The sequence below is a fragment of the Canis lupus genome, chromosome 28 (assembly GCF_011100685.1).
Source record: "Canis lupus familiaris isolate Mischka breed German Shepherd chromosome 28, alternate assembly UU_Cfam_GSD_1.0, whole genome shotgun sequence".
NCBI classification, from domain to species: domain Eukaryota; kingdom Metazoa; phylum Chordata; class Mammalia; order Carnivora; family Canidae; genus Canis; species Canis lupus.
In genome coordinates, this window is record NC_049249.1 from 41,672,602 (window position 1) to 41,733,330 (window position 60,729).

Here is a 60,729-nt window from a genome sequence, read left to right on the forward strand (position 1 = left end):
ATTATGATTTACCTCAGTTTTTCCTGCACCCACATGGTGTTCAGCATTGAATTTTAAAAATTATACACACAAAATAGCAAGGAAAAAAACTACCACAATCAAGAAATGAAGAAATCAATAGGATCAGTTAACAGATGACAGAGATTTTGGATCTCCCAGACGAGGACCTTAAAATCTTCATGATTAGTGTGTTCAAGGAGCTAGTGGAAGGTGGAAAACATGCATGAGAAGATGGAAGAGCAGAGTGATGGGAAGTATAAAAACAGAATCGGGGAAATTGCTAGAAATAAACATCATGACATCAGCAATGAAAACCCTTACATCCAGGATCCCTGGGTGGCACAGAGGTTTGGCGCCTGCCTTTGGCCCAGGGCACGATCCTGGAGACCCGGGATCGAATCCCACATCGGGCTCCCGGTGCATGGAGCCTGCTTCTCCCTCTGCCTATGTCTCTGCCTCTCTCTCTTTCTCTCTCTGTGACTATCATAAATAAATAAAAAAATTAAAAAAAAAAGAAAAAAAGAAAACCCTTATATCCGCATCAGTTGACTCGGTGGAGGAGAGACCTGTGGTTAGTACCTGGTATGCTCTAAGAATACTGGATCCTTTTCACATCCCCATACTTAATGTCTTCATCCTATAACAAAGTCTGATAATGTTCAAGTTAATTTACTAGAATATGGTGTTTTTTTTTTAAATTGTTTTATGACTTTAAAAGCATATGGGGGGCGGTGCCTGGGTGGCTCAGTCGGTTAAGCTCCTGACTCTTGGTTTCAGCTCAGGTCATGATCTCAGGGTCGTGGGAGCGAGCCCCATGTCAGGCTCTGCACTCAGCGGGGAGTCTGCTTCTCCCACCCCCTCTGCCCTCCCCCCACTCGTGTACACACACACTCTCTCAAAATAAATAAAATCTTCAAAAAATAAAGTAAAAGCATACTGATGAAGAAACGGTTCAAGTGGGTCAAAGGTATAAACTTCCAGACATAAAATAAATACATGGTGGGACATAATGTACAGAATGGTGACTGCAGTTAGTAACACCATGTTGCAATAAGACAGATGTCAAAAGTTGTTGTCATTAAAAAAATGAAGTATATGCAGTGAAACTAGTAACTTGGAAGGCCAAAAAAAATGAAACCTAAATTTTGTAAACATGAGTGTATTCAGCCTTCAGAGGGAATCTGAGAACTTACGGTTTCTGCGTACCGTCCTGGATGTCCCCAGCACCACTGTGGCTTGTCTTCATCAGCTCTGTGATGCCGGATTCATACACAGAGCCAAGGCAGAGGCAGATGACAGGTAAAGATGGGATTTTTGAGCTCAGGGGCAGGGGCTAAAGTAGGGGTCAGAGATGAGGGTGAGAGTATAGGGCTGAGGGCAAGACTGAGGTCCGGCTTCAAGGATCCAGGGTTCACCCTAAGAGTTTGGGTTGTGTCCCAGGCTTGTTCTCGAGATGCTCTTTGAGGCCACGTTCCATCGCCCACGCTGCCTGACTCGCTGCACACCCGGTCCCCGCCCGTGATTCCCACACTCTCGGGAGCCAAGCTCACCGAGGACAGAGCAGCACGGAGAACCCCAGGGCTCGGCCACCATGCCTTCTTGTCATGCCCCAGGGAAGCTGCTGGGAATGTCCAACCCTAATCTGAGAAACGAGGGCAAACACCTGGTGAACAGCTGGCGAGCGTCTGCCCAAAGCTCAGGCCGGAGACCTCAAGGCCTCATGGAGAAGCCTGGCACCCCTGCCCCCCTGTGGACGTGCCCTCCGGGCCAGCTGTGCCCTGCCCTGCGGAGGTGGGGACACAGGCTGCCTGGGGTCTTGCTTCCCTGAGCCTCTGCTGTCCTCGGCCGCGGGCACCTGTCTGCCCGTCTGGGGTCTCCCGGGTCATGGCAGGTCTCGCTTCCCCGAGCCTCTGTCCTTGGCCGCGGGCACCTGCCTGCCTGTCTGGGGTCTCCCGGGTTGTGGCAGGTCTCGCTTCCCCGAGCCTCTGCTGTCCTCGGCCGCGGGCACCTGCCTGCCCATCTGGGCCCTTGCGCAGGGCCGCACAGGGGAGGGAGGTTCCCAGGGCGCTGCCAGGGCGGCGGGCACACCGAGGGCAGCCTGGGTCCAGCGCGGCCGCCCCGTGTCTCCCCAGAGCAGGCTCTGGGGAGCCGGGGGGTGACGTCCAGCCTAGGAGCCCGGGGACCCTGCCCAGTGCCCATGTGGAAACAGGCTGTGCGGCCCTTCCCTGGGCATCGGGAATAATGGGGAACACGCCCGCTTGTGGTTCAAGGGCTGAAGAGTGTGGCAGCCGGTGCCTGTCCGGGTCCCCAGCGGGAGCCAGGCCTCTCCGCCACCCTTGCAGAGGGTGGGCAAGCAGCCGAGCAGGGCGCTCGCAGGCACACGGTGTACCTGGCTTCACGCGGTCACACTCGCAGATGCTACACCTGTGCACTTGCTCTGTGGCAAGGCCCCACGGAGCCAGCCTTTGGTCCCATTTTTCCAATAGCAAATGTTCACTTTATGTCTCTGTGTCACATTTTGGTCATTTTCATAGTATTTCAAACTTCCTCATTCTTATATTTCCTTGGTGATCGGTGATCATGTGATCTTTGATGTTACTACTGACCCCCTCCCCTACTCCCCGACACAAGCAGGGGATGGAAAGTCGGCCAGGGGAAGCCCCTACTGTCCCCCTGGGTGTTCACGGAGGAGTCACACGTCTCTCACTTTGAGTCACAAGCTGGAAACGGTTCAGCCGCCCGAGGGAAGCCACCGAGACCGACGCCTCGTGAGCCCAACACCCGGCTTTGGAAGCAGAGGAACCGCCCCTGAAGGAGTGACCCCACGTCACAGGCCTGGAGCCTGGTCACTGGGCCCGAGCAGAGGTGCGAGTGAGGCTCCAGCTTCCGCAGCGCCTCCCTCCTGTCCCCCTTCCACCAGCAGCCTCCCAACTCCCCTCGCTCTACCCCCCCCCCCGCCCCCTCCCGAAGACCCCAGACGCTCCGGGCTGTCATCGCTAATGCTGCACTGGCCTCCCTGGCTCCCTGCCTGTCTCTGCCTCCCCTGCGTCTCTCAACTCCTGCTGCGACTCTAATCCCCGCGGCGGGGCCTTCCGCCCCGCCCCTCCCCTCCCCTCCCCTCCCCTCCCCTCCCCTCCCCGCCTGGACTCGGCAGTCTCCGCCCCTCCCGGCCCCTCCCGGCCCCTCCCCCGCCCCGCCCTCGGCCCCCTCCCCTCCCCCTCCCCTCCCCCTCCCCCCCGCCCCTCCCCTCCCCGCCTGAACTCGGCCGTCTCCGCCCCTCCCGGCCCCTCCTTGCCCATCCCCCGCCCCGCCCCTCCCGGCCCCTCCCCTTCCCGCCCCCGCCCCCCTCCCTGCTGGGACTGGGCAGTCTCTGCCCCTCCCGGCCCCGCCCCTTCCCGCCCCTCCCCGCCCTGCCCCGCCCCGTCCCGCCCCTCCCCTCCCCTCCCCTCCCGGAGCCGGCCGGCCCTCCCCACCCCTCCCCTCCCGGCCCCTCCCCACCCCTCCCCGCCCCGGACTCGGCCGTCTCCGTCCCGCCCCTCCCGGCCCCTCCCCCGCCCCGCCCCTCTTCTCCCGGCCCTTCCCCGCCCTGCCCCGCCCCGTCCCGCCCCTCCCGGCCCCTCCCCCGCCCCGCCCCTCCCCGCCCGGCCCGCCCGGCCCCTCCCCGCCCCTCCCCCCCTCCCGCCGGGACTCGGCCGCCTCCGCTGGGTTCTGCAGGAGCTCCGTTCTCTCTCTGGATCCCTTTGAGTTTAGGGTTCGGAAGGCGGTGCCCCGTCCTCCCCCCGCTCTGCCCCATGCTGCAGCCTGCAGCCGTGTAGCCCCTTACTGTCCCTCTTTCTCTGCTCGCAGAGGTTGCTCATGTTTCCGTGCGCGGAGCTGCCTTGTCCCAGATGCTGGCGAAGGGCACGGGGGCACGCCCCGCAGAGCTTGCGAGGTCACCTGGGTCTGAGCCCAGACCCTGGGAGGGCGAGGACGGCTCGCCGCTGGGGCCTGTCCGCCCGCTTACCTTCGGGGGCCCCACTAACGCGGAAATGCCGCGGGGTGGCCAGGGGCCAAGGACCCCGACGTCGGCGCGGGGACTCTGGTCTCCGACTGGGACCCCAGAAGGCTGAAGGGATACACCTGTGTTGCCTCCGCCATCCCGACCGTGGGGATTTCTTACAGCAGCCGCAGGAAACCAGAGCTCCTCGCACTTCACACCCCGGACTTGTGGCGCGGCTGTTCCCAACCGCGAGCGCTGGTTTCTGCGGAGCCGTCGGATCTTCGGACAAACACACCGTCCTGGTGATGATATTGATCCCGCTGGGTGATTGTGTTGGGGTTGCTGTTTGGGCCCCACTCCGGGGAGGAGAGAGGGTCAGTGCTTTGGCTAGAGTTACCACTTTCTTCTTGACTTGAGTAGGACTTGTTGTCTTGCTTGGGTTTCTTGCTTCCTTTGTTTTGTATTCCTCCCTCCCCCTCGAAAAGAGCTGAGATAGGAGTTTGTGTTCGCGGTTGATTTGGGAAGTGATGGCAAAAAGCAACAATGAAGAAGTGCAGAAAACACGACAGGGGAGGAGGAGAAGCAGGAAAGTATGTGTTGCTGAGCTGGTGACCACTGTGAACAAGCTGACATTCATCCTGTGGGGCATTTTGTAAAAAGCTAGTCCATGTATCTCAGCTGACCCACTGAGGCATGAGAAGCGAGACTCCTTGAACTCCTCATGCAGTGGATGAAGGAGCTCCCTTAGCTTTGGAAAAAACCTCGAGGTTGAATCATGTGGAGACAAGGTGGAGACTTGGGCTGAGGCTCTGTGTGAGAGGGATGATCTCCCCCTCTACAACCAGGCTGAGGGATGTAGCCAAGGGCACCAATGGATCATGCTTGGTGCTGTATAGACACTTCCATACCCCATACTGAGGCTCCTTTTGCTTGACTTTTCAAGGCAGTGGCTGGCAGCAAACTAAAATAAAACATAATAGGATGGTTGGTGTTAAAAGCCACAGTTCCGCTGATTCTAGGGGCCCCAAGACTGTAATTGGCATTTATTATGTCCTCTATGGCTCTTGTAAATTTTATTTTTTACTTTATATTTTTTAATTGAAGTTCGATTTGCCAACATATAGTATAACACCCAGTGCTCATCCTGTCAAGTGCCCCCTTCAATGCCTGTAACCTAGTCACCTCTCCCCTCACCAGCTTCCCTTTCCACTACCCCGTGTTCATTTCCTAGAGTTAGAGGAGTCTCTCATGTTCTGTTTTCCTCACTGATATTTCCCACTCATTTTCTCTCCTTTCCCCTAATATCTTTCACTATTTCTTATACTTAATATCTCTAAAAACTCATACTGTCCCAGAATGCATATATTTACAAATACTAGAACAAAAATTTGTTTAATGTTTCTTTATATTTTTTCTGTATTATCTACTAAATTGTATAGTGTATCATGGTGGCTTTTTCCCCCAATTGCTTGTTGAACTTTTATAATATAAACAGTTCTTCAGGTTATTATCAGGTGTAGTTTTCAGCATTTGCTAGAATTTTACCCACTTAATAAACATGTGGATGACTATTACAGAATTTAAAGTTTTTAAAATTATAGTAACCCAGAGCATGCTAGCACCTGCAAAACTTTAAAGCACATAAATATACTATGACTCATTCATATAACACTGACAATTGGTTGAGCTTAATCTTGTTTGTTAACCCGTGTGTCATTACTCTGTGGAAACTGCAGAGTTCACAAGTCACTGAGCGTCCAGGTTTGAAAATTATATGATTCCTGGAGGGGCTTTCAGCACAATAGTGTGAGGAACTCCACTGACCTGCTCCCTATCCAAACTGTAAAAGTTGTAAAACAAAACAAAACAACCATTTAAAGTCTGAGGAATGTCTATGTCTTCCTCTGTGAGATTTCTGTTCATGTCTTTTGCCCATTTCATGATTGGATTGTTTGTTTCTTTGCTGTTGAGTTTAATAAGTTCTTTATAGATCTTGGAAACTAGCCCTTTATCTGATACGTCATTTGCAAATATCTTCTCCCATTCTGTAGGTTGTCTTTTAGTATTTTTGACTGTATCCTCTGCTGTGAAAAAGCTTCTTATCTTGATGAAGTCCCAATAGTTCATTTTTGCTTTTGTTTCTTTTGCCATGGTAGATGTATCTTGCAAGAAGTTGCTGTGGCCGAGTTCAAAAAGGGTGTTGCCTGTGTTCTCCTCTAGAATTTTGATGGAATCTTGTCTCACGTTTAGATCTTTCATCCATTTTGAATTTATCTTTGTATAAACTCTCTGGTGAAAGAGAGTGGTCTAGTTTCATTCTTCTGCATGTGGATGTCCAATTTTCCCAGCACCATTTGTTGAAGAGACTGTCTTTCTTCCAGTGGATAGTCTTTCCTCCTTTATCGAATATTAGTTGACCGTAAAGTTGAGGGTCCACTTCTGGATTCTCTATTCTGTTCCATTGATCTATGGGCCAACAAGCACATGAGAAAATGCTCCGCATCACTGGCCATCAGGGAAATACAAATCAAAACCACAATGAGATACCACCACACAAGTGAGAATGGGGAAAATTAACAAGGCAGGAAACCACAAATGTTGGAGAGGATGCAGAGAAAAGGGAACCCTCTTACACTGTTGGTGGGAATGTGAAATGGTGCGGCCACTCTGGAAAACTGTGTGGAGATTCCTCAAAGAGTTAAAAGTAGACCTGCCCTATGACCCAGTGCAATTGCTGGGGATTTACCCCAAAGATACAGATGCAATGAAACGCCGGGACACCTGCACCCTGATGTTTATAGCAGCAATGTCCACAATAGCCAAACTGTGGAAGGAGCCTCAGTGTCCATCGAAAGATGAATGGATAAAGAAGATGTGGTTTATGTATACAATGGGATATTACTCAGCCATTAGAAATGACAAATACCCACCATTTGCTTTGACGTGGATGGACCTGGAGGATATTATGCTGAGTGAAATAAGTCAATCAGAGAAGGACAAACATTATATGGTCTCATTCATTTGGGGAATATAAATAATAGTGAAACGGAATAGAGGGGAAGGGAGAAGAAATGGGTAGGAAATAGCAGAAAGGGAGACAGAACATGAAAGACTCCTAACTCTGGGAAACAAACTAGGGGTGGTGGAAGGGGAGGATGGCGGGGGGGTGGGGATGACTGGGTGGTGGGCACTGGGGGACAATTGACGGGATGAGCACTGGGTGTTACTCTGTATGTTGGCAAATTGAACACCAATAAAAAATAAATTTATTATTAAAAAAATAAAAAAATAAAGTCTGAGGAATTAGTTCCAAGGATATATAGTCAGTGAAGACATTTTAACTGGCTAGGAACTCACTGAACTACAATTAAGATAAACACGAAGAAATCCACAGACACATCACTATAAAAATGCTGAATCTTAATGCCAAGGAAGAAATCTTAGGAGAAGGAAAATAGAAAAATGAAACCCTTTATACTTAAAAAGGAAACTTTTTACAATGTAAGGAAACTCCAAAAAGATTAACAATGAACTCAGCAGAAACAATAGAGGTCAGAGGAACTGATATAACATTCAAATTGCTCAAAGGAAAAAACTGTCAACCAAGAATCCTATATCTATCAAAACTATTTTTCAAAAATGAAGATGAAAGAAAGACATGCTCATATAAACAAAACTGAGAAAATTTGTTGCTAGCAGACCTGCTTTACAAGAAATATAAAGAGAAATTATTCAAGATGAAAGTAAATGACCCCAGAGAGTACTTTGAATATATGTCCCCCAAAAGTGGGGACAGGCACTAGGAAAGGTAATTGGAAAACTATAAAAGAAAGTATAAATGAACATTTTTTTCTATTTTCTTCGTTTAACTGATTTAAAAGCACTGTATAAAACAGTATGTATATAATGTATTTTTGGGCCTGTAATGCATGAAAATATATTTGCCTATAGCAGTATAATGGAGGTCAGTGGGAGAGAAGATGTATTGTGATAAGAAAATGCCTCCAGATGGAAAATTGAGTCTCTAAGAATAAATGAAGAGAACCATAAGTAATAAATAAGCGTAATACATAAATCTGTAAGTAAATACTTGCTCTTTTCTCAATGTCTTTAAAAATATAAAGTTATATTATGTAAGAATTATAACAAAACTTTGTTTAGTTTGTAGTATTTATAGATGTAATATGTATTACAATAGTACCTCAAAAAAAAGGGTGAGATGGATATAGAGATATATAGAAATAGTGTTTTTATATATAACTACAACTAAGTAAGTTGGTATGAATCTAAATCTGATCCTGATAAGTTAAGGTGTATACAGTAAACCAAAGATCACTAAGGAAACAGCTATAAAACATAGATAGTGAAAAAAATCAATGAAGTTATGTAAATGCTACATATAAAAACATTATTTTTTTTTTTTGCAAAAGAAAGCAGGAGAGATAGAGGAATGAAAAAAGATATGAGAGGGGATCCCTGGGTGGCTCAGTGTTTCAGTGCCTGCCTTTTTCCCAGGGCGTGATCCTGGAGTCCTGGGATCCAGTCCCGCATCAGGCTCCCGGCATGGAGACTGCTTCTCCCTCTGCCTGTGTCTCTGCATCTCTCTCTCTCTATCATGAGTAAATAAATAAAATCTTTAAAAAAAAGAAAAGAAAAAAGATATGAGAAGCATAGAAAAAAGTAAAATTGCAAGTAAAAACCCAAATATATCAATAAGAACATTAAGTATGAATGGATTAAAGAATCCAATCATAAAGTATAGATTGTCAGACTTGATAAATAACAAGATGTATGTCTATGTTGGATACAGGAGTCATATTTCAGATTCAAAGATAAAATGTATTAAAAAGGTTAGGAAAGTAAATATAACTCGAACAAAAATCCACAAGAATATCATACTAAAGTGGTCATACTAATCTTAGACAGAATAGACTTTAAAACAAAAAAAAATATTAAGAGATGAAGAGGGTCATTTTATAATGAAAAATTGTCGGGCCATGAGGAAGACGTAGCAATTATAAACATATAGGCACCTAATGACAGAGTACCAAAATACATGTAAGAAAAACGGACAGAAATAAAGGGAGAAATAGAAAATTCAGTGACAATTGTTGGAGACTTCCATACCTCATTAATAATGAATAGAATAACTAGGCAAAAGAATAACCAAAACATAGAGTCAAACAACATTATAAACAAACATGTCCAGAACAATCCATTCATTAAAAGCAGAATAAACATTCTTCTCAACTGCCCATAAACATTCCTCAAGAAAAACTATACACTAAGCCACAAAACAAACCAGAATGTATATAAAATCATAGAAATAATACAAAGCATATTCTCCAATCACAATTAAGTGGTATTCATAATTAAAAACAAAGTAGAAAGGGAAACTCACAAATATTTTGGAAATTAACAAACCTCAAAATTACTATTTGTCAAAGAAATCAAAAAGGAAATTAGAAGGCATACTGAAATATCTGAAAATTAGGATCCAACCTATTAAGATTCATGGGAGGCAACTACAACAGTACTTGGGTGCTAGTTTATTCCAATGAAAGTCTATATGACCAAAGAAAAGAGATTTTGAATTAATAATGGAATCTTCCACCTTAAGACACTTGAAAAAAGAAAAGATATCTGATCAAAAGCAAGTAGAGGATGGAAATAAAGTTTAGAACAAAAGGAAACAAAACAGAGAATAGAAAAACAAAAGAAAAAAAAATCAAAGAATCCAAAAGCAGGTTCTTTGAAAAGATCAACAAAACTGACAAACAATAGGTAAATTGACCAAAAAATAGAGAGAAGACTCAACTTGGTAAAATGAAAGATGAGACACTACTACAGGCCTTACAGAAATTAAACAGTTTTAAAGGAATTATATGAACAATTGACACCCCTAAATTAGATAATTTAGATGACATGGATAAGTTCATAAAATACCTAAAATACCAAAACTGACTTAAGAAAAAACACGTGAATGAATCTGTAACAACCAAAGAGATTGAATTAGTAACTTAAAAGTTCACACCAAGAAATGCCCAGGTCTAGAACTTCACTGATGAATTAGCAAACATTTGAATGTTTGGGAGGGACCTAAAGGATCTTCAAATATCTCACAAATAGGTGTTTAAAAGAGAACTGTGAGATCGAGGAGACTGAGGAAGGAGGGCTAGGGATTCCAGAGTCTGAGAAAAGAAAGGAATGGGAAAGTAAAGGCTGAGGTTCCTGGGTCTGCATACTATAGCCAACGGGCAATTGCAGGATCATAAAAGATACATGAATTGCACAGTGGAGGTCATCGTTTAGGAAAAGGGAAAACCAGAGATAAGTCACATAGGTCATGGGCCAGACCATCAACCACCATCCCTACCACTGAAGTCCACATCAACCCAATCACAAAAACCCATTGTATCCCTCTTTCTAGAATGCAGCAGTGACAGCAAAAAGCAGTGTGTTGAATTTGTTTACTGTGTCACAGAAACTAGGGAGTTCCGGGAAGCCCATGTTTAAATCCAACTCCCAGGAAAATAAAGACTCTGATAAAATTTATGAATGGAGAAATTATTGGAGTTTCTTGGCAAGTAATTACTAGACACTGGAAATGTAAATTTTCTCTGCTTGGAGGGCACTAAGTCTATGACCCAATTATTTTATTCCTGTATATACACTAGAGGAAGTTTTCCAACAGTGGAATAGCAACCTTCGATGGCTTAGAAGTTATTTCAGTGGGTGAGAATAGCATCTATTTATGAGGCTGCTTCATGCCGGCTAAGAAGGCACTTGAACGAGTATCTACTTAATGGGTTCATAGGGTATTGGTGTCCAGTGTTTAGACGAACTGCTCCATGAAGTTGCTGCCTCCGCATTCATTTTGTGTGGTCAGGGGGCATGCTGGGACCTCATACTAACACTAGCCCTGCCCTAGATAACAATCTGCAGAGGCTCAATGCCGATGTGCTGTTCTGCAGCAGGCCTTCCTGGTCCTGCCAGAACCTTCACCTCCTAATTCCCTTAGGTAAGGGACCCCATGGACCATACCAAAACTCCACTCTTTTAGGTTCGAAGCGACCCATGTGGACTTGGCTTTGGAACTCCAAACAAGTCAAGGGAGGATGATAAGGAAGGCCTGTGCTCCAGGTTCTACTGAACTTCTTCTGCCCGCACCCCGTCTTGTCCTCGCCTTGGGTCCCCTTGAAGCATGAGGTACAGTTCCTCCAACCTGTGAGTAATGAACTTCTCTATTTCACTTTCCAGTGTAGGCTTTTAATGAACATTGGTTCGCCAAACCAAACCTCACGATGTGTTTTAAAAATATTAGTCTAACAAAGTAACAAGAGCTGCCGTATCTGCTTTTAAAGTTCTTTAATAAAATGCAGACATGGTGCTATTTCACTATTCATGCTTTAGGAAGCAAGTGGAAAAAAATACCCCAGTGAATTCTAGAACTATATTATCATTGTACGACTAACAAAGCTGACATTTCATGTGATGGAATATTTCCGCTATATCAGAATTTTACCATTTTACCAGGACTTCACAACTAACCAGAACCCCGTTTCCGCCACGTGGGTAGAGACCCCGTCACACCCCCACGCGTCACTTCCCAAGCTGCTAAGGGACGCAGCGCAGAGGCTTGTGGGAAATGTAGTCCGCGAGGGGTTTCCCGCGCGGGACTCTGGGAGTCTTCCGGGGTCCTCCCGCGCACTGCGGCCCCGCGCCTCTTCCGCCCGGAAGTTCCGCTCCCCGCCGGGTCCCGGCGCCGTGGGTCCGCTGCCGCCGAGGGCTCTGGCTTGTGCTCCGCGTCCCCGAAGGTCGGTGCGAGCGCGGATGGCGACGGCGGGCCCTGGGCCTGGCGGCTCGGGACCTGGGCCCGCGTGGTGCGGCGGCCGGGCGCGTGGGCGGTGGAGCGGAGCGCGGGGGCCGCTGGCCGGGTCGGCCCGACTCGCAGGGGGCGTCGGGGGCGGCTGGCTGCGGGCTCCCAGCGCCGCTCGGCCCGGGACGGGAGCCCGACCTGGGCGCTGCCCGCCGCGGAGCAGAGGCGCAGGAGCCCCGGGGCACGAGCTGGGAGGTCGCACCCGCCGTCGGAGCCCCGGGCCGGGCGGAGCCGGGCGGGCCCAGGCCTGGGAGGTGCCCGGCGGCCCGAGCGGCAGAAGCCGCGTGCCCGGCTCGCGACGCCCCCTTCGCGTTTCCCTCCCCGAAGCCTCCGAGCCGGTGCCCGGAACGTCGGCCCCACGGGGCGGCCGGGCTCGTCGCTCCTGCCGCCCCGAGGCCAGGGCACGTGCTTGCTTCTGACGTCGTTTCCGATAATGCAGCCAACGTAGAGCAGCCGCTCCCGAGAAGGACTCGCCGGAAACGTGCGCATCCCGTTGCCGCGTGGCTTTGCCCGCCTCGTGTGCTCCGGGCCCCGTGTGCTCCGGCCCCGTGTGCGCCGGGCCCCGTGTGCGCCGGGCCCCGTGTGCCCCCGGCCCCGTGTGCTCCGGGCCCCGTGTGCTCCGGGCCCCGTGTGCTCCGGGCCTCGTGTGCGCCGGGTCCCCTGTGCGTTGGGGCCCCGTGTGCTTCAGGCGTCTGTAATCCGGGCCCCATGTGCTCTAGGCCTTGTGTGCATTGGGCCTCGTGTGCCCCGGGCTCCGTGTGCTCCAGGCCTCGTGTGCCCCAGGCGTCCGTAATCCGGGGGCTTCACCCTGAGCGCCAGGGATCTGTGAAGGCCATAAATTCCTCGGCACAACGTCAGGACCCCGTTTTGCGTTTTCAAGTGTGTAAAATGGGAGAATGCGACTGCATTACCTTCCCGGCTAGACTGCTGTTTAGGGCACAGATACAGCGCAGCTCGTGCCTAATGGGGGTCAGCAGAGGCCCCTGGCGGAGCAAAGGACACAGTCGTCTGAGATGCGGCCGGGCTCCGGGTGACTCCGTGGCCTCTCACCTCCAGCAGCCTCACTGAAGTCCACCGAGTGCACCTTCCTTAGCTGTTCACAAGTTCTGGGTGTGGTTGTCAGCTTCTGGTGATGGTACATCTAATTCAACTTGGCCCTGTGTAATTTTACTAAGAACATACTGAGTTTGGGGGTTTAGATGTATCCCTCTAGCACGGGCTGGGTGACAGGCCAACCACATTTAGCGACTGTAAGCAGCAGTCCTCTTATTTTGTTGAAGTCCCGTGGCTCCGCACCTGGGGCTAGGGTCACATGATCAGGTCCTGTGCTAGTGTTTGCCTGGTTCACGATGGAGGCCGTAGTCCTCTGGTGCCATGACTAAGCTTGGTGGTTGGTGGTTGGTGGAAGAGGACTTTGTTTACTGTTTTTGGTGGTTCGTACTGGCTGTTGGCCAAGCCATGTGTCCCTACTAGGTGAGCCCCAGGTGTCTTCCAAGATGATAGTGGTCCAGGGAGGTAGGTAAGCTCTCGTGGAAAAGTGCCCTTCATCCTGTGTTGGGGTCACGTGTGCTGAGGTGCCCTAGATGAAAGCAAGTCAGAAGGTAAAGCCCAGGTCAGTGTTGGAGGTGATGAATACATGGGAACAAGTTGTTGAGAACCACAACAGACCGCACCGTGTACATTACATATATCTTTTCCTATAAAGTCATAAGCCAAAAGTGTTGTGTGACAGGATGGTAATTTCTGTGAAGATGAGGTATTTAAAACACAGGTGTCCTCACAGAGACACCACTGTGAAGCCCTGCGTGTAATGTCTGTATTAATAGGAGCATGGCTAAACAACCATTATTTTAATAAACATATTCAAAATCTTTTTTTTTAAAGAATTTATTTAGTTATTCATGAGACACACAGAGAGAGGCAAAGACACAGGCAGAGGGAGAAGCAGGCTCCCTGCAGCGAGCCCGATGTGGGACTTGATCCCAAGACCTAAGATCTCGCCCTGAGCCGAAGGCAGATGCTCAACCACTGAGCCACCCAGGAGTCCCATATCTTCAAAATCTTAAATTGATTCTTACTGTTACTGTCAATAAGTCAGTGGGAAATATGTGTTTTAATTAACTAAGGCTATACCGTATGTGTAAATTCATGGGTTTGTGGGTATTCCTCCAATAGGGTCTTTCCTGCCCTTTTTCCAGGTGTAAAATACTCTTGTCCCAGAGAAGGCTGGCGGGCTCTCTCAGTCCCCTCTCAAGCTCTCTCACTCTCTCTCTCTCTCTGTCAGTTGTCTTTTCTAGCTGCTGTGTAGAGAGCTTCCAACCAGTGAATCCAGGATCTGGGAGCAAGCCACAGCAGTCTTGTCATGACTCTAGTCCATTCGCCTTCTCTCCCAGCTATTTTTCCAGAGTCCTCTGCTTTTCCAAGAGCAACAGAAGATGAATACATCTCTGGTGAGTGGTTTGTGTGTTTATTTGTTTGGTGGTCCCTCAGTTTGTTTTACGTGGTGCTTGATGAGGAAGGGGTCATCCTTTAAATAGAAAAGTAAAAATAAGTGAAAATGCATCTTCAGGAAGATACACAAAAACACGATAAAGGTGCCACATGGATATGGGCAGGTTATGTGACCTTAGAGTCATCCAAGGTGAATACACATTGGTCTCTGGTCTTTCTGATGCTGTGGCATCAGACACACATTGGTTATGTCTTTTAGGAGAGAGCGTGCCATGTTGTCATGGGACATGAAAACTTGCGGGCACAGAAGTCTGAAGTGGTGTCTTTGTTGGTCACACGGATGAGGTAGTGGACAGTGTTGCACTACCAATCTGGAAATAAACACTCCAGGACTCTGCAGTGGTGATGGCTACTGGTGCAAAAACACAACTTGCCTAATAAGGTTTGCTAAAATAGCATCCCAGACAACTTTTGGAAGGCCCTTCTCGATCCACGGCTGGCCCTTGGGATGTCTGCAGGACTGAGTCAACTGCAGGTCCTTTAAATCACTCTCCACATGTATCTCTCAGCCAGTCCGTCTGTGTAGGTTATGCATCAGACTGTTCAGAGTTGTGTTTTCTGACAAAGAGTTCCACGCCCCGTTTGTACCTTAACCTCTGCGGTGCCATCTTAATTCATGTCTTCTAAATGAAGAGGTAACCTACAGCCTGCATATCAACCCAGATTATAGTTCATTTCAGTGACTGTGCTGTAGGCTTTGCCTTCCTTGCATCATCTGTGGCAGTGAAACTACTGTCTGGGATCTTCTCCTAGATATATTTTTTAAAGATTTTATTTATTTATTCATGAGAGACAGAGGGGGGGGGGCAGAGACACAGGCAGAGGGAAAAGTGGGCTCCTCGAGGGGAGCCCAATGTGGGACTCCATCCCAGGACTCCAGGACCACGCCCTGAGCCAAAGACAGATGCTCAACCACTGAGCCCCTCCAGGCATCCCTCTCCAGACATTCTTGTCTGTTAGCTTCTGTGGCAGCCTCCCTGATGATTTCTTCTGTTTGTGTCCGATCCTGAACATGGCTCATCCAAGTGTTCACATCTGCGCTGCATTCACACACTATGGTTTTCCTGGACTTGCATGGCCCTCTGTGCTGGGCAGTTTCTTTCTCCAGCCTGGGCCTCTTCCCTCGCCCTTAGACTATGGGTTCAGCTCCCTGGTGAGTGACTTTTTTGATGCCATCCAGAAGGCACCTCAAACTGAGCGAGTCCCACCTGAAAACCATATCTTCCTTTCTTCTTTCATGGATGATAGTTCTTCCATTCAGCCAGGGACTCAAAAGGCCAAAGTGGGGTTTCTGTACTCCTTTTTCTCTCCCACTAATCTCATCTGGCATCAGGATCTGGACAGATGTATAATATGATGTATCTGTTTTTTAGTCACACACCATTGTAGTCATTTAGAGTAGCATCATTGTCCTAAAAATCTTCCGTGCTCCTTCCACTCCTTCTTCCTACTCATAGCCCTTGGCAACTGGTGTTGTTTTTATTGTCTTCATAGTTTTGCCTTTTACAGAGTCTTATGTAGTTGGACTCACACTGTACATAGCCTTTCAAATGTGCTCATTTCACTTAACTAAGGTGCATTTATGTTTCTTCCTTTTTTTTTCATGGCTTGATAGCTCATTTATCTTTAGTGCTGTGTAATATTCCATTGTCTGAATGTACCACATTTTCATGCATCCATTGAAGGACATTTTGGTCGCGTCCCAAGTTTAGGCAATTGTGAATAAAGCTGCAATACATCCATGTGCTGGTTTTTATGTGGACATGTTTTCAGCTCCTTTAGGTAAATACCAGAAGTGCAGTTACTGGATTGTGTGTTGAAAGGTTGTGTTTACTTTTGAATCCAGTACCAAACTGTCTTCCAAATGGCTAAACCATTTTTATATTTTTGATGTGGCAGCCATAGCAAATTTAAACACTGTGCTTCACTCCTTAACTTTTTTATTCATTACTGTATATAGTTTTATAATATGAATCTTTATCACAACATACTAGAGCAGTAGTGCCCTATTTCATACACCATAAAGGAACTTTAGAATAGTATAAATCTGTTTCCAACCCTATCATTTGTACTATCAATAGTGTACATACATAGGTACATCTTGAGTCTGTATGTTTTCTTTAAAGGACCATGTATTTTATAGACACCAAAAGAAGAAAAATGTTTAATTATTTATGTTTACTTATACATTTGCCATTTCTAGTAATCTTGATTCTGTCTTATGGATCCATATTGTTATTTGCTGTCATTTTCTTTCAACCATGGAGAATGTCCTTTATCACTATAGTGCCATCTTTTGATGGTGAATTATCTAGTTTCTGTTTATCTGAAAATGTTTTCATTTCACCTCAATTTTGTAGCATAAGTTTTCAGTGGATGTAGAATCATGGATTGAAGGATATTTCCTTTCACCACTTGAAAGATATTTTTTTCCATTGCTTCTGATAAGTTACTCATCATTCATATGTATTTTTATCTGAATGTGCTCTTCCTTCTATGGCTGCTTTCAAGGTCTTTTTTTTTTTATCCTTGGATATTGGCAGTTTGATTGTACTGTGCCTAGAGTAGTTTTTTATTAAGTTAATTATGGGTCATTGTAATTTTTAGGTTTGTAAATTACTATCATTCACAAAATTTGTGAAGGTTGTAGTAATTGTTTATGATAATACATAAATACTCAATTCTTTCTTCTTTACTTATGGAACTCCAATTACATGTTGTTAGACTGTTGTTAAACTTGTTTTTAAACCTCGTTCCATTTTTCTTCATTTTCTTTCTCTGTGTCTAAGATTAGAAAAATCTGTTCATCCATCTTCAAGTTCAGTGGCTTTCTTTTGCTGCTGTTTACAGCCTGAGGTAGGAAATTTCTACTGTGGTTTCTCTTTACCCCACAGTGCAGAGTACAGATCATGCTGTATTTTGTACAAGATAAAACACACAAAGAAGAGTGAACTCCCAGACTCCTGTTCTGATCCAGGCTAATGCCTTGAATTGAGGCATGTGTCATTACAGGAGTTGGTGTCGTTTGAGAATGTGGCTGTGAACTTCACTTGGGAGGAGTGGCAGGACCTGGATCATGCTCAGTGGACCCTGTACAGGTTCGTGATGCTGGAGACCTACAGTAGCCTGGCATCTTTGGGTGAGTGAAAGTGTCCACTTTTTTCTTCATTGGTATATGTGCAACTGTTTGTGAAATTAAATGTTTCTTAGGTTTAAGATTCAAGGCCCAGAAGAATGTGTGTTCACCCCTCTAGTCAGAGGTTCACATTGGCCCTTCATTGTACAGCTCTTGCAGCGGTGCTCCTTTCATTCCTCAAAGGCCGTGAACCAAAGCAGTTTGTTAAGAGTCCCTCTTTATTTCTGATCGACAGGGAACTGTATGACAAAGCCTGAGGTGATCATCAGGTTGGAGCTAGGAGCAGAGCCATGGATTGTAGAGGAACCCCCAGCCCAGAGCCTCCCAGGTCAGTGAGTGCATACTGGGCAGGCGTCTGGGAAGAGGAGAGCCCAGTAGATGCTGGCCATGGCCATGCTGGGCTGTTTTCCCCAGTGCTTTTCCCAGGTCCAGACCTTAGGATAGTGAGTCTGCATGTATCAGACTCATGAATTCTTTACTCTCATACACAGACATCCCCATTTTTTTTAAATTACCAAGTATATTTTCTTAGACTTACCAAAATGTGGTACCTAGCTGCATCTCTTGGAATATTTTCTTGGTTAGTTACAATCCCTAGATTCTTAATGTCTTCCTTTTGTCTATTTTCAAGGACTGTTTTCTTTCAGGCATTTATTCATACATTGGTTTAATCTTTTGGCATGTTAAGTGGAAAATTTTAAGCACTGGTCATTTTTGTTGTGTAAAGAACAGTAATCAAAGAAATGTCCTTTTCATGGAATGTGAAGTTTCTTGAGAGGGAAGATGAAACAAATATGCATGGTTAAGTAGTGAGGTAAGAACTGGAAAGGATATTTAATGAGGACAAGAGAAAGAAAAATGTGTATTATTGTTTGAAGGATTCTCAGAAGGCATTTTCATGGATATTAAGTGTTTACATTGGTAGAGCTTCAACTGAGATGACTATTTTCCATTTCCATATGTCATACATGGTGCACCTAAAATCTGGAGTAGGGTATGGATATCCATCACCATATTGGAGATGTAAATTAGGGAATTATTAACCCTAAACTGGGTAGGATTAGAGGAAGTTGCCTAGGGAGTTATTAAGAATTGAGAGAAGAGGTCCAGCTGGAACCTTGTGAATGACTGCATCAGAGATCATGAAACAAAGGAGGACCCAGTAAATTGTTGAGCATGGAAGGAGGTGGTCCATGACATGAGAGGAGAAACTAGAGATTATTGGTTGAAGTCTAGTAGAATGAGGTGTTTAGGTTAGGGTACTCAAACTTGGGGACTGGAATCTGAAGTTAGCATTTTTACCTTCTTTTGTGGAAATCATTGTTAAAAAAGAGAAAGGTGTGTGACTCCAGTTTCAGTAGAACTATAGGACAGCTGAAACTCTGAAATGCAAGATAGAAGTCTTTAGAAACTAAATTATCCAGTATGGACATTTGTAAACTGTGGGTGAGAATGCCAGGAGTTTGTTTGTTTTTTTGTTTTTTTTGTTTTTTTTTTTCCTACCTAAGTAGGATCCAGAAGAAGATTTTTCAGTTGGTGGGCACAGCAGAACCTAAATCTTTTAGACCAGAAGGGAGGAATTGCACAGTGATGACCAGAGTTTTCTGTACCTGTTATGGAGTCCGGGATCCAGTCCCACATCGGTCTCTCTGGGTGGTGCCTGCTTCTTCCTCTGCCTGTGTCTCTGCCTCTTTCTCTCTCTCTGTCATGAATAAGTAAAATCCTTAAAAAAAAAAAAGAAAGCTGTCTTTGGCTAGCATGAAGAAGTAGAGATGATGCCTTTGAAAAACCCCACAGGTGCCCATAGCCATCCATAGAGGAGTAAAAAAATAAACCTTGTCCCTAAGCAATATACCTGTTTAGGTAACGACAGATGGCCCTCTCCTGCATCCTAGAGTAACCGATTCAGGAAGATCTTGCCATCTGCAAAGCTGAATGATGAGAAAAAGCCCAGCACAAGGAACTCACAGGTATTATGAGAGAAAGCAGGAAACAGAACAGGGACAGAAATGCAGTTGAAGGAACTCAGCTGAGAATCCTGGCTAGGGAATAGGTGAATATTGTGACCAGATATTTCCTAGTGGACCCAGAAAGGGGAAAAAAAAAACCTTAAATAGGCAAAATGAACAAATAAAACCATGCTTTGATGTTAGAGAATCTGTTAGTGTAATGTGTTACGTTAATTCATTAGAAAGAAAAATCATGTTTATCATAATCATACCCATTATTGAGTCTTTAAAAGTCGTATTCTACTGCAATGCAAAGAAACTTCTTTATTCTTACACAAACATTCCATAAGAAGTGCTTAGATGCGATTCACAGATATGGTTACTTTGTCTTATTTTAGATGTCCAGACTGCAAATGACCTGATGGAGACCCAACAGGAGCATCAGAGCAGACGTTTGTGCCAATTTGGATTCTCCAACCAGGAAACATCAACTGAGGAGAGAACCGACTTGGGAAAACCAGTTAATTTGAGTGCAATCCACATCTCAAACCTGATTATAAATGACGGAAACTATTCAGGAACGAAGCCAGAGGAGTTTAACGTGTGTCAGGACATGTTTCTCCCCAGTGAGCCTGATGAGATGCATGATAGAAAGAAGCCTGAGGACAGTTATATGACTGGGAAGCCCCTCAGGTGTTCTGGGCCTCTTAGTTGTCATCAGAAGGATCAGACTTTGCAGCCACTTGTTGAATTTGTTGGGCAAGGGAAAGGCTTCAACAAGGAGACAACATTCTTTACCTGTAGCAGGGCTTACACTGGAGAGACTGCCTATAAATATTGGAGAGCCTATGACAAATCTGCTCTCCTTGCCCAAGAGAGAACTTCCATGAGGGAGAATCCCTGTAGATATAACGAATGGGGGAACACCATTTGTGTGAAACCAACACAACTGAATCTTCCTAGAGCTGTTTCTGAGGAACATCACCATAAATGTAATCAAAGTGGGGATAATTCTGCAAGAAATTACACCTCCCTCAGTTTTCAAGGACTCAGGAGAGAAAACTTTGAATGTGATGTATGTGGTAAAACTTTCTACAAAAAGTCTAATCTCAGTAAACATCAGAAAATATACGCAGGAGAGAAACCCTATAAATGTAACGAGTGTGAAAAAACCTTCATCAGTAAGACAGTTCTTACAATCCATCAGAGAACTCATACCAGGGAGAAACCCTATGCATGTATCAAATGTGAGAAATCTTTCTGCCATAAGTCACACTTAACTGTTCATCAGAGAATCCACACAGGAGAAAAATCATATGAGTGTTATATGAATGTGGGAAATCCTTCTCTGTGAAGACAAAACTCATTGTACATCTGAGAACACACACAGGGCAGAAACGCTATGAATGTAATGTGTATAGGAAGTTCTTTTACCAGAAGTCAGCCCTCACTGTACATCAAAGGGTTCACAATAGGGAGACACATCATGAGTGCCTTGCTTGTGGTAAAACCTTCCATAAGTCAATTCTCACTGCACATCAGAGAACTCACACAGGAGAGAGACCATATGAATGTAAAGAATGTGTGAAGTCCTTTGGCCATCGCCCAGCTCTTACTGTCCATCAGAGAACTCACTCAAGAGACAAACCATATAAATGTAATGAATGTGGGAAATCCTTCTGTGTGAAGCCAAACTCACTGTGCATCTGAGACTTCACACTGGTGAGAAACCGTATGAATGTAAGGACTGTTGGAAAACCTTTTGTGAGAAATCAGCTCTGAATAGACATCAGAGAACTCACACAGGAGAGAAATCCTATGGGTGTAAAGAATGTAGGAAAACTTTCTACCAGAAGTCAGCCCTGACTGTGCACCAGAGAACTCATACAGGAGAGAAACCCTATGAATGTCATGAATGTGGAAAAACTTTCTCTCAGAAATCACACCTCAGCAAACATCAGAGAACTCACACTGGGGGAAAGTCATGTATTACAGAGACTGGCTATGTGTATGTCAAAACTCACTTTCTCTTTGTGTTGGGCACACAGCCTTCATTCCTCAGCCTCCCTTAACTGTGGATGGAACCATGTAATTGATTTCTGGCCAAGAGGATATGAATATAAATTACAAACATTACATCTATGACTTGCCACCAAAAAAACTTACTTGCATTTGCTGATTTTTTCATTCCCTGTGCTCCTGAAGCACAGGTTACACACAAGTTTGTTTTGGGGGCCACAGGGTGGAGATCACAGCCATGACTTAGGGCAGAAAGGCAGAGGTCTTCTCAACTCTACTTCAGAAATCTTTGCTTATATTTACTTGAGTGAGAAGTGTTCACCTGTTGGACCCTTTTATTGCCCTATTGACACATCTACAACACTACCAGTCCACTGTAGCGAGTTCACTTTATGATTTTGAGATAGGAGAGGAGTTACCAATCCGTGTGTAGGAAATTCACACAGGAAAGAACCTGTGGGTCATCTTTTAAACCCAAGTCAATATATGGAAAAATTAAAGAAATATAGGAAGGAAGAATCCAATAAAGGCAGGAATGCCTTTATCAGAGATGACTCACTAAGATGAGCACTTAGAATAAAGTGAAACCTTATAAATATCTTTAATTTGTCCAAGTTTTCAAGAGAACGAATTTTGTGTTTGTTAGTGAATTTCTCATGAAGGGAAAATGATCAGTTTCAGCAAGGTTTATAAAAACTCAGCTAGAAATGATAATGTATTGAAAAAAAGTTTTCTAAACAGTATAGACCATTGGTTATTGGGAGTGATTTTAGCCTCCAAGGGGACATTTACCAGTACTACTGCTAAGTAGCCAGTGTCTGTTCTGCATTTCTTTAGTCTGTATTTACAGGGCCCATGAAGACTCTTAAGTAGTGGAGAAATAGATTCCAACTATTGACAGAAGGGCATCTTACAAAAGAGTATGTGGGATGGGACATAGTAATGTGGCCATATTTGGAAAATTGAGTGGATACAATCTGCTTTCTGGTGATAGAGTTCACATCACTTACATATAAAAACTATATTAAAACTCAAGGATTGGGCAGCCCTGGTGGCTTAGCAGTTTAGCACCGCTTGCAGCCTGGGGTGTGATCCTGGAAACCCGGGATCGAGTCCCATGTCGGGCTCCCTGCATGGGGCCTGCTTCTCCCTCTGCCTGTGTCTCTGCCTCTCTCTCTCTGTGTGTCTCTATGAATAAATAAAAACTTAAAACTCAAGGATGTCCGTTTATAAAGCTGCTTGGCTCAAAATCTAGGACATCATCTGTACTCGGTCTTGGGCGCAGTCCCTTCTGTGTGGTTGCTCTTAAGCTGAAGCCATGTGACCTGACATGACCAGTTAGGGCCCTGCACAACACGACACACGGTGGTGGCACGGAGATGGGAGTTTCAGCTGGTCCACTCAAAGGGGAGGGGAATCGGGAGGCACTTAGCCATCTGTGGTCCATAGAAACTTTGGGTTCTAGCAGGACACACCATCATTTCCTGGATTAGGGTGCAGTGGTTCTGGGGATGACTTCCAAGGTTCTGGATTCTGCACTCAGTCATTTTCTCTCTTCTACAAGACATACCTCCCCCCCTTTTTAAAACTAGTTTCTTCATTTGAGCTGTTTCTAAACCTTTCATTTGAAATTGGTTTGATTCCTTTAAAAAAGTTTTTGGATTTCTGATACAGGAAACTACTGTCCACTCTATTAGACGAAAGCCAGCCCCATACTTCTGGAACAGGATCCACTCTACCTCAACCTGAGAGTGATGTGGGGACAGAGCCTCTGAGATTTGTAAAAGCCTTATCATCTGTGAGAATATACAAGGTGCACTCTTAGGAGTCTCAAGGAAGGGTCATTTTTTAAAGATTTTATTTATTCATGCGACACATAGAGAGGCAGAGACATAGGCAGAGGGAAAAGCAGGCTCCTCACAGGGAGCCTGATATGGGACTCGACCCCCAAACTGGGAACAACACGTCCTGAGCCAAAGGCAGACGCTCAACTGTTGAGCCACCCAGGTGTCCCAAGAGTCTCAAGGAAGGGTCTTAAAGCAGCACCCTTGGTCTGAGATTTACTCTGTGGCTCCATTTTGCTGGTAGTGTCTTGAAAGTGATCTTTAGCCTGATATAACTGGAGAAGCTGGGAAGGAGGAACAGTTTTATTTTCAAACCTAGCGAGTCCTGGCTCCTTGGTATTTTGTCTAGGTTAATCTTTGAACAATCTCTTCTAGGTCATCTGCCTTTACCTTAACCTTGTAAGTGACTCCACCAGCTATGGATTTTAGTGTGTTTCTCAGCTAGGAACCCACTCTTGATTGCCCCACTGTGGTGATGGGGCTACAGTTCTCCTTTTCCAGCTGACACGATCTTTGGGTTTCCAAGTAAAGGGCCTGGAGGGAGATTGCAAGGCTTAGCAGGAAGGATTTTCTTTCTTCTTTGGCAGATAGTCATGTGGTTGTGAGCAGGGGTAGGGGAAGGTTCCAGTCCTTTTTCTCTGGTCCTATTTCACTGTCTAGAACTTCAATGTCATGAATAGTATTTAAATATGCCTGAAATGCTTCTAACACTTCACCACCAAGTATAAATGAAGTTACCTTCTATTCCTGTGTTTATAATTTTTCTTTATGTAAATAGGTGTTGGATTTTGCCAAAGCCTTTCATTCATCTGTTGAAGCAATTGTGTGTCCTGTTTTAAAGATCTAAACCTGATGCTACAATCATGGGCATCATGGGCTTGGCTGAGATGCAGTTCTTAAAGGTGATGTTTCCACCGGCATGCAGTGAAAAATATTAATTTCCAGGAGATGCAGGAGTTACTTTGAGATTACCTATTCATTTATGACACAGGTCTGATTAACCCCACCTCAGGTAGAAAACTGGGAGGCTGATGCTTACTGTCTGGCTGAATGAATAATTTCTCACCAGGTTAGGTTTTCCCATTGTTTCGTGGAAACAGTGCTCTCCACACTGGTGGCCTGCTTGGACCTCTCCTGTCATGTTACCTCCCTACTGGCATGTGGGAGCCTTCCAAGGGAAGGATCTCTACTTTAGTCACTGCATTTTGGCCTAGGATCCCAGACTTGGACTACCTTTGCTGCCCTTGATTTGGGGAGTACATTTTTTTTTTTTTTTGGGGAGTACATTTTTTGATTTGAGACCTGCCTCAAAAGCACACAATAGTCTCAGGTGACTGACTCCCAGGACATGGAAAATTCTAACATACTGTGTTGTATAGACAGGTATGTCAGTTATGTATTTTGTGCCCACAAGAGCAGAAACTACACTTGGCTTCCAATTATTTTTTTCTCAGCTAGTCGGTGGGGACTGTGGGTAAGGGACTGGCTGAGATCCCAAGCACCTTGTTCCTCATGTTTGGGATTTCCAGGTTCTGTAGGTTCTGTATAGTTCAGGCCTCAGTAACAAATTCAAATAATCACAGGGTGAGTTTGCAGAACGTGCACCTTTCTGCCTGGAGATCCAAAACAGGGTGTGTAGTCCTAGAAATGAGCAGAGACTATGAGGTTAGGGAAGCACATACTGGGCACCTCCCGTCGAACTCTGGCTGAGGCCAAATGGAGATGTGGCCAAGGTTTTACCCAGCCTCAGGGGTCAAGGGTCTTGGGCTGGACAAGCCCTACCACCCCTGCACAAACTCAGCTGAGACAGTGGTACTGAAATAGTAATTTTATTTCTTGAAGTTCATGGCACTGAATAGGCTCCAGGGTAGGGAGAGTCCTTCTTGCCTAAGAGGGCATAGGGCCTTCCTTGGTGGGCATCTCTGGGTCTTTCTCCTGAATGACTCCTAGGAGCTTAGGATTGGCCTGTGGGAGGTCAGGGTCTGAGAAGCGAAGTCTCTGTGCACCCCTGTGCCCACAGCCTTACTGGGATGTGCCCCTTCCCACCCCACCACTGCCAGCCTCTGTACTCCTGTCTTGGTTATGCCCTATGAGAACACCCTTCCCCAAAGAGCATCTTTGAGGACTCTGTGATTCCCCTTCCTTGCCTTCCTCTACCCAGCTCCTTTTATGAGCTATCTCTGCTCCTTGCCACCCAATTCCAGGTCTCACAGGTTCTCCTGGGCCAGCCCCTTCCTCTTGTTTGCTTTGGGCTTGAACAGGGATCTGCATCCCAAGCTTTTCCAGCTCCTCTTTAAGCCTGGACAGAAAGGGGTGGGGTCAGTATGGGGAGGGGGGAGGAGAAGGGACAAGAGGGTGTAAAGAAATGGGGAGATGAGCTGAAAGGGGAGCAGAGGTGCCCTCACAGCCACCTTCCTCTTGGGGACTGGGGGCAGGGCCTCCATGCCCACCTCTGCCTCTTCTGCTGCAATTGTTGGCACTTCTGCTGCAGCTGCTCATGGTGATGTGTAGCAGCATCCAGGAGCCCCTGGGCCTTCCTGTTCTCCTCTTCAAACAGATGCCTGAGGGTGGGGCCATCAGCACTGGAAACTCCGTCCCTCCACCCCATTCCCTGTCCCTGTCCTCTTTGGTCTTACACTGCAGCTGCAGCCTCCTGGCTGCGGAGAAAGAGCCCCTCAGCAATGGTTGAGCAGCCGTCAGCCCCAAACTGGGAACACAGACGATGCTTCACATCTTCCAGCTTTGCCTCCACAAGCTTCTCTGCAGCAAGAAGGGACAATGGGCAGGGTACGGCAGGGCAGTGCAGGGCAAATCAGGGCTTCCCCCTTCTCGCTCTCACCTTCTTTGAGCAGGTGCTCCTTGCTGCTGTCCAGGGTGTCAATCTCCCGGGCCATCTGCTCTGGCCCCTGAGTAGGTAGAGAGGAGGCCTGTCCATGTGTTCCAGCCTCTTCCCATGCCCTTCAGAGAAGTCTATCTGGATCTGGTCTCTACTCAGCCTGCCTCACTTCCTACTATTCTGGGCCTCTGGGCACACAAGGCATGTTCCAGCTTCAGGGCCTTTGTACTGGCTACTGTCTGCACCTGGAACTGTCTCGCCTGATACCTGTGATGCTGCATTTGAGGCTCATGAGGTGGTTAATGTTCAGGAACTTTGCCAGTTTTGAGATCAGGTCTGAGGCAACTATTTCTTACAGGACATCCCGAAAACATTACAAATCACAACTGTTCCCTGGAGAATCAGTTACCAGCCTGGCACTGCAGCTCCACCTGCCTTTGTGTGGCCTCCTCACTGAGCCCCTCCATCTTAACACTTATTCTCTCTGGACTCCTAGGTGGTCAGGATGGTCTGCCTGGATCCCCACTTGTGTGCCCTGTGTCAGTCATGGCTGCAGACACACCCTCCTATCCGCTCTATGGATTACCTCTCCTTGGTTCATCAGGGTTCCTCCTGGCCCCTGAAGGGATGAATGGGCAGGCCCAGTGAAGAGAAGGACACCGGGTGGCAGTGAGGATGATGACGAGGGATTGAGCTAAGGGCCATTTGGACATATGACCACCCATGCTAGCTCAGGAGCTGGGGGTGGCAGATGAGAGGAAGGAGGCCTGCAGCATGATCATGAGTTTTGGGCCTGGGACTGCCAGGGAAGATGTGAAAGGTGGGAGGAATGGCTTTGGGTGACTCACATGGAACTTCCAGAGGTCCTTGTGCTGGCCCATCAGATCCTCTAGCTGTTCCTCAAAATCCAACCTGCAGACCAACCACACAAGATGAGGAGCCATGTGCTGAGACATTCCTCCCCACCTTGGCCCAAGCCAGGGGTCTTCATGCATAGACCATATGAAAGTTGCCCACGTCCTCTGCTCTGTGGGAAGCACCTTCACCACCTTGAGGCTCCAGGCCTCACCTCAGCCAGCTCTTCTAAGCCCCATCCCTAATATTACCCACCACCACTCTGCCTGGCCTCGGGGACTTTACCTCAGTTGCCTCTGTTTATTCTTCTCTTCCTCAATCTGGGAGTTCAGGGCAGAAATTCGCTCCTTGCACTCCTGCAGCATGGTATGCTTCCTGGGAAGAGGCAAGGCAGCTCTCACAGTCTCTGAATACCTCCCCAGGAGAGGGCTGGGGTGGGGCTTCTGCTTCCTCTTGGGGTCTGTTCTGGCTTTCCAGGTTGAGGTCCTTCTTTGATCACTTTATGGGGGGGGCATGGGCACGTGTCCCCTGGAAATACTGTTGTGAAATCAGGGAGATCAACATGGACACAGGTGCACAAGCACACAGATAACTAATCTCCTCCAAATTTCCCACACCATTCCAATGTTGGTATACGAGGGCTTGGGGACTCTGGGTCATGAAATGAGCTAAATCAAGGTTATGTGGAGATATGGATTAACGAATATTGAAGTGGATGGAGACACTGGGTGGCTAGATGCCTAAATGAGGGAACACATGAGTGCACAGAGAACCAAGGAGCCTATTTTAGAAAGAGTACCAGGCATAGAATAAAACCACAGAAATAATTTGGTAGTTCTAGCAAATGAATGATTATCTGAGTGAGTCAGAGTACCCTTACTGTGTGCTGTTGGGACTGAGGTGGGAAGACCTGCATCTAGCTTCTCTTTTTTACAGAGGAAGATAATGCAACCGTGGGTCCAGAGCTGATTTTCCTGGTGTCTTTTCCACCCAGATCAAGGGGGTGGGCAGAACAAGGCCCAGGTGGAAGCTCTTACCTCTGTGCCTCACTCTCCTTCTCCTGGCAGTGCAGCCTGAGGATTCTTAGGGTCTCTGCAGGGAGAGGAGCCAAGGGCCACGTGAAAATCCTTCAAGACATCAGGATTGGATGTAGAAAATAGGGTCAGATCATGTGTGGGCTTGTGGACACCTGATGGGACTTTGTCATTTACTGCAAGTCTAGTGGAGGGATGCCTCGGTGGCTCAGTGGTTGAACATCTGTCTTTGGCTCAGGGCATGATCCCAGGGTTCCAGGATCAAGTCCTGCATCTGGCTGGTAGAAGCCACAGGAGGAATACAAGCTAATTCAGGTTTCAAAGGGCTTCAGCTACTATGGAGAGACTGGCTTCTGCAGGGGGATGGAGTCGCTGCAATTACCTTGCTTTTTGTTCAAGATCTCTTTCAGGCGTACTTTCTCTCCACTCACTGGAAAACACAGTAACACATTCAGGCATCGGAGACCTCCCACTGCACCCTCAGGGAGTGCACCTGCCCCTGGTTGCACAGGCACTTTGGGACAGCTCTACTCCAACCCCAAATGTGGACCCTTGGGAGTTGAGCCCACACTCCCTGTAAGCAGTCAAGGGCCCTAGGGTTGGTGATGGCTGACTGAGGAAACTGTGGAGGCCAGTGTGTTCACACGGAGAGGAGAGATGAACTGGGAATATGTGCTATGGAGAAACACATTAAGTTCTAAGGGGAATGTGATCCGGTGGGGACAGGGTGCTATCCTTAAATGGGATGGCTGGGGGAGTTCTACTGGAGATAGGAACATTCAAGGTAAGGGCTTAGGATGACGGGTGGCAAGAAGGACCTGTACTATCTGGGGCTGAACCGCCTCACAGGCCCTGAGGTGGAAGGATGCTTGGAGGGGACTCTGGGAATACTCCTATCCACCCTACTAGTAGGAGACTGGTAGGACCTGATGCTGCAGAGGGGGCAGGAGCCCTTGGCCACAGCAAGGATGCTACATGTCCAGAGTGTTGAGTTCAGGAAGGCTTGACACCAGAGACCTCTGGGTAACCCCTGGTATGCTTACGTGAGTCCATTTCCTTCTGCAGGGCCTCCCAAACAGTTCGGGCCTCTCCCAGCTCCTCACTGGCTTTCTTTTTTGCTGTGCCAAAAAGCAGAACTATGTATAAGTGCAGCCTCCAACTGCACGATTCCCTGCAAACAGTGACATTTCACATTTCTCTTCAAGGAAATCTGGGTGGGGGGCAGATTTTAAGGCAAGAAATGAGGCTTCCAGAGCCCATGCCTTTTTTGGGGGGCTCAGGTGACAGCAGCGCCAGGTTAATGGACAATATGACTATAGCAGTTGCATTTAAATGGACCCATCCTTGGTTTAATGATCTGCTATGAAATACTTAAGTCACTTTTCAACAAGGAACCTGCAAATCATGTAGCTAATCCCTGAGCTCACCTTGCTGAACCTCGTTAATCCGATTGATCAGGACTTCGACCCTGGGCTCTAGGCTTCCCGCTGCAGGAAGGAAAGGAAGCTGAGTGATGACAGGAAGGGGAAGTTGGGAGCCCTACAGGAACTTATTCTGGGCAGGGGAGGCAATGAAAAAATAGAGATACTGAGTCAGGTTGTAGAAATTGTAGCCAAGAAAAATAGACGGGCAAGGAATTAAAGAGTGAACGAGTAGGGCATGCTCTTTAGCCATGGGAAGACCTCTTGAAGGTCCCCAATCATGGGAAGCGAAGTTTCCAGGTGGGGGTGGGACACCGCCATGAGGTGGGAACATGGCTGGAACGAGTCTGGTAAGCTCTGGGCTGCAGAGAGCAGTAGAGCTAAGGTGGAGGTTTACACTGAAACCCTGGATTTAACTAAATGCAGTGGGGGCCAAATGGGTGTCTAGCAAGAGGGTTTTGGGAAAATTTTTTGCCTTCTATCCCCTCAGACTGTAATTTTGAATCATGGGGCTGTATCTTTACTTCAAAGAATTAATTTTTAAAAGTAAGAGAGAACAAATGAGTTAATTTCCCAAGGTTGTAAATTGTGGGGTCTGGAACTGAATCCATTTCTGCCTTATCCCAAAGCTCAGGCTGTGCTTCAGTTACAGGAGACATGTGACCTTTCTGCAACTTCTTCACCATTTCCAGCAAGTCTTCAATTTTCTGGGAGGACTTGGCCTGCCCTGTGGAGGCAAAACCAAACGCTTTAAAATCCCGAGTAAGGGTCCAACAACTTTGGTATGGGACTGAGGGAGCTCAGGTCCCCAGCCACAATGGCAGCCCCTGCTTCTTGTCCTGAGGTGGACACTGAATATGAGATGAGTCAGACTGTTTCACTGTCAACCTTCTACAATTGTGAAATCATACCACAGATTTCCCCTTAATAAAACTCAGGCCAAGGGGAGGGGTGAAGTTTCACTGCCTGTAATATTCAAGATTGGCTCAAAGCTCATGATGTAATAATGAAAGAAAAAAAAAGGAGGGGTATATATAAAAAGGCGTATATATATAGAAACAGGGATCAAAAATCACTCTAACTGCAGATGGCTAATTAACTAGAGAGTTCTAAAGAGTCTTGAGAACAGAAAATACAAGGCATCTCAAAGAATAGAAGAAAATTTAAGACATCTCATTTAAACATAAAAAATACAAAAAGCTATTCTATATACAATCACTTATTATGAAGCCTCTTAATAAAATATTTCATATTAACCTGTTTATAACCAATACAGGCACTTATTCTTTTTTATATTTGATTTATTTATTCATGAGAGACACACACACACAGAGGCAGAGACACAGGCAGAAGGAGAAGCAGGCCCCACGTAGGGAGCCCGATGTGGGATTCGATCCTGGGTCTCCAGTATCACACCCGGGGCTGAAGGCGACGCCAAACCACTGAGCCACCGGGGCTGCCTCTTATTCTTAATATCTAAATGAACTGGTAGATCTAGGCAATTACTATTAATGGCATTAACATCACAATAAAGATAACTGGATACAATGAGCCACTTGATGTAAAAATATAATATACTATTTTTGCCAAAAAAAAAGTCAGACTAATATCTTTTAATCCACTAGTCTAAATACTAATTCAGAGGAAATACAGGCAATAGGACACATGGGGATGCAATCAGCAACATCCAGATTGGCAACTTTACAGGAAAACCAACTCAGTTCTTTTAACAGATTTTGAGGGATAATGAAGAAAGGAAGTCTTGCAGACTAAAAGGGATTAAAGGAACATAAATTAATCTGAAAAATGGACATTAATTTAGATCTTGATTCAAACCTGTGTACTTTAAAAAATATTGATGACACAATCAGGGAAATTAGAAAACTGACTGGATATTTGATATTTGAAACTAAGGAATTACTGTAGTTGTTATTCAGACATGAAAATACTATTGTGGTTATATTTTGGATATCTGTTAGAGATATGTATGGAAATATTTATAGATGACATGCTATCATGCCTGTCATCCTCCAATGAAATAGTGGAGTGAGTGGGTGAGGATAAAGGAGAAACAAGATTTGCTAAAAGCTGATAACTACTGAAGTGGAAAGATGGGGTCATGGGGTAATTATACTTTATTCTTACCTTTTGAATATGCTTAAATTTTTCCATGATACGTTTTTTAAAGAGCAACTAGTCAATATAAAGAAGGTAAACAATCATTTCTCTATAAGAATGGAGAAAAGGAGAGGACAGTCAAGCAAAAATTATATAAATGGTCACTAAATATTTTAAAAGAGATAACTATCATAATTAATGAGTTGAAAATAACATATTATACCTATCTGATCGGTAAAGATTAATAAATCTGACAATGGCCAGTGAGATGATGTGGGAAAGCTCATACATACTGGTAAGACTGTGGAAACTGATGGGGCCATAATTCTGTTATCTAGGGATTTATGTATGAGATATAGTCAGTTAAGGATGCACAAGGCCTGTAAAGACACTGAAGCAATACCTGTTACATCAAAAGTGAGAAACAACTTGAATGCCCGGCAGTCAAGAACTTATGCCTTATCCCCACAAGATGCCGCACAGCCACTGAACAGGTAGATTTGTGTGTACTAACAGGGAAAGAGACCCTAGTGGAAAAAATGGTGTGGAGCGAACCCCATAGGGCCAGAGTGAAACATACCGTCAGTCAGTCTACAGATTCGTGCACACCGTGTTTAGATAACCTCTGGCCAGAATAACAGAAGAAACTTCAACAGTCGTTGCCTCTGGAGGCTGGGACTGGAGGACAAGAGGGTGTTTCCTTTCATCAGACACAAGGTTGTATTTTTCTGAAGTTAATAAATTTGGGGGACTCCAAAATGGTTTTTACAGTTAGTCTGGGCAACCATTTTCGCAGGGACTATCAGTGGACCAGGCAGTGGGCTGCAGTGGTTTTTCCTCTACTGCATGGCCAGCGCCGTCACAGGGGAAGGCAGACTGCTGTGCCCACACGGGGTCGTCATACCTTGTTGTGCGACGCTTGATATCTTGTGAACAAAGCACCCAGGGCACAGGGTAGCCTGTGCAGTGTGACCCCCAGGTTTTACTTTTATCTCAAAATAATGTCAAACCGACTAAGAAGCGGCGGAAGGCGGACATGTGGCTCCCATCCCCCGCACTGACGTCGAGGCCACAGGGGAGCCGCAGCCAAGGCGGGCAGAGGCGCGAAGACGCCGCACACCTGCCCCACCTCAGGGACGCTCCCCGCGGCCCCCGGAGGCGCCCCCCGGAGGCGCCCCCCGCCCGCGCCCGAGGGCAGCCCCGTCCCACGCCCCGAAGGTTCCACTAGGGCCGCCAGGCTGCGCCCCCTGTGTGGGCCGGTCCTGGCCGGGTGGGGGCGCCCCGGGGTGGGGTGGGGGCGGGGCCGCCGCTTCCGTTGCCCCTCCCCCTCCGTTGCCCCTCCCCTCCCCCTCCCCCCTCCCCCCGCAAGCTGCGAGCCGCGAGGGCGCCCGCGGGGCTGGTGCGGCGGCCGGCACCGGGAGCAGAGCCCCGCGCTGCCCCCGCGTCCCCGGCTGCCCGACGCCCGCGAGGAGAGCGGAGCGACTGCGGTCTCCTGAGGCGCGGCCGCCGGGCGAACGGCTGTGGACGGCCCGACCTTCCTTCAGCAGCGCCCCCGCCGGCCCGCCCCTCCCAGTGGCCGGGCCCCCGCATTACCTCCGGCCTTCTCGGCCGGCTCCATGGCTCCCGCCCGCTCAACGCCCGAGGGCCCCGGCCGCCCCGCCACGGCCTCGGCTCCCCAGCGCCCTGCGTGTGGCGCCTCGGCGGGGATTGGCTGAAACCCGCGCCGGGGGCGGGGCTTCCCGCGGCACGCCTGCGCACTGAGCTTCGGAGCGCGGCGGGCCGGGTCCCAACGGCTGCGGACGGGCGCTGGTGCGCATGCGTGCAGCCTCGTTGTGGTCCAGGCCGCTGATTGGCCAGCGGGGCTCCGTGACCGTGTCGGCTCTTGGGGACCCGCTGCGGCCGAGCTCCGCGCTCCCGGGGCTGGTGCCCGGGTCGTGACCCCGACGGGGCCGCCGGGAGCGGTTGCGGCTGCGGTTTTGCCCAGAGCGCGCGGTGGGCGGTCCTCGAGCGCAGGGCGCGCGGTCAGCCCGGAGAAAGCCCGTTAGGTCGGAGGCCCGTTGGGACTGTTAATGCGTCCGTGTGACGAAGGGTGAAGCGGGGAGCAAGCAAGTCTAACACGGCGGACCTCCTCCCACAGATTCGGGGGCACCCAGGGCACCGGCGGCGTGGGCGGAGCAGTGGCCCCAGGCCACCCGGCCCGCGCGGCTCCTCCTAGTGCAAACGGACACTTTCCTTTTACGTGCACCTGTGCCAGCCAAGCACAGCTGCTGCGCAGTTTTCAGAGGCTGTTTTCTGTTTGCTCTTCCTTAAAATGAATCAGGCCTGTTAACCTTAACAAAACATGCCATTTATTTTATCAGCAAAAGACGGGTTTATCTGGAACAGTAGAGATTTACCACCAGGACAGGCCAACCACTGCCAAACCACGGGGGTCCTGAGAACCAGCAAGAGGAGGCGCGCTTGGAGGCCTGCTGCGCTGCTGGCTCCTGCGGGACCGTGAAGGGCGTCCCCTGCGAGGCTCCCCCCTGCCTGCTGCCAGGGCACAGGGCTGGCTCCTTCCCAGCCTTGGGCCTTCACTTGAGCCTGGCTTCCTGGTCTGTTCTAGCCGCTCAAACAGTGCTGATGCCAAAGATGGGTCGCACTCCTCCTGTGGCGTTGCTCTGCATCCTCATGGACGGGGCCACCGCCGAGGTGCCCCTAGTCCTGGGCTTCGAGGGGGCCTGGAGCTGCGGGAGGAGGAGGTGAGTAGCCTGGAGCAGCAGCTTCCTGAGTGCGGTGCACAGTAAAGGAAGAAGGGGTGGTCCTCGGCGAGTGGCAGAGGAAAGGCCTGATGTGAAAACGTGTGTTTTTAGCTATTTTTTGTGTGTGGCATAAGAGTTTGTGTATTGCATAACATACTATCTTGGGTTGCTTGTGGCTGATTTTCCCAGCAGTATTTATTGAGGAGGCGTCCTGTGCGTGGTGCGCTTGGCTCCCTTGTAGAGCAATGGAAAGTGGACGCTTGTGTTTATTTCATTCTGCTGTGATGATCCTCCTGCCTGTTTTAATCTCAACACTTTCAAGCCTTTTGTTTACTGTAGCTTTGTATAAAGGCTTATTCTTTCTCAAGATGGGTTTGGCTATGCAGGATCTCTTGTGTTTTTTTTTTTTTTTTAAGATTTTATTTATTTATTCATGACAGACACACACAGAGAGGCAGAGACCCAGGCAGAGGGAGAAGCAGGCCCCATGCAGGGAGCCCGACGTGGGACTCGATCCTGGGCCTCTAGGATCACACCCTGGGCTGAAGGAGGCGCTAAACCACTGAGCCACCCGGGGATCCCTCCTTTGTGGTTTCATACATATTTCAGGATTGTTTTTGTTTTATGAAAAATGCCTTTGGAATTTTCATCGTAATTACACTGAATCTGTGGATCACTTTGGTTTGAATGCACAATTTACAATATTTTACAATCTGTGAGTACAAAACATCTTTCCATTTATTGGTCTCTTCATTTTTTAAATCTACATCCTATAGTTTTGATATTATATAATATTCACATCTTTCTTAAATTTTTCCTATTTTATTATTATTATTTTGTGACTTTTTCGTTTTTAAAAAGATTTTATTTATTCATGAGAGACACATGAGAGAGGCAGAGATGTAGGCAGAAGGAGGAGCAGGCTCCTCACAGGGAGCCCGATGTGGGACTTGATCCCAGGACCTTGGGATTATGCTCTGAACTGAAGGCAGATGCTCAACCGCTGAGCCACCCAGACATCCCACTATTTTATTATTTTTGATGAAATTGTTAATGATATCATTTCCTTAATTTTTCCTTGTGATGGATTGTTGCGAGTATGTAAGGATTCAAGAATGTCCTGTTTCCTCAAGGTCCTTCTAAGGTCACACTAAGAATCAAATTGACATGAGACAGATTAACAGGAGTTACTTTCTTTTGTTCCCTGGGTGCCTTCAAGATGCTTTCTTTATGATTGACTTTTGACAGTTTCTTTATAATATCAAATATGAGTGACTTTACTTGGAGAAGGTCTTTCTGCATTGAGATAATAGGTGCTTTATTGGACCTGTATAAAGAAACCAATAGTTTCTTGGACATGTACGCCCATTTCCTTTCAGCTCTCATAGGGTTTCTTTTTATAAATTTTGGTTCTTTCCTGAATCATTTATAAATTCCCATCCCCAAGTCCTTTATCATTCCTTCCATCTGATCTCCCCTGTTACCTAACCTCTGTAATGAGTCTTCATCTTATTCGTTGAATTCCCCAGCTCCAGAATTTTTGTTTGGTTATTTTTAAAAAAATATTTAAATCTCTTTGGTAGAGAACTCCTTCTGTTCTTTAATGTTATATCTAAGTTCCTTGAAATGCCCATCTGAGCTTCCTTGTAGATTGTTGAATATCTCCATAACAGCTATTTTAATGCTTTATCAGTCAGACTACAATATTCGATGCCTGAGAGATGGGTTACTGGAAGATTATCTCCAGATTATCTCCTTTTTGTGGTACTGTATTCCTGTTACTTTTTCATAGCATTTGATGAAGTGTGCCTCTGCCTAGCATTGGAGGTAGTGAACACCTTCCTTGATCAAGAAGCTTTGTTTCCACTGGATGGCAATTAGAAACCTCTCTTTTGTTTTATAGAAGGTGGCACTCAAGTTCTTGGTTTCTCTATGAGCTGGTTTCTCTCAGGGCTGCAGCAGAATAGGGTTAGATGAGTGGCTGTACCTAGGGCTTTGGGGGTGCCCATGCCCCAGTAGTGGGATCCTGCAGTGAGGGGACTCCCAGACATCCACAGGCACATATCCTGCTGAAATCTTGAAGCAGACAGTAGGGAACACATTCCTCCAATCCCTTTTGCTATCATTGTCTGCCTCTTTCCCTTTCCGTTACCTCCCCAAGTCACGGACCCACTCACCTCTTTTGCTTTCTACCTGCACTGAGGGGCAGGCTGTTGCCAGTGTTGCCTTGGGGAAGGACAGACTCGAGTTCTTCCTTCTCCTCTGCCTGCAAACCCATCTCTACCCTGCTTCAGTGGTGTGCTTGGTTTTCCCATCAGGCTGGCTGGGCTTCCACAATAAATTCTCTACTCCAGTGAGTGTCACCCTGTTTTGTACTTTCCAGTTGTGCTTTTCCCAATCATAGCAAGTCAGGGTAGGGCAGGCTCATCAGCTTCCTTGGATCTGAAAGCCTCTTCACGGGCCTGTCTGCCTACTTCCTTTTGCACAGGTGGGTATAAATCTGGGTGTCCTGGTGCGATGAGCAGAGGCATCTTTGCTTGGTCATGAATGTCAAAGCAGTTGTAAATAAAGAGGAGAGGAAAACAGGAAGATTCTTGCAGCCACCGTGCTGTGGTTATACTTGGCCCTGATCCTTACCCTACACTCACCCTATCCTTGATCCTGGAATGACCCTCACTTTGAAAATGATCTGACTTTGACCTTTACTCCAGTATTGTCCTTCAGCATATCCTTCACCTGATTCTGAATCCATCATTCACCATGATACTGACCCAGAAATGACTACTACCTTTACTCTGACTCTGATTGTGACTTTGCCTTGAACCTACTCTCACCCTGAACCTGAATGGATCCAACCCTCACAGTAATCAAGGCCCTAATGTTCAAATTGAGTCATAATTTGACATTCACTCTGACCATTTACCTAAAACTGACCCTGACATTCATCCTGAAGCACTGATTATGACTCTGACCCTACTCACCCTGATGCTTACTTTCACACTAACCTTGACCTTCAGGGTGTCCTTGACCCTCACCCACACTCTGACCTAACTTCAACATGATTCTGACCACCTCCACTCTGGATTTGTACCTGCATTTGAGACTCACCTTCACTCGTGGATTAGTTTTCTATGGCTGGCGTGATCAATTGCCACCAAGGTAGTGGCTTACAGTAGCACAGGTATGTTTGTCAGTTTTTTAGGCCAGAGGTCCAACCTAGGTCTTGCTGAGTTAAAATCAAGGTCTCAGCAGAGCTGCATTCCTTTCTAGAAGCTTTGAGGATGCAGGAAGGGACTGTGAGCCATGAAATGCAGGAATCCTCCACCAGGTGGAGGCTGGAAATGGAGGCCTCCCGAAGGAACACAGCCCTGCCCCCACACACATTAGACTTCTGAGCTGCACAGCTGGAGGAGAATACATTTCTATTGTTCTAGGCCATTAGGTTTGTGGAAATTTGTTCACACTTTGGTAGAAAACTAATGCAGTACTCAACCTCTAGGTTAGGGTTCAGGGCTTAAGGGTTAGGGGTTACTAGGATTAATTTATTTGCCTTTTAATAAAAGATGTTTAAATAAGACATTTGTTTTAGAGCGTTTTACACTGAGGAAAAGTAAACATGTATTCCAAAAAGTTAAGGAGAAGAACCAAAGGTCCCAAAGCAACACCTAAGTTAAAATGTCTTAACATTTATGTTTTATCTTTAAAGTTAATAAAAATCTGTTGCTCTTCTCACAGATGGATTTGCTCCCTCTTTCATTCTGATTTTGGCTCAAATGCCACCTTCTCACAGGGGCTTTCTAATGGGCCTCTCTGAATACGATGGCCCCCTCAGCCCACGCTGTTCTCTTTTTAGCCAGCATCCCTGCTTGATCCACTTATTATATCCCACACTGTTCACAAGCTCCCAGGTAGGACTAGATCTATACATTTGCACAAAGTAGCTGCTCAATAAATATTTGTTAACTGAAAGAGTTTTACTCTGTGATATGTATGGCTTTCTTTTTAATTAAAAATATCAATGTTGTATCCGTGTATTTGTTACCTTTTTCAGAATATATTTGGAGAAATCCATTGCTCCACGAATGCACATCTGTCAATGCTGTGGCTTTGTTATGTCTCATGTCATCCTCCCTGAGCTGCCACGAGTGCTCATGACCCATGTATGAAGCCCAGCTTCAGACCTTAGGGGTGAGTTCTGTGGAGGTTCTGGGGGCATTTTGGGGGGCTTGTCCTACTGAACACCACTGTGTTCTGGGGCTAGAAGTGAAGTGAGCACCCACGTCTTTTGCTCTGCCTTTTCCATCTTCCTCTACCCTCTGTCAGCATGGGGGTTTCCCACCAACCATATCTTTGCAGACAAACTCTGAGATGGCCTATGGCTTGGGACTCCATTGACATCACAGTCTCTGTTATAAACAGTGTAAGGGGCTTCTGTGACACTGACATGACCTTTGTACACGGAATATGCCACACGAAGAGTCACATGAAAGCCTGGGAGTCCAGAAAGGTTAAATGGGTGATTGTGGCTCCAGTGAAAGCCACTCTGGGGGATCATGCTGGAGGTCATCTTAGATCTCAGATTGACTCTCTCACTGATTTCCAATACGACTGAGGTGAGTCAATCTGAGCTTCAGGTTCACCATTTATCAAATTAGGAAATGTTTTTAGATTAATTTATTCATTCGAGAACTATGTGATGAACTCCTATTAAGTTCTAGGCAGTCTCCAGGATGGATTCTATCTCAGGGATTCTGATTTTCATCCTCCCCTCTCATAATGAGCTCCCTGTTTGACACAACAGCTGTTGCAAGGACTTCCCTTAGGGCAACATTGGACTAGCAAGTGTCTTCAAGGTGGACCCACATGCCATTTCATGTGGCTGAGGGGCCATGAGCAATTCTGAACCCAAACCCAAGATTTTGGCTAATTTGCCTTGTGCTATCTTACTTGCACAAAAATAGCAGTGCTTGGATCAGGCCTTCACTGCCACAGCTGCAGGATGAGCTGGTTTAGCGAGGACCTTGCCAGGACACTGCGAGGGTATTTCTAGTCCCCAGTTAGGTCGTGCATTGGAACAAGTGATTATAAATCAGGGTGGATGATATAAAGTATGATTTCACTGACAACATGACAAAACATTTAAATGACAGAATAAGGGGATCCCTGGGTGGCGCAGCGGTTTGGTGCCTGCCTTTGGCCCAGGGCGCAGTCCTGAAGACCTGGGATTGAGTCCCACGTCGGGCTCCCTGCATGGAGCCTACTTCTCCCTCTGCCTGTGTCTCTGCCTCTCTCTCTCTCTGTGACTATCATAAATAAATAACAATTTTAAAAAAAGAAAAAAAATAAATGACAGAATAATATGTAATTAAACATACACACAGAGTATGTAAATGAAGGGAAAAGTAAACAATGGGGCCGAACAGAGGAATGGGAGTCCGAGAAGCAGGCTGGAGGAGTCAGGGACTGGGGTGTCTCATGGAGGAAGTGACTGGGAGACTCGCTACTGGTTATGACAGTTCAACATCAGGGTGTGAGCTCTGGCCCACCCGACCCCCGGGGCCCCGGGGGCATTCTAGGTACAGAGGCCCTACAGAGGGCACACTGGCCTGAGCACAGCCTCTGGGGCATGTGCTCTTTGTTCCTGGGTGTGGCTCTTTCTCAACTTCTTGAGGCTGTTGATTCTTGTTTCGTTTTCCTCTGAACTGCACTATTTTTTGTTACTTAACATGAATTGTTTCTGAAAATAAGTGGAATATGAATCTTACTTGTTGCCTAAGTAGATCTGAATATATTCAATAACAACAGCCTTTTCCCCAGCCCCTGGGTCTTCCATCTGCTTGCCCTGAGACCAAATCTGAGAATTTTTTTGTTTGTTTGTGTTTTCAAATCTGAGAATTTAAAAAACATATTATACTTTTAACAGTTTCAAATAATTAGTTTGGATTTTAAAAAATTCAACAAAATCACACTTTTAATAATTTATAAAATGATCTGTAAACATTGAACGAGCAAAGTTTTACAGGATGAGGGAAGCCTCAGCTTTGGGGGCGCGGGGCTCACGCTGTGTACTCACTGTTGCCCTCGCGTGCCACTCTGTGGATGGCACGTGGCTGGAGGTGTTAGAACCCAGCCTGGTCAAGAGAATAAGGCTGGTCCTGGATCCCGTGGCTCCTAAAAGCCATCATATAATTTATGAGTCATATTCTAAATCAGAGTGTATCTTAACTAGACATTCAGCTGAGGGTCAGGGTCAAGTTGCATATGTTAATTACGGAGAACTTTTTGTATGTCAATCATACCTCCATAAGGTGTTTCAAAAATATAAAATCAGGGATCCCTGGGTAGTGCAGCGGTTTGGCGCCTGCCTTTGGCCCAGGGCGCGATCCTGGAGACCCTGGATCAAATCCCATGTCGGGCTCCCAGTGCATGGAGCCTGCTTCTCCCTCTGCCTGTGTCTCTGCCTCTCTCTCCGTGTGTGTGACTATCATAAATTAAAAATTATATATATATATAGCTCCTGTGAGAACCTGGGCTTGCAGAAGATTCCTGTTGACATTTCAAAGTGTGCGTATCTTTGTTGCCTTTGTTCTGTGTCCTTGGGTCTGGAGATAAAGGCGGGAAAAGTCATCACACTGTGAAAGCAACAAAAATATCAAGTGTGCTCTGCCCTCGGTACCTCAGACTTGAAAAAAATGACAGACTACACACCTCATGTGATACACAACAGCTTCAGGGACTCATCGAAGTACATAAAGTGAAATTGTACTGGAAGAAATCTCATTACTGAACTTCTACCTTGTAGAAGACAGTTTGGTGTAAAAGTCCCTAAGAAAATGTGGTTTTTAAAGAGTGTAAATGTAAAGCCCGTTTTGTGGGTGGAATCCTTTACTTCTCAGTGGAGGTGAGATGAGCAGATAGCATGGCTCAGCTTCAAGCTTTCTATTGGTTTGTGTCATCTTCAATTTCTTTCATCAGTGTTTTATAGGATTTACAGTGCAGGGCATTCACCTCTTTGGTTAGACTTAATCCTACCTTATTGTTTTTGGTGCTAGTATATACGGGATTGAGTTCTCCATTTCTCTTTCTGCTGCCTCATTATTGTTGCATAGAAAGGCAACAGATTTCTGCAAGTTCACTTTGTATCCTTTACTGAATTTATCAGTTTTAGCAGTTTTAAAAATATTTTTTCATTTGAGTTCAATTTGCCAACATATAGTATAACGCCCAGTGCTCATCCCATCAGGTGCCCCCCTCAGTGCCCGTCACCCAGTCACCCCAACCCCCGCCAACCTCCCCTTCCACTAACCCTTGTTCGTTTCCCAGAGTTAGGGGTCATGTTTTTGTAACATGTTTTGTCACCCTCTCTGATTTTTCCCACTCATTTTCTCTCCTTTCCCCTATAATCCCTTTCACTATTTTTTATATTCCCCGAATGAATGAGACCATATGTTTGTCCTTCTCCGATTGACTTACTTCACTCAGCATCATACCCTCCAGTTCCATCCACGTCGAAGCACATGGTGGGTATTTGTCGTTTCTGATGGCTGAGGGATATTCCACTGTCCACATAGACCACATTCTCTTTATCCATCATCTGTCCCAGGACACCGAGGCTCCTTCCAAGTTTGCTATTGTGCACATTGCTGCTATAAACACTGGGCTGCAGGTGTCTCACTGTTCACTGCAATTTTAGCAGTTTTTTGATGGAGATTTTTGGGTTTTCTATACAGAAAATCATTAATCATCAAATACTGAAAGCTTGACATCTTCCTAGCTCATTTGGATGCCTTTTATTTCTTTTTGTTGTCTGATTGCTGTGGCTCGGAATTCCGGGCTGTGTCAAATCAGAGTGATGAGGGCGACATCCCAGTCTTGGTCCTGGCTGTAGAGGAAAGTTATTGGTGTTTCCCTGTTGAGGATGATATTCTGGGTTTTTCATCTAAGGTTTTATTTTTTTTTTAATTTTTTAAGGTATTTATTTATTTATTTATTTATTTATTTATGATAGTCACAGAGAGAGAGAGAGAGGCAGAGACACAGGCAGAGGGAGAAGCAGGCTCCATGCACCGGGAGCCCGATGTGGGATTCGATCCCGGGTCTCCAGGATCGCGCCCTGGGCCAAAGGCAGGTGCCAAACTGCTGCGCCATCCAGGGATCTCTATCTAAGGTTTTATTATGTTGGGGTACATCCCTCTAAACTTAACCTGTTGAGGGTTTTCACCATGACTGGATGTTGTGTTTTGTCAGTGCTTTTCCTGCATCTGTTGAAATGATCACTTGGTTCTTATCCTTTCTTTTAATAATGTGTTGTATCTCAGTGATTGATTTGTTAATATTGAACCATCTTGGCAACCCAGGAATAACTCCCACTTGATCATGGTGAATAATTTATTTAATGTATTGTTGGATTCTTGTGCTAGCTTTTTACTGAGAGTTTTTTATTTCTGTTAATCAGGGATATTGGCCTTTAGTTCTCTCTCTCTCTCTCTCTGCCTCAGATTGTAGTGGGGTCTTTATCTGGTTTTGGTATCAGGGTAATGTTGGCCTCATATAATGAGTTTGAAGGTTTTCCTTCCTTTTCTTTTTTTTTGGGGGGGGGGCATAATTTGAGAAGAATGGATATTAAGTCTTCTTTAGATGTCCGGTGGAATTGCCCCGGAAAGGCCATCTGGTCCTGGACTTTGTTGGCAGATTTTTGATTGCTGATTCAATTTCTTTGCTGGTTATGTGTCTGTTCCAGTTCCTTATTTCTTCCTTTTTTATTTTTGCTCGGTCCCGCCCAAGTGGGAGTGGGCTTCCTTCCCTATAAGACCTGTGTTTCCCCTCGTTCTGCAGGAGAGAAGAGCCGTGAAGGCATGAGCTCGGGGGATCAGCATAAACCTCGGCGATGATCCTTCCCGATCCCAGGAGCCAGAGCTCGGCCTCCTTTTGGGACCCGACGTCATAAAGAAGCCCGTGTGGTCAGTGGCTCAGATGCAGGGTGGAGGCCGAAGGAGAATCAGGAAGAACAAAGTAGGGGGAAAACCAGAAACTGAAGGAGAGGAGGACAGATGTCAGCATCCAGAGCCTTCGCAGGGACCCGGCGTCCTTTCCCAGGAGGGGCCCCCCTCTGTAGGGTCCTTCCCGCTGCCCTGCGCTCCCCGTCGGCACCCGCAGACACATCCCCAGGCCTCCAGCGCCTCTGCAGCCATGGTCTGTAGCGTCCTCTGTGTGTCCTACCGGGGACCCCAGCATCGTGTCTGTAACCGTCCGGCTGCTGTCTGAGAACAGTCGGGGGGTTCCGATGTTTGTTGGGTTTGGGGTGTGTGTGTGTCTGTCGCCGTGCCGCTATCTGATCCTTGGGCCGTGTCATCCTGATGCCGAAATGGTTGAAACACCATCATTTCTGGTGCTGGCGCTGGGCAGCTAGCTGGGTTCTCCTGGCCGACCCGGGCTCCCTCGTGCTGTGCCGTCCCGCCAGAGGGTCACCTGAGCTGGAAGGTCTGGCTCGGCCACATTCCCGTGGGTGGCAGTGGGTCCCTGCCGAGCGCCGGCTGCTTCTCTTCTCCCTGATGCCTCTCCAGTGGGGATCCAGACCTCGGGGCTGCCCTGGGGGGAGCTCCTGAGGAGCCAGCTGCCCATGGGGGGAGCCCTGGGGCTGCCTGTGTGTGGGAGTCGGGGTGGGGATGGGGTTGGGGTCCCTCGGTCCCCTGCGCTGCCTGCCCCCAGGTCGAGCCCCACGCTCACCCAGCCCCTACTCTCTAGGGCGTGCAATTTGGATTGCGAGAGATCCAGCAGCACCAGGTGTGCACGCTGAGCCCACCCGGTGAGGGTCGCCCAGGTGTGAGAGCTGCAAGGGCCTGCTGTCCTGACATCCCCTCCGGGGCCACGCTGACCGTCCCGCAGGCTCTCTGTGCCCCAGGCGCACAGGCCCGGGGCGAGGAGGGGAGGAAGCGCCCCGGAGCCCGGGCAGCCCAGGCCCCCTGGACAGAGGGAGCACAGACCTCCCAGGGTGCTTAGCACAGACCCTGGTGACCTGAGGCTCCCCGGCTGTCACTCTGTCCCAGGCCTGTCCTGGCCGCGGGCACAGGCTGAGTCGCAGTAGAGTCTGTGGGGTCCTGACCCTGGTGTCTGGCCGCCCCTGGAAGGCACGTGGGGATGTCAGCTGTGTGTGCCTGGCGGCGCCCCTGCAGGGGCTGGTCGGGGCCTGGGCGGTGCCCCCTCCTCCTCTCTGGGGGTGTCTCTGCACCCTGTGCACAGAGCTCCGGGGGACGCAGAAACAAGCCGGCCGTGCATTTTCACACAACAACACTTTATTGAACTTGCAACAGCAAACGGGCTCAGAGCTGAGGGTGCGTGCCTTTCCCTGGGAGACCTTCCTGTCCTTAGAGGAAAGCGGGAATCCCACAGGGGTGTGGGTGCTGGAGTCCCCCACCTGGGAGCCTGTGCGGACTCGACTCTGGGTGGGGGCGTGTGTCCTGAGGTTGGGGCGTTGAGAGGCGGTTCTGGGGACAGCAGGGCTGACCTGGACCTGCAGCCCATGGGCTCCTGTGCTGGGTCCCCGCAGGGCAGCTGGACCCTGGCCTTGGGCCCCCTGGGGCCGGGCAACTGACTGCTGGAGCCCCAACACGTGGAGGAGCCTGCCTCCTGGTGTGGGTGCGGGTGGGGCCCACGGGCCTGCCCCTGCTGCCCTGCCCTGGGGTGTCCCGGGATCCCCAGGGCTGCCCTAGGTCAGCGACCTGGATCTGTGGGGCATGCCCAGGGCCCAGGACCGGCCACATCCGGCTGCGAGAGGGCTCGCTCAGCCCTGGGCCAGAACGCAGGCCTGGCCAGGGCCCCAGGGCGCTGGATCCCATTAGTGCTGGGCCTGGGGGGGCTCGAGTCACCCTTGCCCCCACAGAGCCCGGGGCCAGGCCAGCCCAGGTCCCTCTGGGTCAGGGGCTGGTGTCCTGTGCAGGGGATGCCGCCCTCCGGGAGGGACAGCAAGACAAGGCAGGGCACGGTGACGGCGGGTCAGAGCCTCTGGGCCCCCGCCCTCACTGCCACGCTCTGCCCCCGAGGCCCACAAGCATCGAGCTGCCCCGTGGACGCGGAGGGCAGAGGGTCCTGGGCCTGTGCGGGGCCTCGGGGCAGCGGGCTCAGCGCAGCCCTGGCTCTGCCCTGGCTGTGCCTGTCACTGCCCAGCGAGGGGCACGAGCTGCAGTGGCCACGGGGCAGGAAGGGTGTCCTGGGCCCGACAGCGTTGTCCCTAGGAGGCTGGGGGGACCCTGTGATGGGAGTCCCGGGGGTGCTCCAGGGCCTGGTCCATTGCGGGGCCTCTGGGGTGGCCCAGGCAGGTGCCAAAGGGATGGGGACCCCGTTTTTTGTCTTGAAGCCCACCATGTCCGGGGGCCGCCTGCCTGCACCGTCTTGTTGCACTGGGAGGGTGGGGAGGGAGCTCCATCGCTGGGCGGGAAGTTGGGCTATGGCCTGGCCAGGAGGGGGTCCGGGCGGCTCAGGCTGGGTGGCTGGGCCCAGGGAGACACCCTGGGCAGTGTCTCAGAGGCCGGAGAAGGGAGGAGAGGCCCGGGTGCCGGGGACACTCGCTCCAGGCCCAGGGGCCCCGTGGGGAACTCTTCAGGTCCCGCTGGAAAGAGGCCGACGGGGTCAGCATCTCCAGCAGGCTGTATGTCCCCTGCTGGGGGCCCTGGGGGTCCTCACGGCTCCCGCGTGGCCCCCCGGCCTGACCCTGTGCTCAGCCCCCCACACTGGTGCCTGGGCCCTGCAGTGGGTGCCCGCCCGCCCAGCCCTGGCCTGAGGTCCCCAAGGCTGGACCAGAAGAGGAGAGCCCCAGAGATGAGGACGGGGGCCCCGGGGGCTCTGTCCCCTGTGGGCGGTCCCAGCAGGCCGAGTCGGGAGGGGCCGGGGCTCTGAGCCCACCTGGGAGGGGGCAGGTCGCACCGCATCCTCCGGAGCTGGGTCATGGAGGCCCGAAGGTGTCTGAGCACCGCCTTGTCCTCCAGGGCCCAGGGCTGGGCCAGAGAGTCCTGGAGGAACTCCCGGAGCCCTTCCAGGGGCAGCTTCAGGAGGCGCTCTGGGCGGTGGGCGAGAGTCAGACCCAGAGGGCCCCACCCTGGGGCCCCCGGTGCCCCCAGGCCAGTGGCTGGGGTCCCGCTGTGCCCAGGAGCGCCGTGGGCAGTGCGCTGGCCGGGGTGGGCCCTGCCCGCTGCTCCTCTCAGGGAGCCCCGCTGCACCCGCCTGCCCCGCCATCCCCCCGCCCCAGGTCTGGGTGCTGCTCAGAGCACAGGGTCACCGCCCCTGCCCCCACCCCCGGCACACCTGGGCTCCCAGGGGCTCACTTACTCCTGTGCACCTTGAGGATGGTGTAGGCCATGGCCGTGAGCACCCTCTCCCCATCGAGTACGTAGGCATCCCACAGCTTCAGGGTGAGCGAGAAGGGGGTCTAGGGGATAGTGGGGTGGGAGGAGCAGCCTGAGCAGGGCCCCTGGGGGGCTCGGCTGGGGCTAGGCTAGGCCTGCCATCTGCCCCCTGGCTGCCTCCGACGAGGCCCCACAGCGCCCCCTGCGTGCCCTCCTCCCAGGGAGATCAGGGCTCCTGGCCGCTCTGGGTTCCAACCCCGGCCAGCACCTCCCGCACCCCTGGGGGCACAGACTCTGCCCCCACTTGACACCACGCCTCGAGAGGACCCCAGGCTGGCCGCCCGATGGGCCGAGGGCCCGTCCACACCCCGGGCTGACCCGGCCTCCCCCGGGGGAGCTGAGGCAGAGACGGCCCGCCCCCCGGAACCTCGTCCAGGGACCCTCTGGGCTTCTCGAGGACGGGCTGGGCTGCGAGCCTCAGCCTCAGGGCCCCAGGGTCGGGCCTGGCTCGTCGGGGGGGTGGGGCTGAGCTGGGCCCTCCCCGGGGGCAGGGGGCAGGTCTGGGAGCGGGGGTCCCGGGGGTCCTCACCCGGCCGAGGAAGCACTGCAGGAACCATTTTGGGGTATAGATGCCGGTGGACATCTGCTCCTCGTCCTGGCGGGAGGGCAGGAGGTGCTCAGGCCCCACGCCGCGGCCCCTGGAGCCGGGTGGACGCGCTCCCCACGGCCTAGCCCAGCCCCGAGGGTGCCCCCGGGCCCCAGGGGGAGAAATGTGACCCCAACTCTGGGCAGCTTGGAGGGCCGTGCCCCCCACCCCCTGCCCCGGGCCCCGGGGACGGAGCCTCAGGAGCTCCCACTCGCCATGTGCTTCCTCAGGTTGGGGAGAGCTCTTTCGAGGATGAGCTCATGATGAGCCTGGAACCTGAGGAGCTTCTGGAAGCCCGGGACGAAGAAGCCTGAGAAGCCCCAGGCCCCCACGGTCAGGGCCTCCTCCTGCACCAGGCAGGGTGGGGGGTGTCAGGGTAGGGGCCTCCCCCCACGCCCTGACCCCCGTGTGCCTACCGCCCTCGGAGCCCTGACTGGACCCGCTCTTCCCAGAGGGCAGGGCTGCCTCCCAGGCCGGGGTCGCAGGGCCCGGGGACCCTCGTCCTCACAGAGACCCTGCGGGGCGTGGGCTGGGGGCTGAGGACCAGGCCCGGCTGAGCCAGCACCCTCTCTCCTGCAGGGGCCGCCGCGGGGACAGGCGGGTCCCCAGCCCCGAGGGGCAGCGGGTACAGGCCACAGGGAGGGTGATGGGCGTGCACGGCCCTCTGTGGGGCTTGGGACTGAGGCTGGGGGCCCCCTGGAGGGGGAGACGCTGCCCCCTGGGCCCCGTGTGGCTGTGGGCTGGCAGGGGGGCCTGGGGGGCAAGCAGGCAGCCGGAAGGGAGGCTGGGGTAGCAGTGGGAGAGGCGGGTGGCCGTGGCTCCGGGACCACGAAGCCACCGGGGAGGCGGGGCCCTTGCCCGTGGGGGGGCGGGCTGGGGGGGGTCACCGCCAACCCCCGGTGCAGCAGCCTGAAGGGAGGCCCTCCTGACTCCCCTCCCGCCCGGTAGCCCGCTGGGCCCCTACCGTGCATGGCGTGCCTGTCGTCGGTCATCAGCTGGGCCAGCGCCCAAAAGGCGTCCTCCTCGGGCAGGAACATGAGGATGGCCGCGATCTCGCTCATGCCCTGGCAGTAGCCCACCTCCTGCAAGAGCCAGGGCCCCACGGAGGGCGTGCGCCCCGAGGCCCCCTCTGAGCCCTCCCCGTGGGCGTCGGGCTCCCCCGGCTCCCTCACAGCCCGGGCTCCCGGAGGGGGCTCCCAGAGGGTGGGGGCCACCCGGACCAGCTCGGGCGCCAGCACCCTGGGCCCCGCTTCCGAGCCCTGTGGCCGCTGTGCCAGGGCCCCCATCCTCAGACCAGCAGGAGGGGCCTCTGGGAGCTGTGCCAGGCTGCAGGGGACCCGCCAGGTATGGAGACCCCCTGGAGGGCAGGTCGGGGGCCTGACTGAGGCCCCTGGCAGGTCCCACGAGGGGAGCTGGGCCAGGACACCCCACGGGGCCGGGGAGCGTGTGAGCTGGGGTCCTCGGGGACCCTTCTGGAATGCGCCGTGGAAGGGGGTGGCCTCCTGGGCGCCTCGGCCTCGTGCCCTTCAGGGGAGTGGGAGCCTTCCCTGCCCGGGTTCTCGTCAGTAGTGCCGTCTGTCAGGGTCCAGACCCGAGCTCTAGGACGGCCGCGGTGCACGCCGGGGCCCTGGGCAGCCCTGGCCCTCGGGCACGCAGGCCCTGCCTCCCCTGGGAGGTCTGCACCCCGCCCCCTGACCGTCCCGGAGGAGAGAGACCCTCCCCGGCGTCTCGGGGCCGTGGCGCTGGGGCCCTGACTGTGAGTCCCGCTGGTCACCAGCACTCAGGACAAGGCCGCCCGCGGGGCAGGGGGCGGGGGCAGGGACACTCACGGTGTCGTACACCGATTAGGCCGCCAGCACGTGGAACAGGGCTCGCTGCCTAGGAGGGGGGACAGCGGGGGGCTCTGCTCAGTCAGCCCCCACGCAGCGAGGCCGCCGAGGTGCCGACACCCGCCCCACAGGCCCCGCGGCCCACAGGGCCCCTCCGCGGGGGCCGATCTCTGGGGTCAAGTCTGCGCACGGGGACTGGCGGCTACCTCACACGTGCAGTGTGCCGGGGGTTAAGTGCACCCTGGGGTGTCTGACGCCTCCGAGTGGCTCCCGCCGTGGGGTGTGCAGCTCCGGGCTCCCCCAGCGCCACCAGCGCCCCCCCAGCCCTGGAGCGGCTCCCCCTGCATGCCCCCTGGGAGCCAGCGCTCCTCCTGCCCCGGTCCCCGCAGCCCCTGACGCCTCTCCTCCGCTGCCCTGGCCTGGCCTGGCCCCGTGTCCCGGGAACACCACCAGCCCCACGTGGCCCCTGCCCCGAGCCCACGCAGCCGGGGCGTCCATGGCCCTAAGTGCACCCCCAGGCCTTCCCAGGTGTCCCTGGGCTGGACTCTGGGGGGGGGACCCCAGGCCCACCCATCCCAGAGCATCTCGGGGCTCCAGGTCTGAGCCGCCGTGAGGAGAGCAGGGAACATCGTGCAGGTGTGACCCCGATACAGGCTGCGAACCCCTGGGATCACTATCTGAGTACAGGGTGCGGCCCCCTCTGCTGCCAGGAGCTACCCGATGCCCCGCTGCATGGTGGCCTGAGTCTGCACCCCGGCTCCGTGGCCCCTGGGCTCGGGCTGCTGGAAGCCGGCTCCCCCTGGGCCGGGGGTCACAGGTCAGCCTGACCCGGCCGCGCTCTGAGGGCCGCGGGGGCCCCGGGGGGCAGCTGGTTCCCTGCAGGGAGGAGCACCGAGTTCTCATGGGGAGACGGTCCAAGCGGCCCCCCGGGAAGCCCAGCCACCCTTGCCTGGTGGCTCCCCAGCCCTGCCCCTGGCACCCCTGCAGGTCACCCCTGGGGTCCCGGGCTCCCACACACCCCACCCGCTGCACACAGAGGTAGCTGCACCCTCTGCTCCACCCACCTGCACCCCCATGTCGGGGGCTCCCTGCCTTCCCCCCTCCCCACGGCCCCTGGGGACTCTAGGGGACACCCGGGCTTCTGATGGGAGCAGGCCATCCAGAGAACCCCAAGGTGGCCAGGGAGGCTGAGCATGTCCCACAGGGGGCAGCTGCACCGCGTCCTTGTGGGGGGGGGGGGCGGGACCGATAGTGTAGGGGTGGGGGGTGTGGGGGATGGTGTGGGAGGTGATGTAGGGGGATGGCGTGGGGGGCTGCGGACACAGGGCACCCCCTTCTCTAAGGTGCACACGGAGACGTCTACAGATAAAGGCGACCCCACTCTGGGGTTTGCTGTGACCCCTGCCCCTGCCCCTGGGGCCCCGTGTGCTCAGCACAGGGCCTGCCTGGACCGGGGCGGCATCTGGGGGTCGTCACGCTATGTGTGCTCATCAACTGCAAATTGTCTAAAATAAAATGCCCAGAATCCAGAAGTACATAAAGCACCGAGGATGGGTGTCACCCTGACCTGTCCGACCCTCGTCGGGTCCATGTGTCCCGGTCCAGCTGCGGCCATGCACCCTGGCCCCCAGGTCCCCTTCCTGCCCCCCACGCCCCCACCCCAGCCCCCTGCTCTTCACGGGGCCGCCCCTCACCCCCTTGGGGTTCAGCTCAGACGGTGACCCCTGGAGGCCCCGTCCTGGGGCCTCCCCATCCCCAAGACCCTGGGGGTGGGGGCACGGGGGTCATCCGCAGCACCCTACCATGTGGCAGTGTGTTGTTTGCTGCTGTCGCTCCCCCTGGCCTCAGAGACCCTGTGTCCCCCTGCACAGAAGCCCCCGGGCCTCTCCCGGGCCCCTGAACCCCGCTGGCCCAGCAGCCTCACCCGACCCCATAGCGGTCCCAGAACATGGTGTGACTGCAGAATGTGCGGTTGACGTCCAGGTCGATCTGCATGATGTCCCGGGAGGAGACCAGGGCCGCCTCCTTCATTTCCTGCAGGGAGACCCCGGGAGGAGGAGCCGGCATCAGGGACACAGACCCCGACCTGTCAGCAGCTGCCGTCCTGGGCAGGGAGGCCTGGGGCCACCATGGGAGTGTGTCCTGCAGGAACCTCCTTCCTTCCCCCGGGAGGCCGGGGATGGCGGGAGTGCCCACCGTGCCTGCGGGGCCTGTGTGAGGGCCTGTGCCCAGCTGTCGTGGGTGGGGAGGGGACTGAGGGTCAGCCCTGGACAGGGAGGGGACATGGAGGATCAACCCGGGTGGGGAGGAGACATGGGGGGTCAGCCCTGGACAGGGAGGGGACATGGAGGGTCAGCCCTGGGCAGGGAGGGGACTGAGGGTTAGCCTTGGGCGGGGAGGGAACATGGAGGATCAGCCCGGGTGGGGAGGGGACACGGGGGGGTCAGCCTGGAAGGGAGGGGACAGGGGGTCAGCCCTGGACAGGGGGGGAACGTGGAGGATCAGCCCAGGTGGGGAGGAGACATGGGGGGTCAGCCCTGGTGGGGAGGAGACAGGGGGTCAGCCCTGGGCAGGGAGTGGACTGAGGGTTAGCCTTGGGCGGGGAGGGGACAAGGGAGTTCAGCCCGGGCGGGGAGGGGACACGGAGGGTCAGCCCTGGGCAGGGAGGGGACTGAGGGTCCACGGGGAGTGGACGGGTCCCACCTGGTATTTCCCGGAATTCCTGGCCTTAACCTGGTCGATGTTCAGCAATCGCAGCCACACCTGTCCCCGCACCTGGGGCGGGACCCCCTTGTAGACCTGGCGTCACAGCTGCGGGGAGGAAGGCAGTGCTGGTGAGAGGGGCCCAGGGTGGCCCCTTGGAGCCTAGGGAGCGCGAGGAATCTAGAAGGTTCCGGCTTAGGCTCCAGGGTGTCTGCAGAGAGGCTGGGTCTCCCTGGAGCTGGGCCCCGTCCCCCACGAGGAGCAGGGACCGTGGCCCCGACCTGACGCACCCCCACCGCCGTCCCGGGGCCTGGGGAGGCTCGAGCTCCCAGCAGACTCTCCCCAGGCAGGGGGCTCCCCTGAGGATGGGGCAGGAGGACACTGGGGACACCCAGCCCCGTCAGGACGGAGAGCCCTCGGGGGCACCCAGCGCCCCACCTTCTTGCTGGGGGGTAGAAGTCCCATCGCTTGAGCATTTTTATCCATTTGTCCGCGCGCCAGGTCTCCTGGCGGAGTTTCTGGAAGAGGACAAGCGGGGGCCGCAGGTGAGGCTCCAGCCGCGGGAGGTGGGCGCTTGGGCCGCGTCCAGTCCCCCGCGGGACCCGGCGAGCCAGGAAGGCACAGGGCCCCCCGTGGACCGTGGCTCCGGGTCTGGGGTGCGTTCCCGGCAGCCTGTGCAGCGCTGGGACGGGTGACTGGGGAAACGCCCGGGGATTTCCTGGGGGACGGGGTGCAGACAGCTGGCCCCAGCCCCCCCCACGTCCTGCCCGGGGCCCAGGACAGGCTCTCACCTTGGCCTCGCGGGGGATGGGGCCGGGCAGCTCCTTGTCCCTGGAAGGCAAGAGACGCAGAGCCCTGAGGCCCCGGCCCCACAGCCACACACACACACCCCCACCCCTCGTCTGCACCCAGGGGCCTGGGGAGGGCAGGGATCCTCCAGGGAGGGCAAGGGCTGCCAGCGGCCTGAGGGCGGGCGGGGGTGGCGTCTGGGGGGTCTGAGAAGGGTGTTTGCAGGTGGTGGGCTGGGCGGGGACCCCTCGGTGCCCCCAGGGGGTGACCTGCCCCCCTGCTCGGTAGACCAGCCTGAGAGCTGTCAGCGTGGCCCGGGTGCCCCGTGACCATCCTGCTGAGGTCCCCCCACCTCCCCAGGGCCTGACTGCCCAGCATCCAGCCGGCCTCCCCCTGCCCCCTGGCCATCCCCCTGCTGTCCCCTGACTCCCCTCTCTGCTGTCCCCTCTGCCATCCTGGCCCATTTCACCTCCTGTCCTGTCGGAGCCCCTGAGCACGACCAACCCTGAGCCATCCCAGCAGCCACTGGGCCGTGAGGAGGGCTGAGGGGGCCCCACCTGGGGTCTCCAGCGTCCATCAGGTTCTCGTGGGGCTGTTGACCCATCAGCCTCGTCCCCTGCGACCTAGGCCACTGGGCTGTCCCCTCCCTCGTTCCCGCCCAGGGCAGCCCCCTCCTCCTCTTCCCTCTTCCTGCCTAGTCGGGCCCTCCCTCTGCGGCACCCCCCTCCCTGCCCTGGCCTGGTCCCCGGCATCTACCTGCAGCCCTGCAGAAGCCTTCGGGACTGTGGGGGCCCTGGCTGGGGGGTGTGGGTGAGAGCACCCCTGTGGACTCGCCCCAGACCAGGCCGTCCCCCTTCGGAGAGCACGCCCCGGCCCCAGAGCCCCTCACAGGCGGGATCCCCTGCTGATGGGACTGGACACCCCCCACCCCGGATGAAGGAGGCAGACACCTGGGCCTGCCCGAAGCAGGCGTGGAGCCCCTCCTCTGAGTGTCCAGGGGCCTCCCCCGGGCCCAGCTCCCTTCCTGCCCACGTCCTAGGTCGTCCTCCGGGGTGTCTCAGCTGCAGCCCAGCGCAGACATGGCCCTCAGAGGGCTCCAGGGGACGAGGTCCCGACCTGGGGGGGGGGTCAGCGTCCAGAGAGGTGTTCCTGCAAATGCCACCCTCCCTGAGATGGATGAGGGGTGTCCAGGGGACTCACTGCCGAAAGCCCTGGTGGTCGGTGACCTTGCACAGTGACAGGTCCTGCAGAGACCCTGCTTGGTGCGCCTGCAACAGAGGGGGCTCCGTGGTGGGGACCGATCAGAGCAGGGAAATGGGGACAGACAGGAGGGAGCAGAAGGGCTCCTCCCTCCCCTGAATCCTGAGGAAGCGCCGACCCTCTGAGATTGGCCGGGCACCAGAGGAAGGGCCTGTCTGCCCGGTGGGTGCAGCCTGACAGCCTCACCTGCTTCTATCTATCAGTGACGATCCCCACTTGGGCCTGACCTGACCTGGTGACTCTGATCCCTACCTGGGCCTCACCCGGACCTGGTGACTGTGGTCCCCACCTGGGCCTCACCCAGACCTGGTGACTGTGGTCCCCATCTGGGCCTCAGCTGTACCTGGTGTCTCTGATCCCTACCTGGGTCTCACCTGACCTGGTGACTCTGATCCCTACCTGGCCCTCAACCAGACCTGGTGATGGTGGTCCCCACCTGGGCCTCACCCAGACCTGGTGACTCTAGTCCCCAACTGGGCCTCACCCGGGCCTGGTGACTCTGGTCCCCAACAGGGCCTCACCTGGGCCTAGTGACTCTGGTCCCCACCTGGGCCTCATGTGGATCTGAGACTCTGGTCCCCACCTTGGCCTCACCTGAACCTGGTGACTCTGGTCCCCACCTTGACCTCACCAGCACCTGGTGACTCTGGTCCCCACCTGGACCTCACCTGGAACTGGTGACTGTGATCCCCACCGTGGCCTCACCTGGACCCGGTGACTGTGGTGCCCCACTGGGCTTCACCTGGATCTGGTGACTGTGGTTCCTACCTGGGCCTCACCTGACCTGGTGACTGTGGTCCCCACCTGGGCCTCACTTGACCTGGTGACTCTGATCCCTACCTGGCCCTCACCCAGACCTGGTGACTCTGGTCCCCAATTGGGCCTCACCCAGACCTGGTGACTCTAGTCCCCAACTGGGCTTCACCTAGGTGACTCTGGTCTCCACCTGAGCCTCATGTGGATCTGCGACTGTGGTCCCCACCTTGGCCTCACATGAACCTGGTGACTCTGGTCCCCACCCGGGCCTCACCTGGACCTCAGGTGACTGGGCTCCTCAGCTACCAATGACTAGGATCCAGGATGGACCCTTAGTTGCTACTGACACCGGGACCATCCCCAGGGTCTCACTTGTTCCTGGTGACTATGGTCCTTGTCTGGGCTGACCTGGCTCATCCTTGGCTCTGATCCCCTCTTGAGCCTCACCTGCTCTTGCAGGTATGGTCCCCCCTGTCGTGGGTGTGTAGTGTCTATGGTCCCTTCTGGGCCTCACCTGATGGTACTGGGCCACGATATTGGCCCTTTGCAAGGCCAGCAGGGTCTCCGGGTCCTCCTGCATCGTGCTGCAATCCAAACACATCCAAGAATGACGGCGTGTGAGAACCTTCCGAGGACACATCAGGCATCACACACGGGCCCTCGCTGCCTGTCTGTCCCTCGCCCACCTACAGTCCACCTTCCCAGGCACTGTCCCAGGACATGCCGTCACGCTGGGGTCACAGAGCGCTCCCACCCCGGTATCAGGAGCACACGGGTGGGAGACCCAGGGGCTCCGGGGAACTGCCCACCTGATGCTCGGGGCTGACGTCTCCCAGCCCGGGGCCGGCGCAGAAACGGTGGTGGGTGGGCCGGCCAGCGAGTGTCCTTGCGGGCTTGGGGGGGACGGGGATTGAAGGTTTCTCTTAGATTCCACAAGCACACGACCAAGGGGAGAAAGCGACGGACTGGACTTCATCAAAATTAAAACCTGATGCCAGCAAGAGTGCGACCAAACTCCCCACCCTGAGGGCAGCGATGTGTGAATAGCCTGAGGGGGGCCTGGGGGAGCACGAGGGACTCCACGTTCCAGTGAGTGAAGAGCAAGCCTGCTCACGGGCCAGGGGGACCCAGCGGGCACAGGGCGGGATGGGGGGGTGTCAGTCACCCCTGTCGGGGTCCATGCATCTGGGATAGGTTGGAAAGGTCATGGCTTGGGTGCCTGCCTGCACAGCACAGGGCTTACAGGGGAGCGGGGGTCCCGGGGGAGCTGCCTGAGTTCCGACTGCAGCCTCCTTCCCTGGACGGGGGCAGCAGGGTGGCCGCTCTCACCCCGTGGGGCTGTGGAAGGGTTGTAGGAGCTGCTCACGGTCATTGCATGGGGGGTCGGGGTGTTGTGGACCCCAGCCCGGGAGGCCTGAGCCCCCACCCGGACCCACAGGCCCCACTGTGGCCCACGGGGAGCAGGGATCAGCTGCCACTCACCTGTGACCTGTCGCTGTGTGAGCGCCTCCTCTTTATGCACTGGGGTACTGGGGAGAGTGGGAGGGTTGGGGTACTGGGGAGAGTGGGAGGGTGGGGGTACTGGGGAGAGTGGGAGTACCGGGATACTGGGGAGAGTGGGAGAGTTTGGGTACTGAGGAGAGATGAGTACTGGGCTACTGGGGAGAGCAGGAGAGTCGGGTCGCTGCGAGCCAGATCTGGATGCAGAGTGGGCACCAGGCAGTGGTGAAACCCGGGGTCACCACAGTTCCACCCAGAGTGGGGTCCTGCATCATCACTGTGGGCAGGCGGGGTCCAATCAGCACTTAGGCCTTCACCCTGAAGGCCGAGGGTCCCGGGGGAGGGTCCTGTCCCCACGCCGGGCGGGAAGGGGATGCAGGCACCCTCCCACATCCTCAGTTCCCATCCTCGGGCGCTGCAGGCCCCCCGCTCTTCAAGGCAGACTGGGGGTCACAGATGCCCCCCCGCCCCCCAGGTTTCACAGCATGGGGTTGCAGTTAGGAACATTTGAGGGGCTCCTGGGTGGTTCCGTCAGTTCCACGTCGACTCTTGAGTTTGGCTCAAGTCAGGATCTCGGGGTTGTGGCGTGGAGCCTCGGGTGGGGCTCGGGCTCCAGTGGGTGAGGAGTCCACTCCAGGTTCCCCCTCTCCCTCCCCCCCTCACTGCACCCTCTCTCAAGTAAATCTTCTAAAAATTAACATGAAGACACGTGAGCATCTTGATCCCCTCTGCAGAGGTGCCTTCGTGTGCGTAACGAGCGGGTAAATGCCTTTCACGGACCCACCGGGAGTCCTACCAGAAACCCATTTTTCCTTGGTATTTATTGAAGTACAGTGGACACACAACGTGATGGTAGTTTCAGGGCTACAACTAGTGACTTGACAATTCTGTGCCTCACTCAGCTCTCCCCACGAGACGGCGTCACCGTCTGTCCCCGTACAAAGTTGTCCCGACAGTACTGACTCTGTTGCCAGGCTGTACGTTATAAATTTCTGGGATTTCTTTATTTAGAAACAGACGCTTGTAGCTTTTCCTGTTGTTCATCCATGTTGCCCACCTGCCTCCCGCGGCGCCTCTGGCCATCAGTCAGCACGATCCATCCCATTAACCAGAGAAATGACATGGGGCGGCCCAGGGGGCTCAGCGCTTCAGCGCCTGCCTTCGGCCAAGGGCGTGATCCTGGAGTCCCGGGTTTGAGTCCCACATCGGGCTCCCTGCATGGAGCCTTCTTCTACCTCTGCCTGTATCTCTGTCTCTCTCTCTGTCTCTCTGTGTCTTTCAAGGGTATATAAATAAAATCTTTAATAAAAAACAAAGAGAAAGGACAAAACGCATACGATCCCCTCAAGAGTTGCAGAAATAGCATTTGGCAGAATACAACATAAAAAGCACAGTGGCTTTAGAGGAAATGTCGACAGAGGAAAGGCCGTGTAGTAAGGCCGCAGCTGACGTCAAGCCCAAAGGTGACAACCTGAAATCATATCCCCTGAGAGCAGGAACAAGCCAAGGAGTTCCCCTCTCAGCGCTGGAAGTCCCACTGTCATCACCAGACGGAAAACGTGTTACAGTTACGGTTAGGGGTTAGGGTTAGGGTTAGGGTTAGGGGTTAGGGGTTAGGGTTAGGGGTTAGGGTTAGGGTAGGGTTAGGGTTAGGGTAGGGGTTGGGTTTAGGGTTAGGGGTTAGTTTAGGGTTGGGGTTAGGGTTAGGGTTAGGGGTTAGGGTTGGTTAGGGTTAGGGTAGGGTTGGGTTCGGGTTAGGGTTGGTTTAGGGTTCGGGTTCGGGTTAGGGTTAGGGTTGGGTTCGGGTTCGGGTTTTGGGTTAGGGGTTCGGGTTAGGGTTATGGTTCGGGTTTGGGTTTAGGGTTAGGGTTAGGGTTGGGTTAGGGTTAGGGGTTAGGGGTTAGGGTTAGGGTTAGGGTTAGGTAGGGTTAGGGTTCGGGTGTTAGGTTAGGGTTGGGTTAGGGTAGGGTTGGGTTAGGGTTAGGGGTTAGGGTTCGGGTTAGGGTTAGGGTTAGGGTAGGGTGGGTTAGGGTTTAGTGGTTAGGGTTAGGGTTTAGGGTTTTTTAGGTTTAGTTTTAGTGGTTAGGTTTAGTGTTAGGGTTTATGGTGTTATGGTTCGTGTTATTGTTATTTTTAGTGTTAGGGTTAGGTTTTGTTTTTCTGGTAGTTAGGGGTAGGGTTAGGGTTGGGTTTGTTTAGGGTGTTAGTTTTAGGTGTTTAGTTATGGTCATGTTTATTTTATTTTTATTGTTATGTGTTATGTTGTGGTTAGTTTTAGTGGGTTATTTTTTATTGTTCGTTTTATTTTTATTTTTATTTTTATTTTCTTTTTTGGTTTAGGTGTTATTTTTCGTGTTAGTGGTTTGTTTATGTTTGTTTTTATTTTTCTTTAGGTTTCTTGTTATGTTTCAGTGTTTATGTTATTTTCTTTTTATTTTTATTTTTTCTTTTTTATTTTTCATGTTTCGGAGTTCGGGTTCCGGGTTCGGGTTGGTTCGGTTCGGGTTCTGGTTCTGGCTTCGGGTTGGTTCGGGTCTCGGGTTCTGGTTCGGGTTCGGGTTTCGGGTTCGGGTTCGGGTTCGGTCGGTCGGGCGTCGGGTTCGGGTTCGGGTTCGGGTCGGGTTAGGGTTCGTGTTTCTGTTCGGGTTGGGTTCGGTTCGGTCGGGTTCGGGTTCGTTCGGGTTGGGTTCGGGTTTCGGGTCGGTTCGGGTTCGTGTTTCGGGTTTCGGGTTCGGGTTCGGGTTCGTGTTCGGGTTCCGGGTTCGGGTCGGGTTCGGTTCGGTTTTCTGTTTTCTTGTTTTCGGTTTTCGTTGTTAGGGGTTAGTGTTAGGGTTAGGTTAGGGTTAGGGTATGGTTTAGGGCTAGGGTTGGGCTAGGGTTAGGGCTAGGGCTAGGGCTAGGGCTAGGGTTAGGGTTAGGGTTAGGGTTAGGGTTCGGTTAGGGTAGGGTTAGGGTTAGGGTTAGGGTTAGGGTTAGGTGTTAGGGTACGGGTTAGGGTTCAGGGGTTAGGGTTAGGTTAAGGGTTAGGGTTAGGGTTCAGGGTAGGGTTCAGTGGTAGAGGGTAGGCGTTAGGGTAGGGTTAGGGTTAGGGGTTAGGGTTAGGGTTTGGTTGGTTAGGGTTAGGTTTAAGGGTTAGGGTTGTGTTAGGTTTATGTTTAGGTAGGGTTAGTATTTATTGTTAGGGTTAGGTGTTTTTTAGGGTTAGGGTTAGGGTTGGGTTAGGGTTAATGGTTCGGGTTTCGGGTTCGGGTTCGGTTCGGGTTCGGGTTCTAGTTGGTTCGGGGCTTTCGGGTCGGTTCGGGTTCGGGTTTTGGGTTCGGTTCGGGTTTCGGTTCGGGTCGGGTTCGTTCGGAGTTCGGGTGTTCGGGTTTCGGGTTCTTGGGTCGGTTCCGGGTTCGGGTTCGGGTTAGGGTTCGGGTTCGGTTCGGGTTCGGTTCGGGTTGGGGTTCGGTTCGTGTATCCGGGTTCGGTTTCGGTGTCTGGGTTCTGGTTCTGGTTCTGTTTCGTGGTTCGGGTTTCGGGTTCGGGTTCGGGTTCGGGTTCTGGGTTATCGGGTAGGGTTCGGGTTCGGGTGCGGTTCAGGGGTTCGGGTTCGGGTTCGGGTTCGGGTTCGGGTTCGGGTTCGGGTTCGGGTTCGGGTTCGGGTTAGGGTTCGGGTTCGGGTTCGGGTTCGGGTTCGGGTTCGGGTTCGGGTTCCGGGTTTCGGGTTGGGTTCGGGTTAGGGTTCGGTTGCGGGTTCGAGGATTCGGGTTCAGGGTTCGGGTTCGGGTTCCGTAGGTTCGGGCTTCGGGTTCGGGTTCGGGTTCGGGTTCGGTTCGGGTTCGGTTCCGGGTTCGGGTTCGGGTTAGGGTTCGGGTTCGGGTTCGGGTTCAGGGTTCGGGTTCGGGTTTCGGGTTCGGGTATCCCTGGATTCGGTTAAGGGTTCGGGTTCGGGTATCGGGTTCGGTTCGGGTTCGGGCGTTCGGGTTCGGGATTCGGGGTTCGAGGTCTACGGGTTCGAAGGTTCGGGTCGGGTTGGTTCGGGTTCCGGGTTCGGGTTCGGGTTCGGTTTCGGGTTCGGGTTCGGGTTCGGGTTCGGGTTCGGGTTCGGGTTCGGGTTTGGGTTCGGGTTCGGGTTCGGGTTCGGGTTTTCGGGTTCGGGTTCGGGGTCGGGTTCGGGTTCTGGTTCGAGGTCGGGTCTCGGTTCGGGGTTCGGGTTCGTGTTCGGGTTCGGTGCACGGGTTCGGGTTCGGGTTCGGGTTCGGGGTGGGTTCGGTTCGGGTTCCGGGTTCGGGTTTGGGTTCGGGTTCGGGTTCGGGTTCTGGTTCCGTGTTTGGGTCGGGTTCGGTTTCGTGTGTTCTGGTTTCTTGTTCGGGTTCGGGTTGGGTTCGGTTCGGGTTCGGGTTCGGTGTTCGGGTTCGGGTTTCGGTTCGGTTAGGGTTCGGGTTCGGGTTCGGGTTCGGGTTCCGGGTAGGGTTCGGTTCGGGTTCGGGTTACGAGGTTCGGGTCGGGTTCGGGTTAGGGTTCGGGTTCGGGTTTGGGGTTGGGTTCGGTTCGGGTCGGTTCGGTTCGGGTTCGGGTTCGGGTTCGGGTCGGGTTCGGGATTG

At 52.1% G+C, this 60,729-nt stretch overlaps 2 protein-coding genes and 1 non-coding gene across 5 annotated transcripts; 2 read left to right on the forward strand and 1 right to left on the reverse strand.

Moving 5' to 3' along the window:
- Positions 1-11,642: 11,642 nt before the first annotated feature.
- On the forward strand, positions 11,643-20,944 carry LOC102154789 (zinc finger protein 717-like). The gene is made up of 5 exons (XM_038579214.1): positions 11,643-11,796; positions 14,143-14,308; positions 17,382-17,508; positions 17,741-17,833; positions 19,853-20,944. Exons 2-5 carry the CDS (start codon positions 14,294-14,296, stop codon positions 20,806-20,808), a joined length of 1,191 nt encoding a protein of 396 aa, XP_038435142.1. The 5' UTR covers positions 11,643-11,796; positions 14,143-14,293; the 3' UTR covers positions 20,809-20,944.
- A 4,186-nt stretch (positions 20,945-25,130) lies between these two features.
- Positions 25,131-33,303, reverse strand: SYCE1 (synaptonemal complex central element protein 1). Of its 3 annotated transcripts, XM_038579216.1 has the most exons (14): positions 33,175-33,292; positions 32,162-32,259; positions 30,128-30,190; positions 29,470-29,529; positions 29,086-29,160; positions 28,425-28,472; positions 28,046-28,100; positions 27,294-27,383; positions 27,002-27,065; positions 26,157-26,223; positions 25,954-26,077; positions 25,768-25,878; positions 25,529-25,616; positions 25,131-25,282 (listed from the first exon to the last, which is right to left on the reverse strand). In XM_038579216.1, the coding sequence occupies exons 3-14, from the start codon at positions 30,147-30,149 to the stop codon at positions 25,205-25,207; spliced, it is 882 nt and encodes a 293-aa protein (XP_038435144.1). In that variant the 5' UTR covers positions 30,150-30,190; positions 32,162-32,259; positions 33,175-33,292; the 3' UTR covers positions 25,131-25,204. The 3 variants fall into 3 exon arrangements, with proteins under 3 accessions (XP_038435144.1, XP_038435145.1, XP_038435143.1); XM_038579217.1 differs by lacking the exons at positions 32,162-32,259; positions 33,175-33,292 and adding an exon at positions 32,486-32,672; XM_038579215.1 differs by lacking the exon at positions 32,162-32,259 and having other exon boundaries at positions 25,154-25,282; positions 25,465-25,616; positions 33,175-33,303.
- An 11,325-nt stretch (positions 33,304-44,628) lies between these two features.
- Positions 44,629-44,753, forward strand: MIR8818 (microRNA mir-8818). Its single transcript, NR_128759.1, has one exon. It is a non-coding gene; the product is annotated as a microRNA mir-8818 (primary transcript).
- The last annotated feature ends 15,976 nt before the right edge of the window (positions 44,754-60,729 follow it).

Bases quoted from the DNA above. Each gene is read 5' to 3' on its own strand.
- LOC102154789 (XM_038579214.1), top strand. The intron at 17,509-17,740 runs GTGAGTGAAAGT...TCTGATCGACAG, and splicing joins CAGTAGCCTGGCATCTTTGG to GGAACTGTATGACAAAGCCT. The intron at 17,834-19,852 runs GTCAGTGAGTGC...GTCTTATTTTAG, and splicing joins CCCAGCCCAGAGCCTCCCAG to ATGTCCAGACTGCAAATGAC.
- SYCE1 (XM_038579215.1), bottom strand. From the start codon at position 33,199: ATGGAGCCGGCCGAGAAGGCCGGAG. The intron at 28,101-28,424 runs GTAATTGCAGCG...CTCTCCCTGCAG, and splicing joins GATCTTGAACAAAAAGCAAG to AGACCCTAAGAATCCTCAGG. The intron at 25,879-25,953 runs GTAAGACCAAAG...CCCCACCCTCAG, and splicing joins CAGGAGGCTGCAGCTGCAGT to GCATCTGTTTGAAGAGGAGA.